We start from the raw sequence: 71,773 nt of genomic DNA on the forward strand, positions 1-71,773 counted from the left end.
TCATCATGAATAAGATTCAACTCGCCCAACTTTCCACCTTACTACTGTATACTTCTTCTACAACGGGCTCTGTTGCGTGTTTTAACTCCCACTTTTCTAGTCCGGCCTCGTTGGCCACACTAATAGCTGTCTGTGTAAGCGCTCGTGTTGTGTCTTCACTCCTACTTTGTCCTCGTTTTTGGCGCTAAACTTCATCATGAATAAGATTCAACTCGCCCAACTTTCCACCTTACAGCCATTAGTACACCAACTCCTCCCTTCACGGCATAAGGTGTCTATAGTCCATACCATTGTCTGCACCACTTGTGCGCTCTCCATCTCTCATCATCCCACACTGTGTGGAATGCCCGACCAACACCGCCGCTGCACCGGTGTTGCAACATTGTCTAGGAGGTACTGGCAGGGCACACGTGCGTGGTGATGTGCAACAACAGGGATATCGGATGGTGGCTACGTCATATACGACGTTGTACAAGCTGATAATGGCACAGCATTTGGTCAGTTCCCTAGCGTTCTCTATGGATAGACCGTCAGTCCTATCGGTGAATACGGTGCGCTCGGGATCGAGAGCTCAAGCGGCATGCTCAAGAAGACCCGGAAAGTCCTGCTGCTAAGTTAGCGAGATGGGAGAGTGAAACGAGCGGAGACCAACGACGATGCATGAAGTGGCGAAATACCTTCGTCAACAAAATCCTGCCGTCCGTGCCGCCGAAACTGAAGCTACGCGTCCTAGTCATCGATAAGACCCTGCACAGTACTTCCCACCAGAGTCAGTGAAGAGGTTACTGGAAGTGTTTTCCCACAATAGCCTACAAACATCACTTCCCCTCTTACTGGCACCATTTCTCATCAACCTCCTCTGCAGCCCAGCTATCAATTTACCACTGGGGTAAAAGTCAGAGTTCTTTTTTCTTAATAGAAGACAATGTGACCTACACATACTCTTGAAAATAGACCCAAGTTCGCGCACCTCACCAATGGCAGGCGCAAAATATAGGAAGCGGTACTACACAGTGGTCAAGCTAGCAGAATTGCTGATGGTGCTTAACGTGCGTGACAGCAGCCACATGGAAAAACGCACTCATGACACATATTCAATTTTACACGTTTTACTGCTCTTGCATGTTCACCAGGTAACCCTGCACAAAGTATGTGTGCAGGAACAGAAAATGACCTCAGTACCAGAACCCAGTGCTCATTTTGAAACACACTATCTCCCATGTGCGTCAAACACCACTCTCATCACAGCCCAGGGCTTCAAGCATAGAGCCGTGTTGATAATGCCCTCAAAGCACCGCTCACATGTGTACATTCCATCGCACAGGAGCCCAACATGCAGACGTACCGACTGCACAGGGGCGGGTTCATCAAAAACAAAATCTAACGAAAGTTTACGGCGCCTAAAAGCCAAATGCATTTCTCAATCACAAAAGAATATCAAGAAGCACGGAAAATAACCTATACACACGTGTGAAACAAATATTAACAAACATCCTCTACGTTTAAGGTCATAAGCATAAGGTATGGTGAGACAAAAAGCAGCTTCAGAAAGATGCACAGAAGACTTGGTATATGGCACAAAATTGTCCAGAGACTTCCACAACAGCAAGTGATACTAAACAGCAGAGACCTGAGGTCAAGCAAAGTGTGTTCCAAAATTGTACAGTATAGAGGAAAAGTAAATCAAGCAGAGCAAAGCATCAAATCGATCAGGGTCAGGTTTAACTAACTGTACCACTCACAAATTTTGTTCCAGTTATGCACAGCACAACTAAAACAAACAACAGATGAAACAAGGCAGCCTACATATGGCTTTCCCGCAATGCGTAATGATATTAATGATGAGATTCTCGAGAAACGGCTATATTTTCCCACGAAACTTGTCTCACAAACCGTAAAAGTAAATATCTTCTTGGCGACACCACAGTAACGTAAATTTTTGGCTAAATTACCTCATAATTAGACCAGACAATGCAACTGCGGAGTTCACAGAAAAAGTAGTTCCACACATATTTTCAAGCTACTCCGGACAGAAATAGATTTTCAACAAACTTGCACAAAACTGTCTTCTAAACTCCATTTAATATCACGGAGAGGTGCAGTGCAAAGGAAACAGGACGACAGAGATGTGTCTTTGTGTCCCTTGTCGTAACTGCTTCCTCTGCACTGCTCCTCTCCACTCCTCTCCATGATGCCTCACCGACTGGCCAACACAAAGGTACTAATCCATTCACTACACTGTACTGCCTTCATCAGTAAGCACTGAGAGTGCATTCCTGTAATGGACCGTTATAAGGTTACCACATTATAAATATGGCTGGCTCATAAAGAAAAAAACACGACCAGAAGTCGTACACGACAATCAGACGCAGTTTACAAAAGTGGAAACATTCGAATCGCGCTTCAAGGCACAAGCAGGAGTACAGTACGCGCACTGCGGCAGTAAGTGGCATGATGGAGCAACACTGATCTGCAACGATCACATTACCAATGCTTGCTTAGCGAAAGCTGGCACACAATGGCCTTTGAAACTTTTTCGAACGAGCCTCACTTCAGCATTTTACAAAGAGGCAAACGGGTAACCAGTCTAAAAGTACCTGTGCATACAAATGGCTCACCCCATTCCACAAAAGGCTTTTCACAAAATAAATGCAGAGAAATTCGCCACAACCCGAGTCCAGTCATGGTGTGCTTGATCACAAACGAAAGATAACAGTATGCTGCAAAATGAGAAGAAAGAACAATGAGGTGGAGTTATCGTTGCTGAGTTAAAGGCTACATTTAAAAAAACTGCCTTACACATTCAGAAGGTATGATGGGCATTCCAGACCCTATCTGGTAATATGACTCAATAATGCACGACTTGTTGTGTATGAGGACTTCAATGAAACGAACAGTGCTCCTGAAAAAATTTCCCTGTGGCCCGCTTGCACAAATCAAAATAAGACAGTCTAGTTGCCAGTCTACCCTTATTGACGGTCCAAACCCTCTCTTGCTTTTGAGGAAAAGGAAGGTGCATCAATGTCTCCTTTGTAGGTAGACACCATCACCATCTCTAAGCACCACTGGGGTGTCCACTGGCAAGTTTTGTGCCTTTTCCTCACAACCAAGAGAGGGTTTAGACTGCAAATAAGACTGAGAACTAGAATGTCTTCTGCTTCGTACACTCGGGCTCTGTTCTTCGCTTCACATGAAAAAACAACTAATCCCATCAGCCTTCATTTTGAAAGTTCGAGCTTGCATGTGCAGAGTGTAGTGCCAAGATTAACCAGACATTTGGGACATTTAATTTTACCTGCACTTCTTCCTTTGACTCTCACTACGGACAAAATAAAATATCTGCTGGCGTGTGTTAAGCCGCGTAACACTATTAGCGAAGCAGAGGTGAACTTCCTGAACATGCTGGCAATTAGAACGTGCAAGGGGATTAGGCAAAATAATGGTATGACACGAGCGCTTTCATGAACACTTACCATAATGCACTCTTTTGTACAATAAAGTTCCACGTATCTTTGTACCCATTGTCAGAATATTAAAAAGGGTTACCTCAATGCATTTACTGCAGGGGCTCTAGGGATAACTGCCAAAACGAAAACAAGGATCAAAAACGCACCGAAACACAAAGTAAAAGAAGGAAGGCCAAACAAAATGCCGTTTTTCTTCCCTCACTAGACTGGCACTTCCCTTAATTGCTTTTATAATTCACCGCAGCAATTACCACAAATGACAAGTCATGCTGTCTCGCAAGAACCAGCTATTCAGCACAGTGGAAGCTTCAACTGGCATCAGCTAATAGTGACTAAATTGATAAAGCCTTTCATGTGCACAGCACTGCGCACTTGGCTAAGACACAATGGCTACCATAGTCGACCAGCGCATGGGTGCCAGCCAATCACAAGCAGTTCTTAAGACTATACAGCTCTGCGATTCCACAATTGGTCAGTGCCTTTGGGCTACTGAATTGACAAGGCAAAGAAACCAGCCAATCGGAGACCTGTTGATTGTGCCAGCCAATCACAAGCAGTTCTTAAGACTACACAGCTCTGCGATTCCACAATTGGTCAGTGCCTTTGGGCTACTGAATTGACAAGGCAAAGAAACCAGCCAATCAGAGACCTGTTGATTGAAAAACAGCTCTGCAAGCTCATTACCCCAAGTCGTTGTCATTACCCCAAGTCGTTGACGTCACATTAACCTTCTGCAAGACTACGAAGTGTGGCACAGAAAAGACTGAGGTGAACATGAAACAGCCCCAAGGCGAAACAATGGTACAGTTTTACATGTAACCTGACTACAAACTAAAGCCCTCAAAATGAAGTTGTGGAAAAGGGAGCATCGCCAATAAAGTGGCCACACCTTCCTTCTTGTGGCATCCCTCCTCCCCACCTGCTCACCATCAAGGGGGAGAAAGCAGTCCCGGACTAGGTAGGGACTGTTTAAATACAGGTGTTATTTCTCCATCATTACGAATAAAACTGCGTAATGCCTCAAGCAAAAGAAAAATTCGCAGTGGAAAAGGCAATGGTAAGGGTGGCACTGATGGCCAGCAGCAGCAGCAATGTCCTCTCTCTTGAGAAACTCAGTCACCTGAGAGCTACAGCCAGCACATGAAAAGCGGAACACAGCTTCGCCACTGAAGGCCATGCTGCCAGGCAGGCAGCTTCCAGATTCCAAACTGCTCCACTTAGCATTTTCTCCGTCTGGCGCTTATTGGATGCTCTAACTTAAACCAGTTTCCTAGATGAAACACATTTTCAATGGCTTACTGCTCTTGCAGTAAGCCATTCTGAAGGGCCACGACAGGTTCAGTTCGTATATCACCCTGAGTACTACTCCTGGCAACAAATATTTTTGGCTGGTATTGCCTGTTCAAAGTCTGTGAAGGTTTTCTATATATATTTTTTTTAAGCAGGAGAGGTAGATCCTCAGAATCAGTGGTTGCGGTGTACATACACTGTTGAAAACATGCCAGCTGCTTTGGTGAAGACAAATTGTCACCGTAGTGCACCCAAGGCCGTAAACAATGGTCACTCTCCCCAACTCAGTTTCCATCATTTACGCACCAGGAGCCCAACTTAGTCTACATTACTTGCACGGCAGGAGCAATAAAACACTCCCCAGGCAGACCTGGGCACTTTGTCAAAGGACCAGCACATTTTGGAAAGTAACTGTAAGTGCACTGCAATGCTGCTAAGACATTTTGGTCATGACTACAGCTGGTGGTTCCTGGCAGAAATACGAGTATAGTTGCGTTCCCAGCTTACTTCCACTGATGTCTCTGCTCCCTGCTCTCTTTCAGTACTCGGAGCACACCTGCGTGCCGTCATAATGCACGCAACTCCAACAACGCTGCTGATCACCTTACATACTCTTGCCAAGCAGGTACACTTGGCAGTCCTTGCAGCCAGTATTTCATTTGGCCGAATGCAATTTACAGCTCCCTCACATAAGTTCATCCTCTGCTTCTGCTGATCCTTACCCAGCATGCTCTTAACCTGAGCAGGTTATGTCATATGAATGCCATCAACAGTTGAAAACGCTTCCGAGGAACCAAGGATTGCTTTTAGCCACAAACAGCCACTGACAACACCTTTTCTGGTTGAAACACAAGCAGCATTGCCAAGCATCGCAGCAGAGTTTCACCGGCACACTACCAGCACCACTTTGGATTCCACGCCAAAACCGGCCAGGCACGTACACCTGTGACTGAGCGAGCATCGCTGCCTTTTATCACAGTGGCAATGCGCACTCGCCTCCTGGCACCACTGTTGTAGCAGCACCGGCGGTCCACGTAAGTACGGCCATTACTGGTACGCCAACCCTATGCACTGGTTCCATGAATTGCCCGCACTAGCCTCATGCAACTTACTGGTAAAGCGCTTCACATTCCGCCACTCAAGCAATGCTCACCACGGAGGGCAACGATGACAGGACGAAAGTGTTCAATGCATGTTGATAGGCCAACTCTGCAGTGGGACCCGCAGGCCTGACAAATCCACAATCGACACAGCCCCTGGCACTGATGCCAGCAGTCACCGGCTTGCTTCAGTGTCTCATTCCACGACTACGGCAGCAAGTTATAAGCTTGTGACAGGAAATGGCTTTCCCAGCCTGGCCACCTCATCGTTGGACATTGCATCGTACGGTCCCGGCTTTCGAATCTGCCGTCTGTAGCAGCGTGGCGGGGGCGTGCACCGCCGCCTTCGGCGCATAAAGTAGAAAAACCCGAGGCAACAGATGACAAGGGAGGCGAGCACAGCGAGACAGACACTGCGGATGATGACCCAAGGTGGAGGCGCAGTGCCTGAAAGGAGAAGGCAGAGGTCAACCCAGGGGGACAGTGTGACATAGTAAAGCTGGCTTTACAAGAGCCGTGTGCCCTCTTAAAGCCTTTTGGGAAACAGCAGCATTCACGTACACATTTTTAAATTGTAAACTGCGGGGTTTAAATGTCCCGAAGCAACATAATGGCCATGAGGGACGTGAAATGGAGGGCTCTGAATTAATTTAGACCACCTGGGGATCGTTAGCATGCAGTGACACCGCACACAGCACAGGAGCGCCTTTTACATTTTGCCTCAGTCAAAAAACACAGCCATCGTCGTTTCAACTGAGGTGGAATGCAAAAGGTGCCCATTTGCTGCGCGAAGTCAGCGCAAGTCAAGAGATTCCCACGTGGTCTAAATTTGTGTTCAGAAATTTCATGAATGAATTTTGGGAATTCTCCTGTCAAATTGCCAGGTCGCTCTCGCTCCGAAGCTTTATATGCGGAAATTCAAAGCCCGCTTTTCTGTAAACAGGCTCCACAAGGTAAGCTAGAACGCAATCGCAGCCAGGACTGCAACGTTCCTGAGCGCTTTACCATGCTCACACATTACGTGATGCTTGGTATGCCTGAGCCATCCTTACAACACACAGCAGAAGAGGAGCTTGTATTTACTTTGCAAATGCTTGAACAGGAGTAGCTCCACATCATTCACCTTTTGCCATCAAGAAAGCTTCACTACCACCCTCCATCCATTGACAACAGGTAACGAAAATTGGTAGGCTCACAAGAAAGACTACTCACAAGTCGGCATTGTTGGAGGATCCCAGGCACCCGTGGGCTTGCACACGCGAGTCGCAGGCCCATGCAGAGTGTAACCTTCGTTGCAGCTGAAGATGACCGATGCATTAATTCCGAACCCTTCGACGCTGAACAGCTTGCCATTGGTCGGGCTTGAAAGAGGGCTACACTCTGGTGCGCAGAATGTTGAAACGTTGAAGATGCAGAGATGGGAGGCAGAGAGGAAGAAGCATGCAGAATTTAACGAGGAGGGGGGGGGGCAGAGCCAAACCAGCCAAGCAAATAAGCAAAAGACAAAGAAAGAATAACAGTAGCGTGAAAGGAAAATGAACACCAAGACGGCAACAGCAGGTTAGCAGCGTTGAGCGAAGAGTGTCAGGTGCCAAATAAAGAGATTCGTGGTTAGAGCGCCAAGCAAAGAATGCCGAGCGTCGAAGAACAGCACGGAGGAGATGAGAAAAATCAGATCGGTCGAGAAGCGAGGTGCCCATTTTGAGTCACCCAAAAGCAAGTAAGCAGCAGCAGAAGTAAATCCACTTGCGGAAAAAGCAAAAGAAGGCGAGAAATATACAGTGATCGAGGAGGGGACAAAAAAAAACAAAAAACAGGTTAGCAGCAAAACAGTAGAAAGTGGTGAGGCATGGCCAGACAGGACAACCGAATCAAAGGCAATCAGCAAAAGGTCCCAGAGAGCAGAAAGGATGATGGAAAGCAGAAAGCACAGCCAACAGCAAGAGGCACGAGGGAAGCAAGAACAAAACAGAATGCCAGGTGACAGTCACGTGAACAGTGGGAGAACAAAGCAAACAGAACAGACAGAGAAAGGCGAGGAGGTAAAAAAAAAGGAGAAAACAACAAAAGTATGCATTAGGTTTGTGACAAGTGCTGCAAGTGTCCAGCACAAAGCAAAAAGTATTGTCCACGCACTTAATCCTTGCAACGCTCCCTAAGCAGCGCAATCACATTTTTCACAGCCACCCTTTTTCTTTTTCCTCCGGAGAAAGAAATAACCACCGGACAGACGGAGCTTTACAGGGGTTGCTACGAACCAGATGCTAAGACATCCTGCGAGTAAGACATTCAAGACCTCAAGACCTCCTATCAATGCAAACACCGGCTTTTAAAACTACAGCTGTCTTAAAGCGATACCATTAAAAGCCATGATATTAGAGAACTGAATGAAACAGGCTACCGTGCCGATTCTGCAAAAGGGCTGCTATACATTGGTCCATGCTAGCTCTTCTGATTGGCTGGAGTCAAATGTCTAGTCCTCTTAACCTGTTACCATCTGGAAGCTAGCTGCCCCATTTGTTGATGTCAAGTGGCTAGCTGTACTGACTGGCCGGCATCAAGGGCAGCTTCCACAAGGATATGCTTGTTTGATAAAATGAGTACAGCTCCACAAGTAGTCCGCTATCAAAAAAAAAAAAAATTGCCAACGGTTACGTTACTTCCTAATGCAAAATTTGAGCGCAGTCCAGCTTTTCGATAGATTGAGGCAAATAATTCGAGCAAGACATGTATGTACAATTGCAGACAACTCGTTATTTTTAACACATATTCCTTCTTCAAGAAACACTCCACTAACAGTTCTTGATTGTCATGAAGGAAGCTGTGTGGACGGAGAAATTGATGGATATATGCTCGATTTGCTGCACCAATGCCTGGTTCTGAAAGACTAGGTCTATGAAAGTATTTCGCGAGGTTGTCACAGCTGTGGGAGGCATTACGAGCGAGAGGAACGGGATGTTCTCCCGCATAAGTGGCAATTCCTGTCTGTCTCTATATCTACATTAAAGTCCCCACCCACCCTGGCCCCCTTGCAGGTGGCAGTTAATGGTTGATCTCGAGAGTTCGCTCACCATTGTCAGCGCTGACACATGCATCCCACATCTCTCTCTCATCACCCCACGTACCTATAAGCACGATTTTAGGCATCCACTGATCCAGGGAGCCATTTAGTAGAGCAGAATGTTGGGCCAGTTGGTGTAGTGACATATTCAAGAAAACTGTGCGCAGAATAACACAAGACGGAAGGGAAAAACACGTACACACACACGAGCGCAACGTACACACACTCAGGGAGCCAGTTATGCGCACCTTCTTTCCTTAAAATGATCGGAGTGTAAAACGTTGTCAATGCCAACGCCGACGGCCTATGGCTTCAGCACAGCTTTTCTGGCACAACATCGACAACGCATGCAGCACTCATCTCATTACCACCACGTAGCTTAAAGCACGATTGAGGTGTCTGCTGGTCCTTAAGGGTAACGGAGTGGATACCAAGAGAAGGCAAGCATAGCAGGGGGCGGCAGAAAGTTAGGTGGGTGGATGAGATTAAGAAATGATGATGATTATGATGATGATGATGAGGAGGACGAGGTGTCCACTGTTCCAAGAAGGCAGTTATGTGCCTTCCCTCTGGTTCAGGTGTCCACCGAGATGTGTGAGACATACTGCACCATTTCCTTCCCTCAGAAACCAATTTAACAATTTTATCCTCTGCTTTCCAAGCTCCCGCTGCACTGGTTTCACAGCTTAAAGCACGAGGTGTCCACTGCTGGTTACGATGGACAACGGCGACGAAACGCAGAAACGGCCGCCAAAGAGCTGCGCTCTAAAAAAAGGGCAGCTGCAGTGTGCAAGGGTGCGCGAACATGCAGGCAAAAGAAAAGATCAAATGTGTTCCTGATTTCGAGGTCTGCATGTTCGTGGAAAGACCAGGGTGTTGCTGACATGACCAATGGCCCTCCTTCCCACCCCAGTTTTCCCAAAGGCAGGATGAAATATGCACAGGTAAGCTTGCATGGCTGCTTCACTGTCCATTTCCATTAGTGCATTCGCTTTCTGTAGATACAATCCCATGTACTGAGTTACATCAACACTTCGCATTGATGCAGAGGCTTGTTCCAAAGTGCACATACTTGAGCATGTTGTGAACATGAGAAGCCTCTTCTCAGTCAGAGACAAAGAAAAAAAAAATCCGTAGATAATACATCTTTAGCCACTTTTGCCTGTAACTTTTCCAAAGTAAGGCCATGTGTCCTTGAGTGTCATTTGCCTAAGCATTAGCTAGACAAACTTGCTGTTCCTTTTATGCGCACCTTTCTTCTTTATAAGCAATTGAAGTATAAAATTCTGCTGGCCCCTTTCCAGTTTTCAACCTACGCATCCAACAAACTTGGGACAAAAAAAAAGTAATCTTCAATACTAACGTGACGGCGGTGGGCGAGTGGTGGTACTGGTGGTTGAAGACGGCTTGGGCTTGGGTGTTGGTGCTGGTGCTATTGTTTATCAAAGCGGAGAGCAAAAAAAGAAAGCTACTTTAGCAGTTGCACAACAACCTCAGCAGTCCAACCTCAGCAAGACCAAACCCGATACAAAGACGACAAGATAGAAGGAAGCCAAAACAGAGAGAAGCAGAAAGCAGAAAAAACTGCCCGGCAACCAGCGGGGCCAGGTCGAAGTGCCAGACACCATGGTCCAGGCAGAGACATGTTTGAAAATTCTTCTCAGTCACACTTGGGCCTAGTTTTAAAAGAAACACAATTTAGGACCACACTTCATCCAAAGAGACAGGCACTTTCGAGCGATTAACACAACACAAGGTGACAATCATCTCAAGACAACTTCGAAATAGAGCTTTAAGCAAGACAAGAGTGGCAACCAGGGGCAGGATTCAGGAATCTCAAGCTCAAAAACTACGCTGAGGTGAACAAAAAATGCAACAAGAAAGCATGCTAGAGCAGGGCCATTGTGACCAATGCCCCCGTTTCAAGCAGAGGATATGAAAGAAAGAAGGAGAAAAAAGACCGTGCAAGAACAGGCAAGTGTCACTTGCCAGTGGTGCAGAGATAACTGAACGCGGAAGATGCCTGACCGTGCATACGCAGACAACAAATCAAGCCACTAAAGGTCAGCCTAGTGCAATAGGTCACCAATCTGGCATAACAGAAAGATACTGACCTTATTACTATCGGGGTGAGCTTGATGAGAGAACAACAAAGCAGGCAAAGCAGAAAGATGTCAAGTCGCAGGCTACAAAATGCTGGAGCAAGCCTGCAACATTACGCTTGGCAAGCAACCTGTGCATCAGAATGAGTCACCATGCGTGAACCGTAAAGGATCATGAGCCACGCTCATTTGCGACCTAGTGTCAAGGGGTTTAGGGAACCAAGAGAAGCATCAACATGTTTACAGGTGAGGCCAAGCCAAGAAGAAGACAGCCAAGCATCCCGGACAAGTATTATCATCACAACCAGCACCAACATGCGAGGAAGGCATGGGGGAAAAAAAAAAGCAATAAAAACCCAACGAATCTCCTGCCACAAGCCGTGCTGGAACTAGCCATTCAGAGACAAGTTGTCGCATCACAAGATGTGGCAACCTCCACAGAACACAGCGGAACATGCAAGAACAAAGGGTGCGAGCCTTAGTGCCCCGAAAGCCCGTGAGTGGAGAAAAATGCAGGCAAAGCGGCGAGAAAATGGACAAACTTGTTTCCGCGGGGCATGTCGGCGGGTCGGGATCCCATCTGCCAGACTCTGTGCACTTGGCCGTTGTTCTTATATCGCCATAGTCACAGTTGTAGGTGATGGTGTGACCAATCTTATGGTGGCCGTCATGACCAATGACCCGGCCATGCAACAATGGACTTGGTGGACTGCAGCCCCCTGAAAGTGTTTCCCCTAAGAGAAACCACAGGTTGTCTTTGGGGGGGGGGGGATGCCGACGAGATCAAGTAAAACGGGGCAAGAGATGTGAAAAGGACACACCGAGGTAATGAACTTCCAATCAGAACTTTGCTCCATACTACAGAGAATACAAGCCTTCACATATGCGAGTGCAGGGGTTCTCAAACTGGGTTCCGCGGGCTGTCTTCTTGTGTTCCGCGAGAACCCTCACCGGCCCTGACCCGGCAGCTGATATGAGACTGGCTCTGAGTGCTACTGAGCCACGCTTTGACTTGCTCTTAAAAGAGAAGCAGTACCACCCATCACATTAGTATTTGTATTAATCTGTGTAATAAACATTTAACTTTTGAAACTCTCTGTTTGCAAAAATGCACTTGACAACATTGCTGGTAAGTGAAAGCGGGGAAGGGGGGGGGGGGGTTCCTTGGAACTTATTGAAGGCTTTTGGGGTTCCTCCAAGCAAAAAAGTTTGAGAACCCCTGTGCTAGTGTATTTATTGTACTGCTCCTAGTTCCTACCTCCCAGACTGTACGCCACAGCAAGCATTACAAAGGGCTCCTCTCGTTTGCTCACAGCCCATGCAAATGCCAAATAATATGCCGTACTGCTACTTTATCAAAACCAGTTTTCCTGGTTCCTGCTGCATCTTCATCACAGGCAGCACCACCAAGGTCAAAGGTTATAGATTATACACGTGCACTTCATGATCAGATGAGGAGTTCCAAGGTGGGGATTAAAAAAAAACAAATTACTGGGAGAGAGAACCTACACATGGGCTACCGGTCACACCTTAGTCGAATGCTTAGGCATAATTTCACTGCCCTTCATCAATGTGCCACTACATTAGGGCTTTCGCCTCTCACCTTCATTCAAGAGTGGCCATGGTGTTCGAGAAGCCACACACTCAAACCTGGCAACAGAATCGAGCTTGAGATTCTCAACTCATATGCAGCTCATATGCAGCACAGCTCGGGGTGCTGATTTCACTTTCGAAAACCCGGCATTTCCCACTGACTCGCACAAAAAGGCCACTGAAAGTCAATCAACTTTCACAAGGAAATGCTTGCAGGCACAACACCTTTCCTACACAGAGGCAGACCGATTAGCTTATTTGTACAGAGGAGACTAGCACAAAGCAAAAAGCAAAAAATTACCTTTTTTTTTTTCAATGGGGAAGAACATTTATGCCACGCTATACACAGACAGCACACAAATTGTACAAAACGCACTACACTGCACCGTTTTATGAGCAACGCAGTGTGTGAATCCAGCCGTAGTGTCTGCACGCAGCAGTGCTACGGTTGCAAGTGCGCAAACTGTGCCTGTTACATGCAAACACAATTTATTAAAACCGACGCCCATCAACATCAAGTACATTAAAAAAGCGCCTCCTTAACGCAAACTCTCCACAGTTCAAATGAATTTTCCATTCAAACAGTTGACTATAATACACTCAGTTTTTTTTTCTTTTTTTTTTCCTGTCATCACCAATGCAGTGAAAATTCCACAGCACAGAGGCAACACAAAGAAAATGTGCTTTGATTGAGCTCCAAAATTTTTTTTTCTTCGGCTTCAGTACTCGGGGAAACATCTGTCCATTCATTACAGTGCACAAGAGATAGTTTCTTTTTCTGACACAGTCTTCACTGCACCCTTGAATGATATCATAACGCATCATGCAAGCCTTCTTACATTTCTACCTACGTATCACCGTTCCTTCTTTCGCATATTATTTTCCTTTTTTTAATTTTTGGGTTGTTTACACTGTTCCGTGCGTTTGGGATACCTAAAATACTCTAGTCTTTTTCCCGCATTCAGTGTTTTGTATGTTAACAGTAATGTGTCTTCTCAGTTTCTACATTGTTCACTTCATTTTGCCACAATACTGTGTCATGCCATGTCTTTGCATGGTTCGACCTCGTTTTTGTGGTAATGCATATGAGTATACTAGTACTTTATAACTGCAACCATCCTTTTTACAATGCCCCAAGCAACACAGGTAATCCACCCACCCAGTATTGGAAATGCACTGGCAAAGGTCAGCCCCACAAAGGACCACTGAGAAACCATAAATAAATAAATAAATGCCATAGGCCCAAGCTGGCAAATGCATCCTGCACTCACTTTCACAAGTTGGCTCGTTATCTGCCCACTTGGCTTCGTTAGTGCAGCGACGCTCGGCGGGGCCAACCAACACAAAACCCGGATTGCAGGTGTACCGCACTGTGGAGTTTTCACGGAGAATTCCATGCGGAACGTCGATGTTGCCATTGGCGATCGGACTAGGATGTGCACACACCACCTCTGAAAAAAAAAAGAAAAATGGCACCATGGCACCCAATGTTGCCATGAATCTTTGCACTGTTTGTCTGTTCATGCTCAAAGCCCCAACACTCTGCTTTATCATTTGCTTGTGATGCAAGATGCGATCAGACTTGTCACAAATGATCCAGGCCTTCTTCCCCGCCCCCCCCCCCCCCCAAGCAGAGTTCAAGCGTGGTTTGTCCTCTTTCTGTCTGCAAAATAGCATTCTCGTGTAGAATAACTTCGCCCCCAACATGAACCTGTACCTCCTTGTTGTTCTGAACAGCTTACAAGAAGCAATTCTGCAGGCTTCGCACGACAGACCAACAGCCGGGCATCTTGGGTTACCCAGCGCTTCCACCAGGTGTCACGTAATGGTGACAGAGTAATGGGAACCATATAATAAAAATACGATTTCTCGTAACGAAGTTTGGCGGATCAAATGTGTCTATGTCATGCACAGAGGTCTGATATGCGAGCAGCTGCAGAACAAGCTTCGTGAACTTCAATTTTCCACTGTACACTTACGATGAAGGACGCAAGGAATAACGGAGACAGGGGATAGACGCTGAAGAATGACAATGATGGTGATGACATATGAAAGACGCATGCTAGTCGAGCACAGCACCAAAATCGCAACTTAAATGATGGAGACATCTCCCTACTGACCCACACACTTAGGCGCCGGACGGCTCCACTTGCCATCAGCTCCACAAGAGACTTCGTAGAAGTCCTCCCAGGGCTGATCGTCGTGGGTCACCAGGTGGTAGCCCGAGAAGCAGGTGAATGTCACCACACGCGGGAAGTTGAATACGAACTCGTTGAGGCGGCCGTGCGCAAAGCTGCCACCGGGAACCGGGTGGCCGCAGTTCACAGCTGCAGGGCACAGACACGAACTTCAGTGAAGGAGCATCAGTTGCACAGTAATACCCCTGTCAAGCGGGCAAGTTAAGTGCACTTACGGAGAGTGTACTTTGCTGTAAGTACACTTTGCCGCATCTAAACGACGCAAGTGGAGTGTCACTCGCGGGAAAGTGCACTCCGCCAGGAGTGCGTTCACGGACCACACTTTGCTGGCCGAGTGCGTAGCCTCGACGCCAGCGGTTCCAATGGTACAAAATTTATAATGCATAAAAAGTACTTACAACTTTATTTTACGTGCTATAACACTGTTTTCAGAAAAAAGTTCGTTGGTTATAGCTACAAGCGAAGCAACAAAACAAGTAAACGTGATCAGATGCAACATCGCTGCCCGCCGCCATCTTGTTTGTTGTCGAAATTCTGGATAGTCTTGGCTGGTCTTGGCATTTCTGCTATTTTCATTTTTTTTTCATCGTTAAAAACTGTTGAGCCTCGCTTTATTTGTACTATCACGTTAAGCAATCAAATATTATTAGTCTTTTTTCTTTTCCATCGGCCTGTTCAGAAATTCCGCTCATTTTCTGTAGCAATTATGTTTTTACTATGAGTGCACTTTGCTTTCCCGTTTAGCACCGCGTAGCCCAAAGTGTCACTCGGGATGCCAAAGCGCACTCCCCGTAAGTGCACTTAACTTGCCCGCTTGACAGGGGTATTAGCCTTCAGATGGAAGATCCAGATGCAAACACAAGCATTCCTACAGAGCACCCCGGGTCTTCAAATTCACAGAGCTGGTGCGAGCTGCCAGCTCGAGTTAGATGGATGGATAGGAGCGCCCTCTTTGAAACGGGGTGGTGGCAATTGCCACCATGCTCAGCTTTTCTTTATTTTTTTTAAACTGTGTTGGCAATTAACATTAAGATTAGCCATCATCTTTATCTGCGGTTTCCTACAATTCTAACCTTATGCCACATCTCTGCTTTTCAGTCACCAATCCTCCAATCGCTTTTTACCAACTTCCACTGGACGTTTATTTGCATGACCATTGTTATCTTTAAACCCTAGGGCCTCAGGAAGAGTGGCTGTGCCTGCATCGACATCCGGATGGATACCATCACATTTGAGTATGAGGCGTTCAATTGTTTCCACTTATCTGCCACACACTGCACATGTGTCCGTCTTCTTCGTTAAATTTCTTTTTGTAGCTGCGCGTTCTAAGACACCCTGATCTACCTTCAAAAAGTAGGGCACTGCCTCTTGAGTTATCATAGAAAAATTCTTTCCTGATCTGCCTTTTCCAGTATCGATATAGTTCTACAATATGTTTCTTTTCCGGCAAAATTTACACGCAAGGTTGTTAGACCGTAGAGGTTCTACAAGTTATCTACGATTCAAAATTTACCAATATTGAATTACTGAGATCCTACTGTTTTGCTTTCTGACCTCTTTTTTTCTTTTTTGGTGTCAAATGCTTCCCATAAAACAAGGAAGGAGGCTTAATTATGTGCCTACTTACAATGCCACCACCAACAGTAAGCTGCATAGTTTAACACAGAAGAAGAAGCAGTAAGAATAAATAAAATGTGAGCGCAGAAAAAAAGAAGAAAAAAAAAAGGAAACCCTCGCACAGCCTGCAAGAAGTTAAAGCAAAAACAGAATCTATGGTTCACCCACATTCTACATAGGAAGGCCAAAAGGGGAACCTTTAAGGCTGTTTCACATGCAAGCAAGTGAGCGAATTTCCAACTTGCTGGAACCTCGTCACTGTGGCCACTCGAGACAGGTTTTTGCGTCGCAGCGGCAGAAATCGCGAGCAGTTTCGCTTGCATGTAAAACAGGCTGGATACCTGCCCCCCTCACTCCTTCACTGTTATGACCATCACTTTGTGATAAGTTTTTCCTGCATCACTCTATAATGCCTAGGGGGAAGCAAAAACATTTACAGGACAATGGCGACAACGCCAACCAATTTTTGTTCCAGGTAAAAATTGAGGGGGCACTTTGTTGACCTAAAGTGCGGTGAGTTGGTTGGTTGGTTTATGGGGTTTAACGTCCCAAAGCGACTAAGGCTATGAAAGACGCCGTAGTGAAGGGCTCCGGAAATTTCGACCACCTGGGGTTCTTTAACGTGCACAGACATCGCACAGTACACGGGCCTCTAGAATTTCTCCTCCAAAGAAATTCCAGCCGCCGCGGCCGGGATCGAACCCGCGTCTTTCGGGCCAGCAGCCGAGCACCATAACCACTCAGCCACCGCGGCGGCCTAAAGTGCGGTGAGGCGAAAGCCTTAAGCGAGGCGTTGCTGCTTGTGTCACTGATGTGTTGTTAAGATGTTAAGCTTCGCCTCTAAGAGTGAAACTCGACAGCGTCTTGCAACGCTGCCAGGGAGTCCATAGAACGCCATCGCCCATTCGGTTCTACGCCTTGCTCATCGGTAAATTGGTTTTTGAGGAAAGCAAATGTATCTGTCCAGCATATCTCGGTGGACACCTGAACCTCGCTGTAACGGGAAGAGAGGAAGATGGGAGTGAACGAAGACTCCATATTCACTAGACGCACCTTTGTTCATTCCAAACCATCGAGCTGGAATGGCGGAGTGGTTAGGATGCTCGTCTCGCACTCCAGAGACCAGGGTTCGATTCCCGAACTCGACAAATTTCCTACCCGGTTTTATTTATTTATCCGGCCTGACTAGAAAGGTTAATTAGGCTAATTGGGTAATTAAGCAATGAACTAAACTCATTCCCACTTACTTGGAGCATCACTATATACGACCCCTTTAATTGGTTGCATGGTTACTAGCCAAAGTACCATTGGCCCCGTTTGAAATTCATGCACTGTGACGTCACGACCGCTTCGACCAATTGAAAAGCGCGACATTTCTGTCAACAACCCCTGCTTACAACGATGAGGCATTAAAGGCTTCCGCCTTAAAAATCTACTGTTCCGTTCTATGGGACGGTCGGCTTTACGAGATGGTCGTGCTCTACTGTGCTGATGTCTGTTCGGCAGCAAGAGATGCACTTATTTCCAAGAAAGCTGGATTTCCAACCGCTTGATTCGAACTCTTTCATGCTGGCACTAGAAAGGATTCCCCGATCGTCATTTCAAAGTGAATGGCAATGCAACCTAACCTCAGTGATCTGTGCTGAAAACTGTGTGAATGGCACCGCAGTTTGCTATAAAAACAGCCCAGCGGTGGCGATACTTTCATTTCATTTCCTGGCCTTCTCTGCTATAAGAGCTCTGTTTTTAGTGAATGCAGCCTCTCTGTCCAGCCAATCCGATAGTCCATCGATACTGGCGAACTTCAATTTGCCCTCAGTGCCCCTTCAATGGCTGCCAACTAAAACTGGCGACACATAAAACTTCCGCTTGCTTCAACACTCACGATTGCAGCGCAGGAGACTGTTCGGTGGCCTCTCCCACTTGTTGTTCCGGCAGGTGGCAATGTCTCTTCGGGGACTGCCACTCGCGGGAAGGTAGCCACCCGTGCACTTGTACGGGGCAGTCTCCCCCTCTTTGAACACAGACTTGCTTTTGTCTGGCAGTGCATGGTAATCGCCCTCCGTGTGTGTAATGTCGTCCTCCAGTTCTCGCCACGTACAGTCGCCCGCTGCAAGAGAGGAGCAACGAACGCTCACCCACAGGCCAGCCACAAAGTAAAGGCATGCAAAGGCCAAAGGCAACAGCCTCGGACAAACTGAGGTCCAGAGGCATCCACGAGTGGAAGAGGGGAGGAGAAAGTTCACGACAGCGCTTTCCAGTTTCAGGGCAGAACACTACAGCATGAACATTTGGCATGAACATTTGGCATGATCATGTCAAGTTGGGAAGCGGAATAGAAACAATAGGAAAGAAAAAAAAAACGCTCGCTGACAGTTACAACGCCTATGTAATGCGACATTCTGCACAGTAGTTTGTGATGACAAAGACATCGTTACTATGTTTTACTTTTTTTTTCATTGTTCTGTTTTCCTTTCTTTTTTTTTGTATAGTCAGTTTTGCAGGGTTCAGCGCCCCAAAGCAAGCCATGGGCTATGAGGGGCACCGTATTGGAGGGCCTCCTGGGGTTCTTTCAATGCGCACTGAGATCACACAGCACACGGGCGACTTTCGTGTTTTGCCTCGATCAAAGTGTTCCAATTGAGATGATCTTGGTGCTGCTTTATGCTATTTCTAGTGCTCTGGGCGGTTCTCTCTCTAGTGTCTTCTAGTGCTCTGGGCGAATAGCCCTGCTTTGTAGCCTGTGTGGTGGCACTTCATGCCCTGGCTTCGGCATCACTATGCACAACCACTCAGACCATGTCATGCACACAGGACACAAGCACTAATTCCCACCACTGCACACAGAGAGCACCACAATTTATCCTTTCCTCCTCTCACTCCTTTATTCCACACTGCCAAAGCGCCACCATGCATCGCAAAACCAGGAAACTTGCCCTAACCTGCTGTCACCGTAAAACTGTAAATAATGGTCTAATATACAGTAACATGATATTACGGGGTCAACTTGTTCCCGTCTTTGAGGACGACCAGATGGGGACAAAGGAGGTGCCTTTCAACCTCTCTACTGCCAACGTTCCAGGAAAGGGGGCACAGCCATGCAGGCCACCTGAGTGGGAGCGGAGGAGGGGGAGAAGTAACATGCGCACAATGTGCATTCATGGGGTGGTAGACGGAGTAGGGGAGAACATGAGTTAAAATTTGTGCCCCCGCACCCCTAAAGCCTATTAATGGAGGGAATGTACTGCCCCCCCCCCTTTAATCCATGCTGTGAGCTGCTGAATTACTCTGCCCCTGTCACATTACTCCTTTTCTCAGCATGTTCTCGGTGTGTGCTGCATGTTCCCAGTGTGCGTTGCATGTTTCCAGTGTGCGTTGCATGTTTCCAGTGTGCGTTGCATGTTTCCAGTGTGCGTTGCATGTTCCCAGTGTGCGCTGCATGTTCCCAGTGTGCGCTGCATGTTCCCAGTGTGCGCTGCATGTTCCCAATGTGCGTTGCATGTTCCCAGTGTGCGTTGCATGTTCCCAGTGTGCGCTGCATGTTCCCAGTGTGCGCTGCAGGTTCCCAGTGTGCGCTGCAGGTTCCCAGTGTGCGCTGCATGTTCCCAGTGTGCGTTGCATGTTCCCAGTGTGCGTTGCATGTTCCCAGTGAGCGCTGCATGTTCCCAGTGAGCGCTGCATGTTCCCAGTGTGCGTTGCATGTTCCCAGTGTGCGCTGCATGTTCCCAGTGTGCGCTGCATGTTCCCAGTATGCGTTGCATGTTCCCAGTGTGCGTTGCATGTTCCCAGTGTGCGCTGCATGTTCCCAGTGTGCGCTGCATGTTCCCAGTGTGCGCTGCATGTTCCCAGTGTGTGTAGCATGTTCCCAGTCTATGCTGCATATGTGCATCATACTCTAATTCCCTAATCATACATGGTTGGCTGCATCTTTTGCATTTTTGATAGGGGCTTTGAAAGCAGTTCTGCTGTCAGCTTGTATACCTCAAACAGTGGCATGTAACATCTACTGTCATTCTCTTTCTTTTTCCTTGCCCTTCCTTTCACCACAAATTTATTAGATCTTATTTGGCCAGGCTGACCTCTAAGAATTTCCTCAGTCAACTCCCCTTCACTTAGGCCCTTTTTGAAGATGCCCTCTTCTGCACCCACTCAAAGTTGGACAACGCTAGTGCCTTCTTTTCGGTAGTTCAAAATGGCCTCTTTGAAAGAAGGCAGTAGGTTTAATGGAAACATGGGAAATCAAGTGTTCTGAATATCACTTGGTTTCTCTCTGGATGCCTGCAGGAAATCCAAAGGCAAATGCTTAAAATGTCTGACAGGCACCCAGGGAAGGCAGATATTTGGCTCCAGCATCAAAAATGAAGCCAATAGATGACTGCCTATTCCACTGTGGTTCAGGACTAACATTGCACACCTAACATATCTGCATGGCCAGGATCTCATGACAGAATCTACGCACACTCAGCCAAATGATAGTTCCAACTAGTAGGCATTGCTCTAGTCTCAACTTTATTGCAACAATATTTTGACTCCCAAGTTAGTGATAGTTGCTCAAAAACAACAAACAATCTTCCGAACCAAAATGCCATCAAAGATAACAAAAAAGCAGGCATCATTAAACATATTAAAGACTAATAACCTTCAATTTGAAAACAGCTTTTTTCTTTTGCTTTTGTTCCTCTATGTTATGTTCTTGCAAACAGTTCCGCTAATTTATAAACTCCCATCAGACATCCACTGGTCATCCAGTTTTCAGTTAATGTTAGGGCTCATGGCATTAGTTTTGTCACGTGGCATCCATCTTTTTCAACGAATCTCCTTGTCACAAGGCATCCATACATCTTCAACCAAAGCTCGCTCCCAAGTCCATAAATAAAAAATATATGCACCAGTGGACATTATAGCATGTAAAGCTGTGCTACTCGGGGGTGGTAAAGCCAGGACAAAAAATGAAGGTTCACAAAAATATGTAAGCAATACCACAACAGCTTAACAAAAAAAAAGAAATAATTCAACCTGCTTCATGCACTGAAGGGTAGCAAGAGGTAGGGCTAATAGGAAGCAGGGACACATGTTGGTTGCAGCATCGTCGGCACCACCACCCACCACAGAAGGAAGATGCTGAAGCAGCGCTTCAGCCCAGCTTGAAGCTCATGCCTGAAGCCCAAGAATTATGCGAGTTTAACAAGCTTAAGCGCACGTATGTTCCACTCACCTTAATTGCCAACAAACACACAGCAGTTTGCAAGTAAGAGAGCTCTAGCACAGAGCATAGAAACACCTTGGCAAAGAGCTGTAGATCTGCTGGCATCATTTGTGTAAGCTCCCACTCACAAGCTCAAGAATGAAAAGCATAAAACCCTCAACAGGTCCTCCAACAAGTGACTCAGCAACAAAAAAAAAACTTTTTTCTGGCTAGTAGCCTCGGCAGCAAAGGCACAATCGCAGACAACACTCGGATGCCGAGAACCACCACCTTCGAGGAAATTCCCAGGGCAGAAGAAAAATTCTGCTCCTTACTAGAGAAAACTGTCTTCAAAATGCACGAGTATGGCTGCAAATCGGGTAGAAAGCCAACGACAGTCAGCTCATTCATCAAGCTTCAGATCCCAGTGAGGCATAAATGGAGGAAAGAACAGAGGAAAATAAGCTACAGCACAGTCTGTAAAGTGGCAGTGGCTTATTAACAAAAAAAAAAAAATCTGAGCCAAATAAAATGAAAGGAGACGATGGCGCCGGCCTAATTTCAAGTTCTGAAGCCGCAGAAGCAGAAAAGGAAGAATGAAAAAGAAGATCGCGGAAGCTCAGACAGATATGCTGCTCAGACGAAAGAAATAGGAACAAAAATGAAAGATTGTGTATATTGATAAGCCTTGAAGAATAGGTCGAAGGTCAGGCCTCATGCTCAAGCCAGACTTTTCGGCATTTGACTCAGCCGAGAATCCCAGATGCGGAAGGAAGTAGAGGCGGAAGTAGAGGCCCATACTTATCCGCAACAGCTTCCACACAACAATCACCCATGACACCTCTCTTAAACTATGAATAAGACTGGATAGCCCTCCATTTCACTGGACAGGCAAGCAGTTCAAAGAAGAAATAGCAGTGCTGTTCGCAACGCTCCCAGGTCAAGCCAGGCCAAGAGAAGCCAGAAAGTGCCGTCCCCAGCTGCACTCAATTAGCTATGGATGCAGCAAAGAGGACACCAATCCTGATGAAAGCCACACCAGAACAGGCAAGCTGCACGCAAGCTCGAAAGCCATATGACAAGAGCTGTACGGCCAACAGAAGGATGTCAGAAGCTTTGCCCACTGGCCGTCCAGAGAGCCTCTATGACGGTAACTCTCTGCCGCAGAAAAGAGAGCATCTGCTCCGGTTCTTGCCACCTGCGAAAATGGCAGTTCATCGTGCCTACCACCCAGCCTTTCTTTTCGGCACTCTCTCAGTGTTGCCGAAAAAGTGAAACTGAAAGGGAAAAAACAACCAACTTTTCCCAGCAGGGCATTGTGGTGGAGCCGGATGCCAGGTGCCCGACTCAGTGCACTTGGCAGACGACCTTTCGCCGCTGTCGCAGACATAGATGACGAGGGCGCCGGTCCCCTCACCGCCAGCGCTTAGAACGCGGCCGTGTGGCAGGGGGGGTGGTGGGGGGCAGCCCTCTCCGCTCTCTGAAAGTTTTTCCACCAAAGCCGTGAACCGTACGAATGAGGTCTCAACTTGAGCACCCTGAGCACTTTATTTCTTTAGTACGGTCTAATATTCAGGTCCATTACAGTTATCCCCTTTTGTCAGGAACAACTGTTGTTTCTTTTTTGCCTATGGACTTTTACCTGAAGGAAGGAAATATATCCCAAGCCACAGGCATCAAACTTGCAAGCTGCGACTCACCTAGCTGCAGAGTGGCTAAAACTACACCACTGAGGCTATGTTTGTATGTATTTCTGGCGTATTGCGGTTTTCTTCTCTGCACTCATTTGTTTACATGTAACTCTGAAAAATAACTGCTCAAAACCAGATGGCACGTGATTGTTAATATGTTCTAAAGGTTGTTACTTTCTGCGATAATCAAGGCGAATGCCTGCTTGTTTCGAAATCGTGGTTACTCGTGATACAAAACGAAGCTCTGTTTTCAGCAAAACCTTCACATTTGATTTCCCTCAGAGGTGACTTCAGTCTGGACTCTTCATACTGGAGTTTTACCGCTGTTTTAACACATGGCACAGAAACCAAAAAAGGTCTGTTGAGAGACTGACATCTCGTAAAAAATCCCGTTCCTTATGGTGGATAACCAAGCATGTCTAATGAGAGACCGGTACCCTCTTCAGGTTTTGGGCCCCAAGAAGACCAGTGCAAACTCAACTAATACTAATGCAGCTAATACTTTGCTTTCGGCACACTGGAAAACACTTTAACTAGAGATCACGTCTGAACTATACTTCATTTTATGTTTCCTACAGCAACATCATCGCAAGCGGCATTACCAAACATGACTATCAAAGTAGAAGAGTAATATTTAAAGGAACACTGACGAAAATTCCATCCAATTACCATTCTCGATATAAGTTGATTATTCAGCTCCTTCCAGGCTGCGTTCATGTCTTTTGGACAGCACAAGACATATTTATCCCCAAAAAATTGAATTTCAAAATGTTGCCGTCAGTATTCAAACTCCTGACTTTAAAAAGCACAGGTAGGCGCTGTGAATGGCAGTGCAGCACAGCCTCTGGGATCAGCCTAAAAATCGGTGTTAATGCGCGCATTTAACTTACGAAACCGGCCACTGGTGGCAGCACTTTTCTACCTTATGAAAGCTCTGCTTTTGTTTAGAGTGGTTTGTTCATGATTACAACATGGTACCATGTTGATACATGCCAATTTCTACTTGTCCTTAGTGTCCCTTTGATTCAAACGACTTTGGGGTTTTGAAGGTGGGAATGCATGACATCGACATCAATATTTCTAGAAGGAAAGAAAGAATGCAAACTGCAGAAACCTTCCGGGGAACTGCGAAAACTGAAAAACCTAAAACTAATTTGCACTTAAACAAAACGCTTCACTGGCTATGCAACTTGGCACAAGGGATCAGAAGACTCCAGAGAGTCTACTGTGAAAGTTCCTGTAAAATTCATGGAGGACAAAAAAAAACGGCAGTTTTAAAACACTGAAAAGATGAAATGATAAATTTATGAATAATTAATTAGTTTTTGAATGCCAAAGCTGCACTACTGGCAATGAGGTGTCCCCAAGGTTTTCTCCAGAATTTTTTTAGAGGCGGAAATTTGTATACCATAGCAATTGCCTCCTATTCTTAAGCTAGATCCAGAAATCTAGGCACCTTACCAATGCGAAAATTATGCAGGAGAAATTCCACCATTCATAATTAAAATAAAAAACAGTAGAGTAGGACCCCGCTGTTACACTCTTCAAGGGATCCTAAGGAAAAGATTTCCTCTTTCCCGCATCCCAGGGCTTATTGTTTACGAGAACAAAAAAATTCGCTGTGGCTTAGCTTGGTTAAGCCCGGTAATTGCGAAAGCGATATCCGTACCTACGCCATGGTACCGGTGGTAGTGTAGCTGGTGGTGGTGCTTGTGGTTAGACTTGTGGTGATACATCGGTTATACAATACAATCCAATCCATTCCGATCCAATCCAATTCAATCCGATCCAATCCACTGCAATCCAATCCAATCTAATCTAATGTAATCTAAACTAATCTAGTCCAATCCAGTCCAGTGCAATCCAGTCCAATCCAATCTAATCCAATCTAATGCAATCAAGGTCAAATGAAGGTCAATGGTGGTCACGGCCGCGGCACGATGGTGGTCACGGCCGCAGCCGCGGCACGGCAAAGGCGTGAAAGTGCAAGTAGTATTGCTTTCGCAATAAAAAAGCACAGTTTTCTGACGCTGGCGGCAGGGATCCCCCGCGGAGGTGTTTCCTTGGCACGATCGGCTTGCGGTCGGCGCGGCGATGTATTCAGCTGTGGAGGCAGTACTGCCACCAGACAGCACTGTCGGACGGTGATTCTCGACACTTGCTGACAGATGGTATGTGCAGATGACTGTCATGCTCTGCCATTTTTGTTTTGATGTCTTGCACTGTTAGTGGCAGCATCCACTTGCTGACAGATGGCACGTGCAGATGACTGTCTTGCTCTGCCATTTTTGTTTTGATGTCTTGCACTGTTAGTGGCAGCATCTGTCAGCAAGTGCTGACAGATGACAAGTGCTGACAGATGGCAAGTGTGATCATCGCTGGCTAAACTTGGCACACGACAAATTGCAGCGGAGTTTTTCCACTTCGTAAAACATTCATACTGCGACACCGAAGTGCCAACTGTTCCTTGTTTTCTTTTTGTATGTTTATTTCTTGCTTTTAGTTTGTATATTATTGTACTCTTTTTGTACCCCGTGTATTTTTCCCCCTTTTTTTTGTGTGTGTTCTCTGCCACTACCCCCCAACCTGTATGTACGCCCCCCCTTATGTAATGCCTTCGGGCCTTTAAGGGACAAATAAATGAAATGAAATTAAAGTTCAGTGTGCGATCATTACACGGGGAATAAAAAAAGAATTGAATTTTGACAACAAAATTCAGGGGTGCGATCATTACGCGAATGCGATCATTATGCGAGTAAATAGAGTACTTCTACCCTTCCATGTGATTAAAGAAAAAATTGTCTTCTTTCTTCTACACGGTGCAAGGGATGACATGGTACCAAGCGACGGTGACAGCAAAGTGCATGCAGTTTCTATATCCCTTCCTACATATTAGCACACGTCAGTCAGATGAAAGGCCGCTAACATACGTTGATGAACTGCTAAATGTCGGAACTGTTGCAAATCAGCAGGACTTTCTCATTAAATTCAAGACCGTTGCCCTCTAAATTTGGCGATTCCAATTGGAATCACTGAGCCTGAAAGGATTAAGGGGTGCTGAATGATCAAGGGATCCTAATAGTTTATTTCAAAGATGAAGAAGATGCATTCTGCTACTGGTGACAAAACCTGCACACATAAAAATGATGAAGGACGTGCTACAGGCTCGCCGTCATTGATTTTGTTTCTAGTCAACATAAAAATAAGCCTATTTGGATATAAAGGAGACTAAATTCGTATGAAACAAAGAAATCGTAACTATACATTGCATACTCAGCTCCAAATTCGCATTGTACACAATTGAATATGTCGGGTTAAATACTTCCCGATTACTCCACAGCCAGCGTGGTGGCGATGATGCTGCAGCGATTCTTATCAGCAGTGGACAAGTCTGCCAAAAATGGAAAATTGTGCGCATCACGCATTGTCAAGTTAGGCGCCTTCTGTTCCAGCCAATAGTAAACTGATCGGCAGGCAGCCAGACCGATGGGCGGCAAAACCAAGATCCCTGGGTGTCGCATTCTGGCCTGCCCCGGATTACTCCTGACAACCTGTGCTTTTTTTTAATGATGGTTTGTGGTTTTTGGGGGCTTAACGTCCCAAAGCGACTCAGGCTATGAGGGATGCTGTAGTGAATGAGTATTTAAATCTCTGCTCATGTGCATTTAGGTCCTTCACCTCAACGAAAATGTAGCCACCAAAGTCAGAACCAAAACTGTGAGCTTGTGCTCAACAGCAGAGTGTCATAGCCAGTAAGTCTACATGGCATGTATACTAGGGTATAACTTAGAAAAAAAACATGAGATGGCAACAATGGGTCACGGTCTGTGGCGTCCTGTATTAGCTGACCAAACACAAAAATAAAATCAACAGCTTTTTAATGTTAGACTAAATCAAACAAGCCAGAGGCATCAAAATTCTTGAGCTCATAATTTCATATGATGGTGAAATTTTTGTTCAGGTAACAAGAACTTTTAACAACAGACTACTTTTTCTCAAGGAGAAATTCTGAGTGGTGATCGCTGCAGACCCAAGTTGTATCTGACTACAACAAAAAAAAATCCACTCAGCAGAAAAGAGGTCATAATGTGCTTGCCGGGAGATGTGATATTTGATTGTTTTGTGTGCTGAAGCCCACTAATACCATTCACGACTACACCCCTGAAGAAAAACTAGAGTGGGAGACCATGCGGTGACGACCCACGCGGTGACGACCATGCGGTGACATCAGACCATATGGGGACAACCATAAGGGGACAACCATACGGGGACAACCATAAGGGAACAACCATATGGGAACAACCATATGGGGACACCATATGGGGACAACAAATGGGGACACCATATGGGGACAACAAATGGGGACAACAAGTGGGGATAACCATATAGGGACAACCATAAGGGGACACCCACATGGTGATATGGGGACAAATGGCAGACGTATGGTGACAACCATAGAAGAGGGTAATGTGCACAAACCTGAGGGTAGCGCCAGTAGGATGAGGAGAAGGATGATGCGCAGGAGCGCGCCATACCACCCGTAGGACTGCATGTTGCCTCTGCAGCGTCAACCTGCACTGGGGAAGAGAGCAGTATTCATAATCAAATCCCAGTGATGCTACTGGTAAAATGCGATTTGGAGCAATTTTTGGAGCAGCAAAATTTCTAATTCGGAGCACTTTGGAACACAGAAATGCCGATTTAAGAGCAGTCCAGATCACTAAAATTTTAGACCTGGAGCACTTTGGAGCACAAAACATAGGTTTAGAAGCACTCTGGAGCCTGTAGCTTTGTTTTCAAATCTCTTGGGTTGGCAAACAACACCAGAAAAAGAGTGAGAGCAATGTAAAGGTGGATTTAATTACTGACACATAGGCGCACCTGAGAGGTCTTCAATTATAAGTTTTACACTGCATAACTGAAGAGGAGACACCTTTGCAAAATATACCTTTGAGCACAGTAGCTCAAATGTGCTGAAGTGTAGCTTTTCACTTTTATTTACAAAGCTTCAAAAGCTTTATTAGATACCCTCCATACCAACATCCCTCAGTTTCTCATTTATGTCAGCCAGTGCAATCACATTTTCTTGCCCACTTGTGACTGCCTCACTCAAAAGCAATTAATCAGACCCTGTCACCTCCTTATGCTTGTGAGCCAGGCCAGATTTGACCAGCCCAGGCCAGATTTGATCAGCCCCTGCACTGGCTAAGTATTGCCGACATTTCTGCCTGCTGTGCACACAAAGCCTGCACTAACCGTGCACGATGTATAGAGCTCCATTTTTTAAACAAATGGCAGAGCTACAGGGTCACCATGCTACACAACTGAAATGAATGGCAAAGTGTAAAAATGCAGCAACACCAAGCAGCTGTGCGTTTATAATGAGCACAGCCCTAGCTCGAATGAGATATCCACGGCAGTTACAATGTGCATTGTGGCTATGGCACTGAGTCAGATAGGTTCCTGGACGTAGTGCTAGGTTGTAGCGAAGACACAGGCGCCAGAAGCCCGCATGTGGGAATGTGCTGCGCAGCCACGATCTCCATCGTGAACATGAGTATCAAAAATATTTAGCACACAACATGAGAACGATGGGCATAACACATATGCGACAGAAAGCAGGAAAAAATTTTGCTTACGAGCCCAGCATTGCCTCGTCTCGCAGGAACTTCGAGCTCACTGCGAGGCTACCCGAGTTCCACATCAGCCTCGCAGGACAGATGCAGAGTGCATCAACACTACAGCAAAAGCTCGTTAGCTCGAATATCAAGGAGCCAGGAAAATGTTCCAATTACCCGGAGTTCGAATTATCGAATGTCCTTGACAAAACTGACAAGAATCGCTTTCATCTTTGTAAAGTTTTTTTTGATTAAAGACTGCCCAATGGTTGTCTGCTATTGAGACAGGCTTGACATCGACTATTTTTCACATTTCTATCAATGCTTTATTGCGAGCCCACTGCCAGGAGCATCAAAGCAGAACAGCTTAAAAATGATAAAAACCCCACTGCACTTTTCCCGGTCTGACGTGGTAGTGATGGAGCCTTCTCGCAAGCGGGCGCGTCAAGAAAAGGCGCGCAGTTTCGGCTCCCTCACTATGGTAAGATACAGAACGAAGCGACAGACGCCCCTCAAAGGAGGCTCTCCAGCCAACGTCGTAGACTGATTTTCATGAATGGTTATTCCCCCCTATTCCCCCCATTCATCTGCCACCCCTGCAATTTCACTCTAATAGGTCTAAAGGGATTGGTCAAGGCTGGAGGGGCTCCTTTGAGGGACCACAGCCACTCCGCTCTTGAGTTGTAACAGACTATAGAATGGAAGAATAATATGGATGCAAGCGAGGGGAATGCGCAGTGGTGTCAATCAAGGTCCGAAACGGCATGCAGCTGTGCTCTGTTTGCTAACTGATTCGCAACAGATAGCCGTCACAGCGGGCTGGCGCTAAGCTAAGAAAAGTGAAACTGAAACTATGGTACCATATTGAAATCAAATGGGCAGGCCGTGTTAGATTATCTTCATCAACTTGATGGAGTGCAGGCATGCTTGACACGAAGATTGTTGTGGAACACTTATGGCTTGGCAGGAGTGGTTGGGTAACCATGGGCTGTCGAGGAGGGCTGTATTCGAGCGTTCTCGCTAGTGCGTGCTGGCCACACTTCGTCATCTTTGCATTCTCGCCGGTGCTGGCCGTGCGAGTCACTACAGGGGCAGTTCGTGTTTCATCATGCCTACCGGCGCGCATACACAAGGTGCACGGAATGCCACAGCATGCAATTTAGGTTTCAGTAGGGCTATTTTGATGATTGCTTGCTGTGCTGGTCATACCTGGACGCAGCCTCCTTTCAAATTAACCGGTGCGAGACTCGTAGCGTCCAAATGAGCGAGCGCCTGACGCCATAGACTTGCATAGGCACAGGCCAAGACCTCACAAACAGTTAGAAATACGATTTCATAATTAACAGAGGTCACATTAACGAGATTTCACTGCAATGCAACGCTTCTAGCCCTTCCCATCCCTCCTTCTCTATCGGTTGACTCGCGCTAGGCCTAATTGGCCACCCAATCTGAACTCTTAAGACGCGCAAGCCTGTGGGCATCGATCAGTCTCCGCCTCGACGCATGTGCTGCTCCTGTTTTGTAAGCAAGATATAAACGCGCAGCGGCTCGAAAACATGTGCCAAAACTTCGGCGGCACGAAGACTGCTCGCGCATACATATATGGCATAGAAAGTTCACCACAGAAGTCTGTGTTGGGACGGTGGCTTTTGTCCATTTGATGCAAACTTCGGGACGTAGGAAAGAATGCCGCGTGACTGTCATGTTCGTCATAAGTGGACTTTAACGAACTTTAAACCTTTTGAAATGGCGGCGACATCTACAGTTCTGTCTGCCTGGATAGTCGGCACACAGTGCCGTCCAATTCGAAAGCAGTGAGTTTGGGTCAGTTTAGCACAGTTTTCGTGATTTTTAACGTGAGAGCATTACTTGGCTCATTGCACGAAAACTCCGTCTTCATAGAAACCCGTCGCCGAAACGCGGCACGCAAATTATGTCATCCCCCCTCCTGGAGCAATAGGCCGCTGGCGTCCCCACCGTCACGTACCTCAAAGCGCAATTGGGGTGTCCAGTGACCCAGGGAGGCAGTTACGCTTGCTGTCGCATTTGCACATCATAAAAACTGCTTGGATGCCCCATAATTTTTTATCAGGATGGAGCAGGTTATCGGTTTGGCACATTTGGCCCAACAGTGGGGTCACTGAAATCCACTTCAATGAGACAAAACACAAGGTTAAAAATGGCAAGTTTTTGCTCTGCCCAAACCTCTGGTGGTTAGCAATGTTGCAACTAGCATAGGGCTGCTATCATTCACCAACATTAGCCCCTGGAAACAAAAGTAGCTACACTCAGAGTGCAGGGCTTGTAATGTATCGGCATGAAAATTTTCTCATAGCTGCACTTGGCTGTGCCATCTTTGTTGTGCAGTCATGGAGACCAAACAAAATTCCAAGCTGATGGTTTTCAGACTGGCCACGCTGCACATAGATAAAGGTCTTTTTTTTTAACAGTACATACACTGACTAAACCTAAAGCTAATTTACAAATAAACTATGCTCGAAATGTGGGTCATGCTCTGCATTTTCCATGTCTTGCTCTGCAGCATATTTGATGCCAATCCATCTCTTCGATATCGTTTGATGGTATTTACATAAGAAAAAGCATCCGAGGTCAAAGAGCACCAGAAACTGACACGGGATAATCTCAGGAGTTGAGTATTCTGGATATGCACATAACTATGCTATAGCACAGGTGTTTTGGTAGAGACCTTATTTTCAGCATATGAGCACACGTAGGCATTGTTCTCCTGTCTGCAAGAGGTGGTTCATTTGTTTCTGTGTACAGACTATTTACGGAGAATGTTCTCTATGCACCAGTTGAAAGACTCGGAACTAGGTTTTGTATTGGGTGTAGTCTTTTTAAGTATGACGGTCTTGCTGACCCATACTAGGCATCTACAATCTAACGAGAAGCGTATAATGAAGCGATCGATGTGTACAAGGCAGATCCTACTGGACCTCCAGTATTTCTGTGACAGGACTTTGAGTATGTTCAGGGATCGGGAAGCTCTCATTTTGGCAGAAATGTCAGTTCTTTTTTGTCAAAAGCCCAGAAATTTTCACTCATTTTTTACACGTAATATGGTTTCATTTCAGTGTAGCATGGAGCTGGTCTGTAATCCTCGTTTCAGCAAGAATAGAACAGCCACTGTTTTCTGTCGGGAAAACTGAAACCCATTTCTGCCTCCCTTATCAGCGAAAAGGCAGTGAGCAGTGTCAAGAAAGAGAACAACGAAGGACACACCAGATGACCTTGTAGCCTGTTCACTCCTCTGTGGTCCCATCGCTTAGTGCTTTTCACCCCCTTTCACCTTAGTAACCTTCTTCGAGCTTCTACAGGCAGCACTCTTGTGTAACCCAGAGAAGTGATGGCACAGTGCCTAAGGAACCCCGGCTGTGTTGCAAGCACAGAACTGATTGTGAAACATTCCTGGAGCACAAAACTGATTGTGAAACACTCCCAGCTACATCCATGAAGTCACTTGCTTCAGTAGCCATAGGGCAGAGCATTTTCTACCAACCATGTGCCTACCATTTGAATTAACACAAGCTGAGCAAAATCCAGCATGAAAATAGGCACAGAATGAACTCTCTCCACTATGCATTTAATACCGAATACTATAAACAAATATCGCGAACTAGTTAGAATTGAGCACGCAAAAAATTTGTCATGCTATAGTTTAGCTTCTCAAGCTGTTCACAGTACAGAACAAAACTCTGTTCTCTAAAGGGGCACATGAAAGTTATAAAGGCTGAAAAAGCATGTACACGTACACTGAACGTGCCCTAGTCTTTTCAGTCTGCCCTTTTGGATTGTACTCAAGCATCAACCTCTTTAATACAGATAACAGAAAAATAGAAGGAAACTAGACCGTGCAGCGACACCTCTGGCGTCAGGAGACCGTGATATGATAGCACAGACAAAGCTTACAATAGATAGATGAATGGATGGACGTTAAGCCTGTTTCACATGAAAGCAGAAATGCTAGCGAATTCTGTCGCCACGGCGGAAAAACCTGTTTTGAGTCATCGCTGCGACGAGCGGCGAGGTTTCAACACGTTAGAAATTTTCACTGCGACGCGCCGCTCAATCGCTCAGTCGCTTGCATGTGAACCGGCCTTTATGAGGGTCCCCTTTGAAACAGGTGCCACCATACTTAGTAGTTATTTTTCTTCACAATTTTATAAACCTTATAAACCAATTTGTCAAGCTTAATGGCATTATCTGTAAATCTGCAATTTTTCTTTAAATACAAAGTCTACTGACTTTTACATCTAACGAAATTTTAGTCCTGAACTCGTTACCTCAAGTCACCATCCTGCTTTTGACCTAACAATCTTCCAATTGCTTTTTGCTAACGTCTATATGGCACATTTATTCACATTACCTTTGTCATCTCTAAATCCTAGGGCCTCAGGAAGTGTGACTGTGCCAGTATTGACATCTGCATGGGTACTGCCACATTACAGTAAAATATGTTTTAATTGTTTCTATGGGTTCACCACACACTGCACATCTTGGTTAAAGTTTCTTTTGTAGCTTTGTGTTATAAACACCCCGATTTCGCTTCAGAGTAGGGCACTGCCACTTGAATTATCACAGAATGGTTCCTTGCTGATTTGTCTTTTTCATTTTCTGTGCAGGTGCAGTCCGCTTTTTTTTAATCCAGTTCTCAGCGTCATAGTTTTTTACCTATCATTTCAAACTCTCTATTTCTGCATCCTGTTTCCTTGCACACTTACAGGTTAGCTTTGTAGTCCTTTTCAGATACTGTGAGTCAACACTCTTTCTGTACAGGCATTTAAATACCTTAGCCGCACACCTGTAACCTCCAAATTTCGTCTGGCATTATTCTACAAAATTATTCTGTGAGCTTTAAGTGCTTATAACGGTTCCCAGCCCATCTCCCCCTGTACAGCCTCAGATGAGGTTTTGCCGTGGGCACCTAGTGCCAGAAGAGTTGGGGGCTCTCCTTTCTCACGTAAACTGTTATTTCGCCAAAAGATCAAGTACCAACCATCCCCACTTATCACCTTGCTAAAGTACCCAGTGCTAATATGCCGACAGCTCACCGACTTATTTCTAGCCACGACTGAACTTCAGCTGCCCTCGGATAGCGCCAATTTTGCCGGCTCGGCTTGCAACGAGTGACGAAACCATGTTGTTTATGCGTTACACTCCACCACTGGGGTCAGTGTAACGGAAATGTCATAACAACACCATCAGGCGAAACTGAACGAATATCAAAGAAAGGTGCTTTTCAAAAACTGTCTCACCTAACGGGGCCTCGGGATCGAGGGGAGGTGCTCGGACATAAACGCGCAGCCCAGCTTAGTGTCGGTACGTTTTCTTTTCCAGCTGCAAACACAACGTCTTCGCGAACCCGCCGCTAGAGCCGGAGAGTGACCAATAGGATTGTTGGTGGTGCCGCCTCAGTTTCCGTTAGACCCGCAGCACTCAGAGCGAACGCCCACACAAACTGGATCAAGCAGCAGAAGCCCGTGATCGACTGGCTGCGTTTTGCTGCCTCTTCACAAGCGCTGCTGAAAGCGCAGGGCGTGGCAACGCCCGTGCTAACTGCAGAGCCGCGGTCGACGAGCGATAAAAAGTATGAAAGAGCAAGGCAAGAAGCACAGCTATCGCCCCCAGCGTAGGATGCGTCACAACCGGAGATTTCAAGCTCCACCGGAACTTTTTCCGCACTCGAGTCTCAAGGGGCTGTTCGAGCGGGCGTTTCTAAAAAGGAGACTGCCAGCTTCGATCGAGGCGAAGGTAACACTTACGGGTGTCACGCTACCGGGAGTCTGCCGTCGCTATGCAAAGGCGTCTTCGCATCATCGCCTCTGCAACGGCACGACTGCGAGTCCAGAGTGGCGTCGGGCGTCGTCGCGAAGTGGGGACCTCCTTCCAGCTCAGGCTCGCTCACTTGAAGCTCGAATACGCCGACTAATTTTTAAGGAGCTCCTCGCGACCTTTCTACGATGTTGTTAAAATTCACGTCTCAAAGCGGTTACACTTCGAAGGACGAACATCGGTAACGATGACCGCTACCCCCACCTCATCACCGCTGAACAGTTGGAGGGCTGTTCACTATCGCAGCGCGCAGTTCTTCCGTTTGAGACCAGATGGCGCCACAAGTGCGCTCGGAACACGGCGCCATTACCAGTCATTACTTGCCTCGTAAAGGCCGGTTCACATGCAAGCGACTGAGCGATTGAGCGGCGCGTCGCAGCGAAAATTTCCAACTTGTTGAAACCTCGCCGCTCGTCGCAGCGACGACTCAAAACAGGTTTTTCCGCCGCGGCGACAGGATTCGCTAGCATTTTCGCTGGCATGTGAAACAGGCTTAAGTCGCCGGCTTGTATGCCTCGACGCAGCAGTGGAAATGTGGAAAGAGAAAATACATGCTCTGTTGTGGATTGCACGAATTGCGACAAACAGTTAAAGGTGTGGGATGCGATCGTTTGCGAGCTTCACGGAACCGAACTGCACAAGGATGTACTGCCCCTGTTCGTGCCGGTTGGACATCCACCCTTTCCGAACAGGGCGAACGCAACACACGTGTTCGCCAGCGCTAGACAGCGAATATAGAAGGAAAGGTCTCGAGCTTGGAAAATCTGCGAGGGTAAGTGCGCAACATAGCTGCATGAACAAGCTGTGAGCGGACAACGCTTACCGTCAGTTCGTGTGTTGAACTTCGCTCCAAGTAGCGCGGTTTTCGTGGACCACAATCGGAATAAAGCATTTGTGTTACGGCTGCTGTGCTCTGCGGTTGTCACTTCCTCGCGATCCATGCGAGACACTCACTAGAAGTAACTCCGGCTGATTAATTACAACCAACGGGACCTCGAGCATTTTCATGTCCGCATATTGAGCATGGAGCGTACCACCATTTTATACTATGTGAGGCTGACATAACTGTGAACTTCTTGTAGTGGACGCTCTCCATGCGCGCGTTATAACAATTATATCGCGGAATCCTTGTAAACGATTGCATGCAAGCTTGTGAAGGCTGCTTGATGCATGGTACTGTTTACATGATTGGGTAACATTTGTTTCTTTATTTATTTTTGTCGCCTTCCTTTGTTTAGCAAACCAAGAGAAAATATTTTAGGCTTCCTAAGCACCTTTAACAGGTTGTAAACAAATGAGTACGATGTGCATGTGAGCGTTTTAGAGCAGCCTCCGCATGCATGTACACAATAGGACAACGACCTGCGCAACCGCATGGTCATTAAACCTTGTTTTAGATAATAACAATAAAAAATAACAAGCAAAGCCTTCAGCGGCATTCAGGCGGCCCGTTGCCTCGAGCAGGCGCCCGCCTAAAGTGACCAAATTAGAGTTTTCACATGTCCTTCGAAGCTTCGGATCAACCACAGTGTCGTCTTCCCGCTCCTTTACAACCGCATCAGCCGCCTGTCGGAACCCAAACATAAGACGCAGCAGCCGTCGCGACGAGGCGCGCGCCGAGCGGTCAAGAGGCGAGTGATGGCGGCGTGATCACGTGATCAAAGATGGCAGCCCCCATGATACGCCGCTGCTTGGAGGAAAGCGTGTTTCTTTACCTAGAGGGAAAGCTGGCAGCACGTCTATGGGAGTTTGCATGGCGACCCCTCGAGACCACTTCAGCCTAGTAACGTTGACTTCAGCCACCATGGGCGCTCAAAGCATCATGGGGCGGTGAGCTACTTGTTGCGAAACTGCAACTTTTGGCCAAAAAAATAATAGAAAAATAAAGCTGTTTGATAACTACAAACGTCCTAACATTCAATATCTGGTCTAATGATTGCAAAAAACGAGCAGAAAAGCATTTAAGTGCAAAGTTTGCCGAAAATAAGAGACACTGATTCAGAATAGTCGGAAACACTGATCTCCACTAGGTGGCTGGATGCCGCATTCCCGCTTTCCGAGACGAGTGCGAGTGAAGCCACTGGAAGTTGGACCGCTTGTCCCGGAAGTCGAGTGTCTGCTGTGTATTTCAATGCAAAAAGTCGTGTCTTTCGCCCTTTCGTTCTCAGTTTTTTGCGTTGTTTTCGTGTGATGTCTGCTGTTATATGAAAGGAACAAGCAAGCTGAACGCGAGAAATGTGAGCATTGTGTGCAGAACCCTGTAATTTCTGCGAAAGTGAAGAAAACAGGCATGCAGGTTTCACCCTGCCTCGGCAAAGGGGTACGTGCATTAAACACTATGTTCTTGCCTGGTTCTTGTATTCCGAGCGTAAAGGAGAAGTAGTGGAATGACGATGAGGCTAGGTCACCTTAAAACCGAATTTTCGTGCAGCAAAGAAAAGGCACAGCGCGAGAGGAACGACTGACAAGAAAGCGAATGGTGCAGTGCGCGTGAGAAGCGCTGTTAGAAGTCAACTGCACCAAGCACCACGAATTAAAGACCATTCAGGCTTAACTTGCTACAACACGAAGCAGTACATGACACGCTCCGTCGAAAAAGCAGTACCATACCTTTTGGAGGCGCTAATGTGAACCAACCGAACACCGTCGACACCTCACAAGATAGTAGCCTAGCCCTCGCTCCGGTTCGGTCTAATTCGGTAAAATGGTCGCTGCAAAGTAAGCTGCCTGGTGAATGTTTCAACCTATTCTTTCTTATATTTATCCCCCATTGATAGCATAACTTGGGCTTGAGCGTGGGAACAAGCATCGCAGTAAAGAGCACAGTTGGCGAAGCTAGGCAAACGAGACGACACCGAGCCGAGTAGACGAGGCTCCATACTTGCTGTGCGTAGCGGCGTCCTGTCGTCTGCTAGTGTCGCCCCATTGAAATGCAATGGGCCCTTATTTTTGAAACGTCCTTCCCGAAGACTTCACTGGTCTCCTCGCTCAGTTGGCGGCGCAAAAGGTAGGCATTGTCATGGAAAAAGACGAGAACGGCGAAAAGACGAAATGCTAAGTGGGAAAACAAAACTGGAACTGAAAAACCGTGCTGAGCTCCGATTTCATGCACTGCCAAAGGCTGACTTCGGGGACAAGGCCGCTTACTTCCGGTGGCTTCACTTTCGGGCGCCCGATGCGGCATCCAGCTCCCCTAGTGGAGATCAGTGGTCGGAAACGCCACAGTTGGGGGTGAGTGACGGCGCTGCGATCGCGTAGCTCCATCCATCCATCCATCTATGAAGCTGACCGAACAGTTGGTATATTAGCTCTATGGACCGAACTACGACCGAGCTACAGTTCGCTGTAACGGATCTAAAAACGTTGGCTGTAACCGCAGTAACCGCACGAGCAAGAGCGGCTGCAAAAGAGGAGGCTATGATCCAACGTCAACCACCACTTGCCTATACTTGACCGAAAGGTTACTTGGTGTGCGCACGTATGCCTACATTCAAGCATTCCTCACTGACCGCACAGCTGAGATACACTTCGGCCCTTTGTCTTCCCCTCCTACACATTTCAGAGTATCGGCACCCCTCAAGGGTCCGTCCTTTCCCCCGTTCTCTTTAACATTACCCTCATCCCCCTCGCCCGAAAATTCGCAACTATTCCCCACCTGCCTTTATGCCGACGATATCACCCTGTGGACCACCCACGGCAGTGACGGCGGCATAGAGAACACCTTACAGGAAGCAGCCACACTCACCCAAAATTATGCACGGACCATCGGACTGTCTTGCTCCCCAGAGAAGTCCGAACTGCTCCTCATCCGTCCTAAGAACCACCGCTGTCCCCGCTCCCCCATTGTCATTGAACTGAATGGTGACCCGGTACGAGGTTGGCACCCTCCGTGTATTGGGCCTGCACATCCAGAACTATGGCAAAAACACCACCACCCTCAAGAAACTCAAGCAGGTTGTAGGCGCGATATCGCACCTCATCCGAAGGGTTTCGGGACATCACAGAGGCATGAAGGAGCGCGACCTATGTCGCCTCATTCACGCCTTTGTCCTCAGCCGTGTGCTGTACACTACCCCATACTTACAACTATCCAAACATGACATAAATGCTTTGGATGCTTTGATTCGCAAGGCATTCAAGGTAGCACTTCATCTTCCCCTCAACACACCCACAGACAGATTACTAGGCCTGGGCCTCCACAACACGATCGGGGAACTGGTGGAGGCCCACCGACAGGCCCAATACATCAGGCTCACACAAACCTCCACAGGTCGGTATATCCTGGACTCCCTCGGAATCAGAATACCGGCCAACGACCCAACCCTCCTCGCCATCCCACGACACCTTCACCAGGAGCTCCTCATCAGGCCGCTATCGAGGAATATGCACCTGTCCCACCATGAGCAGCGCCGCAGAGCCCGTGCGAAGGCACTCCATCGAGCGTACGGCCCCGAGCCGGACGCCGTATGAGTGGACGCTGCCTGCACGGGTGATGAAGCGACAGCAGCTGTGGTGGACTTCTCTTTATCCGCCCCTCACACTACCTCTCCCTCCAGACACCTCCCCAGAAGCTGCAGAGGAAGCCACCGTTGCACTTGCTATCACCAGCACGGAAGCCCGGTACATTTTAAGTGATTCTAAAACTGCGATTCTAAATTTTGCTCGAGGCCGAGTCCATGTCCCTGCTTTTGGCATACTCGACTCGCCCGATGCACCCCCGCCCCGCCAAGTGGAGCTGATATGGGTGCCCGCGCACTCCGTGAATCCCGGAAACGAGGCCGCCAACCTTTTAGCCCGAGGTTCTTTAAACCGGGCTCAGGTGCCCTCGGATCGGGGATTCACGAAGGAGCGCATGCACTCATTCAGCGAGCTGACGCAGGCCTACAGAGCCTCGCGCCAGCTCTAACCCCCGCCCCACCCCTCCCTAGATAACAAACAAGCAACGCTCTGGCGCAGACTACAGACACACTCTTCCCTCACCACTTACGCTAGCCCACTATCATCCCTCCTTCCCCAATCCGGCATGCGCCCTATGCCCAGAACCGTTCGCCTCTTCCCTCCACATCCTTTCCCTCTGCCCGGCGGACCCTCCCCCGCGGGACCTAGAGAGCCTCAAGACCTGGGAGGACTGGTAGACCCTGCTGCGCTCGGAGGACCCGGCCATGCAGACCATCGCCACCGGCCGGGCTGCCAGTGTTATAGACCTTAGGAACATAAACACTTGAGTGAAGTGGGGTCGTGCGGGGACCCTGGGAATTCCTTGTACAATAAAGTTTGTTCTCTCTCTCTCTTACTTCGGCTAATTTTGCGCTCAATATAGTGTGTATGTTATGAACAATATTTATGTTTAATATTATGGCTGTGAAACATCTAGTATTTTAGTTAGAAGCGTTCGAAAACCTCGGTAGCAGACGATGCAGTCCCCTAGCGGTGGTCGAAATCATAAGGAGCCCATCACTACGGAGTCCCTATAACCTCGACGCAGTCCCAGCGGTGGTGGAAATCATCCGGAGCCCTTCACCCATAGCCTAGCTGGGTAGCCTTGGGTCGTTATAAACCCCCATAGACCAAATCAAATTATACTGCAGACAGCCGGTGATCAACCAATGGCAGCAACATGAGAAGTTCGAACACCTTCCACGAAGTGTATCAGCCGCTCCACCCAGTCACGTGGCGACCGTTGCCTACCCAATAAGAACATCCCAAGCAGCATTATCTACAGCAAGGAGTTTAGTCAATGGTTTAGTGTACATGCCAGTTTGCCGCGCTGATCTGCGCATGCGCGCGCGCAGCGATGATAGATATCATCGCACTCCATCACGTGGTGTAATCTTGGGGGAGGGGGGGGGGAGGCGATTGCTTCCGTTTTACTTTACCTGGACCTATGAGGGACGCCGTAGTGAAGGGCTCCGGAAATTGCGACCACCCATGGGGTTCTTCAACGTGCATTGACATCGTGCAGTACACGGGCCTCTAGAATTTCGCCTCCATCGAAATTCGATCGCCGCGGCCGGGATCGAACCCGCGTGTTTCGCGTCTAGCTGCCGTGCGCTATAACCACTGAGCCACCGCGACGGCCTGGGCCTATATACAGCTCAGCGCTAAGCGAGGAACAAAGGAATATCGTGTTGGTTCACTTGCCTGACCCGCTGGTGGCTTCCTGATGACCAGTCGAAGCTTGTCTCTGCTTCAGAGCTGCGTCGCATTTGATCTCAAGGCGATGGTTCGCGGCTCTCCTGGGCGTACCCGTTCGCCTCCCGGCCGTGTATTCACTACGGCGTCGTGCTCCCTGCGTGATTTTGGGACCCTGTGTTTTCAATCGTTTGCCCTCGAAATTAACCCTGACGGAAAACATTCGGCGGCCTCGAGCACTGCGGCCCGGCCGCCCGGCGCGTGAGAGCTGCGCCCTGTCTTCTTCTTCTTCTTCTTCACCATATAAAAATGGCACATACCCACGCGGGGGGATTGGCCAAGGTACGGTGGTGAATGCTGTCGCCTCGAGGAGCATGCGTGGGAGATTTGTTCTTGCTGGGATTCAGCCACGCCACGTTAGCGTAGGGCAACCGCTCAGTCAGCCGGAATAACTTTTAGTGCGGGTGCACTTCTAGGCTACCTCTAGCGATTTTGACGATGTCTCGAGCTAAGAAAACGAATCCTCAGCCATACTCGAGGAATGGGTGTACATGCAACGGACCAATTGGCACAGCTCAATTATCGGGACAAGGGATGGCAGCACATGGTAGTGCACATGAGGCATGTACCAGATATGACTTGTACACCCGATATTTGCCCTTAGAATGACCTTGACCGAATTTGACTGCCGGTGAATCTGGATGTGCTCGGATGGATGACAGGCTTGACCTAGTCTCGAAATGGAAATGCTAGAGGCCCGTGCACTGTGCGATGCCAGTGCACGTAAAAGAACCTCAGGTGGTCGAATCGGCCCTCCACTAAGGCGTCCCTCAAAACGAATCCTCAGCCAGACTCAGTAAAGGAATGGGTGTACATGCAACGGACTAATTGGCACAGCTCAGTTATGGGGACGGCCCTGCAGGGCGTGCACGGTAAGGATGGCAGCACATGGTAGTGCACATGAGGCGCATGTCCCAGATATGACTTGGACACCCGATATTTGTCCTTAGAATGACCTTGAATTGACTGCCAGTGAATCTGGGTGTCTAGGATGGATGACAGGCTTGACCTAGTCTCAAAATGGAAATGGTAGAGGACCGTGTGCTGTCGATGCCAGTATATGTAAAAGAACCGCAGGTGGTAGAACTGGAGCCCTCCACTACGGCGTCCCTCATAGTCTGTGTCGCTTTGGGACGTTAAACCCCACGAACCAAACCGAATCGGCCTACCTCCAAATATGGTGTTGGCCAACACCCGAAATTTTGAAAACTGTGTTGACCCACGTCCCCCTCCCCCAGATTGCCCACCCCAAAAATTTGGGTGGCCCACCGTACTTCCGCGCAATGCATGTATTTCAAACCACCAGCCATTTTTTTTTCATACTGACGCAGGTCATTATCGGGAAACAAACGCGCTGATGCAGCTGTGATCGAGCTATATCAAATGCTCACAGCTTTCAGTAGAGTTCAAGAGAACTGACATACAGCTGGAAGCAATATGAAAGGGAACACGGGAGCGCGCTCCCCGCGCTTCGCAAGGCGCTGCCACGGACAGACGGCAAAAATCTGTGCTAAAGGCGTATGCAAAAAGGGTCCCTGAAAAGAGGATTATAGAGTGGCTATAATATGCATGTATTATGTAGGCTATAGGCCACCGAGCGTTCGTGCCGTGTACAAGACCTCAAAAGCGAGCCGATCATTTACGATATATAGATGTTGCGAAAGCATGGAGTACTTGACTGCTTACAAGAGTATATAGCGAAGTAATCTAGCTACTCGACGCGTTTCGATCGGAAGACCGATCTTCCTCAGGAGTGATTTTACATTGTTAATGCATCCCCTTTTATAGGGGTGGGTACAGAACAGGTAAGTGGGAAACACAAAGCACATAGCAGAAAAATACACATAAAAAATTATTAGAGGCAGCGCGACCCACACCAAAAAAAAAAGAAAAAAAAACGACGGGGGGGGGGGGGGGGGGGCGAGTGTGAGGAACAGGCAGAAAATACAACGTCCAGATGCGGCCTCTGCTTTGTTAAGCAAAACAGGCTTGCTTGTTGACAGGCGTGTCCCACTCGGAGATGCTCGACAGGTGCGTGGCCGTGCAGCAACTCGAGGGCAGGAAAAAAATAAAAATCTGACCCTTAAAGGGGTGGAGACACCAAATTTGTGGTTCGCGCGTTCTTAGTTTCAAACGTTTCTTATGGCTCCAGGAAGCATTATACACACTCAAAGATTCATATATTCACAGTGAATAATTTATTATAGCATTTTTAGGTGAACGATTTTCGGTTTCGGTTTCGGAACGCCGAGTTGTACAGTGACGTCACAGAAGGGGAAGATCAACTGCTTCGCTTGGTCACGTGGGCCCACAAAAGTTGTGACGCACCTACTGCTGCATCGTCTGCTTTCCCACACACGTGCTGACCAGCGCATGGAAACAAACAACTGCACGTCTAGTCCCAGCAGCTCGGATACTGACAGATCTGATTCCAATAAGTGAGGACATCGACTTTCTTTTTTGTTCGCACGCTAATATCGCCTTCGCGGGTTCGCGTGAGGATGCGAAACACTTTGCAAAATGCCAGTAAGCATCGCTGCGCCGCTCTACCCAAGCTGCGCCCACAACCGGTGTCACACTTCGCTGCCGTGCGCTGCCGTGCAGCAGTACCTGAGCGCTGCTTGGGATGGTGTACAAATATCACAAGAAAAGACAAGATCGCCTTGTTATCAGAACTGGCAGCTATACTCGAACAGCGACAAAGCATGTCTGCTTATGTTGGGAGCTTTCGGCAACGGCACCACTCGCGGGCGCTCCGGTCGACGAGCTCTGCTGCTGCCTGGCTGCCGTGGTCGTCGCTTGGCCTATAGCCTGTTTAGCAAGCGGCTGGCGCTTCGGAAGTCGCCTGCGCTATAATAAAAGGCGTACTTTTCACAAATAGCTGTAGTGTTAACAGAATCATCTCACAATAAAATAATAGTATGGTCAATCTCCTCGACGCCTTCGGCAGCAGAGCTAGCGGGCGCCAGGCGAGCCGGACCCCAACGTCGCGGCAGCTGCTAGGCGCGGTTGTGAGAAATTTGCTCATATCACAGTTGTTACCTCTACTACCAGCTCAGTATTGGTCAGCGATCCTCAAAAATGACACTTTTTTCACATTTCTTGTCCCATGGTTTATTATTTACGTCAAGAACACTCTTTAACTCGCTTTTATGACGTCGGCAGACGGTATCCAGGCTGACCTACCGGCCGGCAGACTCGGCGTACTTCACGTCCGCACAAGAAAATACAAAACAGCCATGCTACCAGAAAGGATGCTTTCTAGATTCGAGATACGACAGCACGACTGTGCTAAAAGTGGATCTTTCGGCAGCGACACTGCCTGCGGCAACGCCGGCCGACGACCTGCGCGCTGGTCCCAGACTGCCCTAGTCGTCGCTAGGCCTAGCTGCTTTCGCATATCGACTCCGCAGCTGAGGGAGCTGAAGGACTGGCCAGCGCTCAGAAACGTGCTCCGCTCGGCACCCCTTTACTGTGAACTCTTCCCATAATAAAAGATATGTTCGATTTCCACGACGTCTTCAGCAACAGAGCTAGCAGACGGCAGGCGAACCGCACCACCCAAGCAACCACAGATATCCGTCGGACGTACGAGCTAGATCCGAACGTCCTTTGCCGAGATCGGACGTCCATCGGACGTACGAACACAGTCCGATTTCGGATATCCGTATTCGTACATCCGCCGGACGTACGGACAGTGTCCACTTTTGTATATCCGCATGAGAGACGAGGTGTACGTCCAAAGGATGTAAGGCCGAGTATTTTCCCAGGCCATGAGAATGGACGTTTTTTATTTCACAGAACATTCGCGTCTTTCGTGTATGTATACTGTTTTATTTGCATCAGTTGGAGAGTTTGACGCGAAGATGTTTGTAAATTGGTGCGATTCCACTCCTACCTGCAGTGCAAGAGCCGCCAACGGGCTAAATTTATTTAAGAGGAGAAGGAGGTGTTGCAGAATTTTGCAAGAACGCAATGACTAGTTTTATATTTGTAAAACTTCTCTAAATTAGTGCAGTTGTGAGACAGCTAAACTTGCCATTGAAACCATTCGTAAGAATCAAAATCCCGTGCATTCTGCTATCACCATATCATCATAGATGTCAGTTCGCGGTCAGTCCAATCCAATCCATCAGTACGGCTCCGTAGCGCTGTTGTTGATTTGTCGCGTAGTGTTGTCGCGCAGAGCTTTATAGCTCTTTTATTATAATGTGTGGCTTTGTTCGGTCTGTGGACGAAAGTAGTATGTAACTTAAGCAATTCGAAAGATACGAGGAGCGCCTGAAGGTCTTCTGGAACACCGGAATCCCGTACTGCGTCGACCTTGGTTTAAAGAAGGCTTAGTGCACATGTGATTGCCTACGAAGGTATGTATCCAGTACATTTCTTGGAACTTGCTTCTAGGACAATGCAGCATGCTCATATAACATTCGTTCACAGGACAGTGGGAGCAGTAAGCGCGAGGAGATGGCTTCCATAAGTGTGTACTGTTCTCACACTTTCGGGAGCCTACATCACACAGCTGCGGGAGCCTTCAACTCGCGCGAGTATTTTCGCATCTTGGTAATTTTTAAGGCATTGCTAGTTTCACTGTGCCTGTATAAAGAGTGACAACGCGCGAAAGGCAGACCATGGGAAGCACGTGTAGTTCGCAGTGGTTCGCAACGGAAGCTTTGCGGCTTTCTGTGCACAGTCGCGTACAGTGCTGCGCAGGTTAGTGCCCTAAGGCCCATGAGAATACATAAAGAACAGATACATTGTCAAATGTGGTGTGGAAAAGTGAGCTGTTATTGCCTTATACTTATTGAGGTGTTTGTTAAAGTGCATTGTCTGTTATACTTGCAGCACTTCTATTAAATTGGTCCCAGTGTTCTTAACTTGGGCTGCTGCATTGTGCCATTTGTTTCACATGACTGATGTTTGCCGCGTTCTTTTTTATTTCAGAAATCCTGTGGGTGGGAAGATTACGGATGTGTGTCCCAAGCTTGTCACATTTAAGAAATTTTTCCGAATATAACCCATTGCTCTGCTGATGTATCATCAACCACAATAAAATATGCGTGCTATGCATCAAATTGTTTTTGGTTTTATTGCATTGCGCGGAGTGAATAAAGCACGCATGCACCATATATGCGAATATTCGAGAAAGATCCGCCAGTGGACGTACTCAACTTGACGTCCGTCGTCGGGCGAACCGTATACCTTTGGCCACCTTTCGGACGGCCGACGGACGTCTACCGGCTGTTTGCGGATGTTCAGCGGACGTACAGAACATCCGAAACAGACCTCTGTCGGCCGTCCGAAGGATATCGGTGGTTGCTTGGGCAGGTAGCAGCAGCATCAAACCGGCTGATGAAATTTGCTTGCAACGCAGTCATCACTTCTACCAGGAACTCGGTATTTGCCAACGATCGTCAGAAACGATGCATTTTTGATATTCATATATCCCAGGGTTTGCTATGAACGTGAACAAACAATACTATCGTGTTCTTCAGATGCCGGCGTTCGGCACGAAGACTGGTGCAGACCGCCCGGCTCCAAGGAGTGCGCCCTATGTCATCATGACGCTGCCGCTCTCCGCGCTCGCATTGGCTGCCGCTTCCCGTCGTTGTTGCCGCGAGCGGCCCGCTGTTGACATCTAGCAGGCCGGACGCAGGCGCGCCGCAAACCGAGCGAGTGGCGGTTAGCAGCAAACGCGGCTCGCTGGTGCGTCGACTGCTCTCACGCGGCTGTGCCCCGCTCATCGTACGTCACTGTATTTTGGTATGACGTCACTAAAACTTTATTTTTTTACACCCCTTGTGACGTCATGGTTGATGGCGCTAGCGATGGGTCTAGATCGTGAGAGTGAGCATTTAGGTAATCTTTGGAACCGAATTAAAATAGTTTTTAAACGTTTGTTGCGTCCAACACCTGGCTGTGAGCGCCCTTGCATACATAGGAATCCCATAGCAGGCTTTTTAAAGCTTCAAAATTTGGTGTCTCCACCCCTTTAAGAGAAACTTCGGAAAAAAAAAAGAGGGAAAAGAAAACCTTTGAAGCAGTGCTTTTTCTTCCCACCCAGGAATAATGCACCCATGCCCGGAAGTATCCGAAGGAATGTGAAAAATGTAAGCTTACATTGTGAAAGAAAAAAAATTAATATAATGTGGCGTTCGCGGGACCACAAAGTGAGCAGACCATATATATATATATATATATATATATATATATATATATATATATATATAGCCTTTTTAGCACCGCGTATCAAAAGCTCCACTTTCTCCTCCGTCATGCCAGGATCGACACGTCGAAAAAGGCGCATCATGTCTTCTACGTACGCGATCACTGCAGTCTCATTCGGGTGTTGGATGCATGATTGTAGAAGCAGCTGAGCTCTTTCTTTACATACGACGCTAGTAAACGTACCCAGTAGCTGCTTCTTGAAGGTCGCCCAGGTCGTTAGGGAAGATACGTGGTTTTCAAACCACATTCTGGCAGGACCGTCCAATGCAAAATAAACGTTTCGGAGCTTAGAGCTGCCGTCCCAGGCGTTCAGCGCTGCCACACGGTCGTACACGTCCAGCCAGTCTTCTACATCTTCGTGTGGTTCTCCACGAAAAGTCGGTGGCTCACGGGGCTGGCGAAGCACGACAGGCGTTGGCTATGCACCAGGTCCCATCGTGAGTGGCATAGCTGGATAGCAGGTCAGCACCTCCACCAGATATGTCACGTAGTGGTGACTGCAGTCCGGTGAACAGGAAAACAGCGAAAATCGCTTCTAAACAAAAGTCTTTATTTGGGCTGACTTGCGTCCGCAGAGAACTCGGCGGCGTGCTCGGCGGTCGTCGAACAGAATGCCCGCCTCTCTCGGCCATGCTCTTTTATGCGTAGCATATTGCAATCACTCAGTTCAGCCCTTGGGCGCGGCCGGGCAGCCACCAAACCACGTGACGTGACGTCACCAAACCACGTAAAAAACAAGAAAAAAAGGGGAAAAAAAAGACGGCTGAGCATGGTGGCGGTTGCCACCGCCCCGTTTCAAAGGGGCCGCTCCTATCCATCCATCCATCTATCCATCCATCTATACGTCACGGAGGAAAAGCTGCTGAGAAAATGGAGTGCCGCCAAGCAATACCTCGCGCAAAAAGACCGCGCAATATGCAACGCATTCTTGGCTTAACCAAGCTAAGCCTGGGCATCTTTTTTAAAGATGATAGCGGACTTTCGAGGTAAAGCTTGGAAAGTTACTAGAACACTCTGGAACAACGTAGAGTCGGCTCCGCTTGGATGCGATTAATCGAGATAAATCTAGGCGCGTCTTGCATCACAAACAAAGCGATAAAGCGGCGTGCCGGCAGCTTTGAAGAATGAACAAACACTACAAACATTCGCGGCAATATTTTTAAATTCGCGCTTCTGTGCCTCGGGGCGACCAGTATGAAAGAAACATTTCGTTGACTTTCTTGCTTTTGGCTAAATGTGGGAAGGCCCATACGACGAAATTCGGATACAACGAACACAATCCGTGCAACCATGCAATCCAGGTTAGTCTAGCAAGAGTGTTTGCGCCGACATCAGGGACAAGTCAAGAGTAAAGCACTAGCTCGGCATCTACACGTACACCTGCTCTTACGCACGTACAGTTTCCCGCTTGAGGGGGTGTGTGCGTAGTGTAGTGTTAATGATGCAGTGGTCGCTACCGAGGGTCTCCTCGTTGTTGAGCCAGTCTGCGTGTCGTATGTTGCGAGTGAAGGTTAAGTCCGGACACGTATCCCGTGTCACGGAATTTCCTAGCCGGGTTGGGTGGACAGGGTCCGTGTGGAGGGTGAGGCCCAACGTGGACGCAAGCTCCGCCAGCTTACGCCCGCGTGACTCCTCCTTGCGATACCCCCACTGCTGACTGGGAGCGTTAAAGTCGCCCACAATCAGCAGGGGATCGCGGCCCGCTACTCTTAGCGCGCGGCTAAAGAGGTCCGCAAAAGTCACTCGCTTTAGTTTGGGAGAGCAGTACACGTTGAGTATATGCAACGGTGGGTCCCTGCGGCGGACTGGTAGGAGGGTCACCATTACATAAGAGTACTCTAGTTGGAGGTCGAGATCCACTAGGTTGGCTGTGTAGTCTTTGTGAACGAGAAGACAAGACGCGGGATCCTGTTGGAACGTCGTGTAATTTGAAATTGTGGCGCCCAGGCCTGGCTCTTGGAGAACACAAGCCCATATCCCAGATTGGACGAAATTCAGGCAAAATTTTAACTCACTTGATAATACACCCATTTCCGCGCAAGGCTACACAGCATGGTCCCAACAGCTGCTGGCACACTTTTCCTCGCATGAAACACACATCCAGCTCTCAGAGGCGGTCACGGACGTGGATAACCACCTTCTACACCTCTGGGAAGCCCGTCGCAGCCTCGTCCGCCGTTGGCGAAGCCAGAAACACAATAGAAAGCTTAAACCTCGAATTGCCGAGCTTACCCAGAAAGCGGCAGAGTACGCGGCCCAACTCGCCGACTCCAACTGGGTAGATAGATGCAACACGGCCGCGCGACAAATGTCCAGCCGAAACACGTGGCGTCTCTTTCGAGCCCTAATAGACCCAACCCAAACACGAACCGAAACACAAAAACATTTGCAGCGAGCCCTGCACGCTTTTTCTGGCAACACGACTCAACTGGCACAGCAACTTCGGGACCAGTATCTGTGTACAGCCCAAGACCCCCGTGGATCTGCCTACTCTTATGCAGGCAGAGGGAACACGGAGCTGGATCAACCTTTCCAGCTCCATGATCTGCGGGCGGCTCTCGCCAAAATGAAACGGGCACTGCGCCAGGACGGGATAAGGTCCGTCAAGCTTTTGACGAACCTGCCCGACTTGGCATACCAGTCCCTCCTAGAATACGTCAATGCGATTTGGCGCGGGGACACCTCCCTGCCAATCGAATGGAAAACGGCTTTGGTCACGTTTATTCCTAAAGCTGGCAAACGAATTGACACAGATAACCTCCGCCCCATCTCTCTCACCTCATGTGTGGGCAAACTAATGGAGACGATGGTGCGGGATCGGTTATCTACATCAAGTCTTCGCGAGCACCATGTTCGGATTCCGCCCACACAGATCCGCACAGGATGTCCTCCTGCAACTCAATCGGGAAGTCCTGGACCCCCTCGAATGCCCCCATAATGACCGGGTAGTACTCGATCGCCTTGGATCTTAAAGGGGCATTTGACAATGTAACACATGAGATCATACTCACTAACCTAAGTCACACCGACTGTGGCCTCAACACATTCCAATACATAAGCCAATTTTTAATGGATCGTCAATCCTAGATTCGAATTCAAGATAGAGACCATGGTCCTTACCTACTCGGCACGCGGGGAACCCCTCAAGGCGCGGTACTTTCCCCGCTGCTCTTCAATCTGGCCATGATGCACCTGCCGGCCCAGCTGAGTGGTGTCGCCGGCGTGCAGCACGCCCTGCACGCCGATGACATCACTCTGTGGGCCGCGCAGGGCAGCACAGGAGACATTGAAACCAGCCTGCGAACAGCGGCGACGATAGTAGACCGCTACGCCCGCCGCTGCGGTCTTCAATGTTCCCCTCAAAAATCCCATCACTACTTCAAACAGCCGGCTTATGGCTCTTGGGGTGGTGAATACTTTCCGGGAGCTCCGGGAGGAGCACCTTACAAACCAGTACACGCGCTTGTCGCTAACGGAGTCGGGTCGCGGCCTTCTTGCTCAACTCCATATCCAACACACCCCTCCAATGGAAGACAGGTTTCGCATCCCGGAACTGTGGAGACGTGCCCTCCACGTGCGGCCTCTTCCAGCAAACATGTCACATGAAGACCATAATGGTCGGCGCCTGGCACGAGCGGAAGCGCTAGCCCGATATTATGGCAACAAAACAGGTGTATACTACGTGGACGCCTCCGGCCATCACCACGGGGGATGGTACACGGCCGCGGTAGTTCACAACAGCAACACAGTTAACGGCCTAACTTTCAGAGCCCGCAGTGCAACACAAGCAGAAGAGGTCGCGATTGCTCTCGCGGCCTCACATTCCAATTCAAAATACATAATCACCGACTCGCGAGGGGCCTGTCGGAACGTCGAACAAGGCTGCACTCCCTTCCTAGCACTTACCCTAGCCCATGTAAAGGCCTGAAGAAGGCGGATGAGTGGCTCCTTTTCCGCCTTCTCACCAATACATTGCTGTGCCCGGCAGCGCTAAAACATTTTGACCCCTCCTTTAGCGGCAGCTGCCCACACTGTAGTGCAGTGTCTTCTGACACCTATCACATGGTGTGGGCCTGCCCCTCCAACCCCGCTATTCCCCCCATCCCCAACCCAACCCGGGAGGACTGGGAGGCGACCCTGCTCGGCTGCCACGACTTATAGGCCCAACAAGCCTTAGTCGGGCGCGCCCGGGCGGCGGCAACCGCCACTGGGGTCCCATACTAGGGACCTCCACCTAGTGTTTGTAAGGATCGGTCCCTTATGGGCTGATCCAAACATACCTCCTGTTCATTCGTAATAAATGTTTTCACCACCACCCACAGTTTCCCGGAGAATTACCCGTCGCAGTGGCTCAGCGGTTACGGCTTTCGGCTAGCCTAAAGATGAGGGATAGAATCCCGACCATGGCAGCTGGGTTTCGATGGAGGCGAACTGGACGCTGCATGGTTGCAGTGCACTTGAACACTACGACACCTCCATCTCCTGTCTCACCCCTCCTTTACGGTGCAGTTCGGTATCCATTGAGGATAAGGCAGTTGCTGCACCTTTCCTTTCCTCATAACCAGTTTATTCCGAGATGAATCAATTTTCTTCAGGTGAGCACTGGTTTACTTTGTAAACCCCCCTCCCTGTTCTACGCTATTACCGCACGACGACGACGTGTGCTCGCACCTCGGATCTGCTCCTGCTTTTTTCACAGCTGCAACCACGAATTTCGAGCTGATATCATTGCAAGGAATATGCCATTCGATCAGCTCACCACCCGATTAAGTGGACATCAATTTCAGAACGGAAAGTGAAAATTTGGCAGCTTTACGGCCTTCAGTAGCGTGGCTTTTTGGGCTTGTTGGTACATACTTCAAAGACACTGTAGCGCAGCAAAAGACGAGGACACAAGAAACGAGAGACGAACACCACGAGCGCTATAGCGCTCGTGGTGTTCGTCTCTCGTTTCTTGTGTCCTCGTCTTTTGCTGCGCTACAGTGTCTTTGATTTACGGCCTTCTTAAATTTCCCGATTACCTCGTGGCGCCGCCGAGCTAGCCCTAACGGCCGCCGCATGAGTACGGGAGGAGCCGTGCTCTACTAAGCCTGACAGGGCACGCTGCGGCCGGAACACGGATTCAGCAAGAATGCAGTCGGCCGCGTGCCGGATCAATCAGTACCAAAATGGAAGCGTCACCGGAGGCTGCCAATTTACACCAGACGGAAGGAGAGGGCTGGGTGCATCTCGCGCAGACTCGTCAGTACTTTTCATCCCACATCCTCAGCAGAACGTCCAGAAAACTTCCAGTGACGTGTGGGGATGCACTCCCCCCCCCCCCCCTTTCCCGCAATGCACCTCAACTGTGGTTAGCTCCCCCGCAACCGGGGAGGGCGCTCGCGTCGCAGCGCCACGGATGGCGTTTTGCTGCGCGCGCGCGGGGAGCGACGGGGTCTCTTCTCCTTGGGATCGGGAAAGCATGTGGACGTTCACGCGCAAGGGTCCGCTCTTCGCCGGCGGGCGACCTCGTGTGGAAACATGTTCCCCTCAGCTCGTCCCGTCCGGTCTTGGAGCTTCGTGGGCGAACGTTCGCTCGTAGCCGTGCTGGTGAGTCGGACATCCTCGATTCCTCAGTGTATTTTGTTGCTAGCTGGCGTTATTGTTGTTATAGCAATAAATGCCTTGTGTGAGCCGCTGTGTCGTTCCTTTGTTCCCGCAGAGCAAGGCCCGCCGTGGTGGCCGTGCGCTCGGGACCACGGGGTGAGGTCCGCGCGGCTGGTCAGCCGCGGTTAATCGGGGGAGAACGTGTTTATCTCCTCATTTTAAACCCCATATCTGGCAGCCCAACGTGGGGCCTGCTCTTGGAACATTGGACGACTGTCTGTTCGGTTCGAGGAACGCTCTTTGTCTGGACTTGACAAGTGCTAGGCCTAGTGTTAATTTTGATCGCTAGGACCTGCGCTCTCTTGAGTGCGAGGTGTATTGCGCTGCAGCATGTTTGAACTTTTCAACATGCTCAGCATGTTTTTTCGTCAAGTTTTTCTTTTCTGGAGTATCATCAGCACGAGAACCACTTGATCCGCATCGAGGGAGCGCGAGGCCTAGCCTCCGCGGAGTTGCCGAGCCCGAAGCGAGTGAGTACGGAAGCCGCGTGGGTGGTCCGAGTTTTCTGTATATATTTTCTCACTGTCTCTTTTTCGACTCTGGGAGTCGCGGCTCGGGGAGTCGGGTGGCCTGAGGCCACGGGTGCCACTACGAGCTCGCTGGTATTGCAGCTCGGCACCGGGCGCTCTGACACCGTCCGATACGGTGGGCGCCGACCGCTCAGAAGCTGCTTCGTGCAGTGAGCGGGGTAGGACCATCCCACAAAGCTGATGTCTCCTCGCGGCTGCGCGCACGAAACCTGTTTCGGCAATGGCAGTGAGGCCTAAGGCTTTTCAGAGCTGCCTGCAGCATGTCAAAAGTTACACGACCACCGGACCGTGGTGTTGAGAGGGGGCGCACTTTGGTGCCCCACCCGTTTTTTTAACCTCGCATGAACTGAGCAGCCTCGTTCAACTCAAGAAAGGGCTTTGTTCACTCGAACTTTGCGTTGCACAGCCACCCGGCCCTTGCGGACGCCGTTTCCCCTCCCGTGACCCCCCCCCCCCCGTGGTTCGCTTTCCCGCAATGCACCTCAACTGTGGTTAGCTCCCCCGCAACCGGGAAGGCCGCTCGCGTCGCAGCGCCACGGATGCATGCACGGATGGTGTTCTGCTGCGCGCGCGCGGGGAGCGACGGGGTCTCTTCTCCTTGGGATCGGGAAAGCGTGTGGACGTTCACGCGCAAGGGTCCGCTCTTCGCCGGCGGGCGACCTCGTGTGGAAACATGTTCCCCTCAGCTCATCCCGTCCGGCCTCGGAGCTTCCCTATTGCCCTAGCGTGGGCGAACGTTCGCTCGTAGCCGTGCTGGGGAGTCGGACATCCTCGATTCCTCAGTGTATTTTGTTGCTAGCTGGCGTTATTGTTGTTATAGCAATAAATGCCTTGTGTCAGTCACTGTGTCGTTCCTTTGTTCCCGCAGAGCAAGGCCCGCCGTGCGCTCGGGACCACGGGGTGGGGTCCGCGCGGCTTTTAACTGGGTCAGCCGCGGTTAATGGGGGGAGAACGTGTTTATCTCCCCATTTTAAACCCCATATACGTCATCAGCAAATAAAAAAAAATTTCCTCCAAAGGTGCGGGGAATTGAACCAAGGACCTTAACGCCGCGTACACCAGCCCATCTTTCTAAATTTGAGCCGCTACCCCCAACATACATCTTGTGTTCCCACCCCAAGGCCCCCTTCCACATTCTCGTATCCTGCCCGGTGTCCCCTCCGCCGGCTGGGCACTCAGTGCCTCCGAACCTGGGAGACCTCACTGTGGTCTGCATACCCGGCCAGGTGGACGACCACCATTAGCCGGGCCACATACATCATGGACCAGCACCATTTGGACTGTGAGTGGGGTCGTGCGGAGACCTCGAATTCTTTGCGAAGCAAGCACACAGGCCATAGGCCACAAAACCGCATTGCTTGTTAGCGAATAAAGGTGAACCTGGTGCATGCGTTGCCTTAAGACTCTATGCTAATGAGTAGGTGTGTTATTGGAAGTAAAAAATATAAATTAAGGAAGCAATGCTTTAGCCTTCAAAGCATGTAGTAGCCTTGAGTGCCTTCCGTGAATTTTTCTTTTGTGAGCTGCAGAGCGAAGTTCCTATGCATAACAGGGGGAGAGGTTGCCTATTGCGGTTGTCATTGGTTTTGGTTGTAGATGTCTAGCAATGCACTAAACCCAATTTCGGAAGCGAATCTGTACTTATGGGCAGTGGTGGGTAGTGGTGCAGTATGTTGTAACTGGAATGCCGATGTGGTGTATTATGTTGTAACCGGAAACGACGAGGCTTAGGATGTCGTAACCGTAAATGATGAACTGGTGTAGTATGTCATAACTGGAAATGATCGAAAGACCACACTTTACGTTATGAGTCGGGAAAGAATCAAGATCAAACAAATGCTTTTGTATTCCTCCACGTAAGCAGACTTAAATGCCCGGAAAATTTCTTGTGACATGACGTTCTAATACAATTGCATTAAAAATGCTTCTTGGGTTTCTCATCTGCTGTCCCTCCACAAGAGCAAGAAGTATCCGTTGATATTTCACTGATCTACATTAAATACCGAACAGCAACAAAACAAACCAGGCTGTGGGGGCAATAAAAATATAGGTTGTGAAGCCTTGAGAGGCATCTTTATTGATGGTGAACGCCAAACGCTACTATACAAGACTCGGCAAGACAACTGCAGAGCAGGGCACCTAGAACCGGATACGGTACATGTTGCTCCTGAGCTGGTTGTAGTCAGTCAGGGCCTCAACGGGACCTGCAGGTGAGAACACAATTCGAGCGTTAATACAGGCACTGACAGCGATGCAATGGACCTGTTAACTGCTCAATGTCCTGCTGCGTTTCAGTGCTTAACCTGTTCCTTTTGTGCTCACAGTGAGTGAAGTTTCTGGATGTTTAAATGGGTGGGTGCAGAAGGCAAGAGATTTCAGACCATGAAAGGATACGATTTAATCTGCAGTGTATGTGAATGCCACTCAGTGAGCTATGATCACGTCACAGGTATAGAGAAGACCAACATTTGATACTGGCCAGCAAGAAGCTTTAGCATGCTTAGCCACATGAAAACTGACATTTATGTTGTGCTACTTGTGCAAAACGAGAATTCTGACCTCTCTGTCTGCCTGGAAGCAATTATGTGCAACCCAACAGAATGCTGCTTGCCGGTGCATTGCGGAGGTGCGAACAGATGAACATCTCATCACATCAGAGATTTTTTTTATTTTTATGGGGTTTTAACTTCCTGAAGCGACTCAGGCTGTGAGAGACGCCGTAGTGAAGGGCTCCGGAAATTTCGACCACCTGGGATGCTTTAACGTGCACTGACATCGCACAGTACACGGGCCACTAGAATTTCGCCTCCAAAGAAATTCTAGCCGCCGCAGCCGGGATCGAACCCGCGTCTTTTGGGTCAGCAGCCGAGCACCATAACCACTGAGCCACCACGGCGGCCTCATCAGAGATTTATGAAGCAGTTGTATGTGTCATCACATAGGAGCCTCATGTTGGGACTGACTGAAACTGCAGCTCATCGTAGACAATGGCTTTCTATTGCTTAGTTTTTCTGCACTCTGGCTTTCAGACTGCAGGGATCTGACAAGGCAAACACACAACACCTTCGTGTCTATACACCTACGCAATAAACCAAAGGGCCAGACGTCGTATTCTGTTGTTACAACAGTGCGCATGCTCTGGTCACTCACCAACACCAGCAACAGCTGGGCAGCGGTCGTAGAGGTATTTGCTGCAGACATCACGCACAGTCTTTGCCGACACCGCCTGCAGCACATGAAAACAAAAACATCCGCCTATGTACACAGAGGATGATGCGGCCACACACTTAGTCAAACACACACAAGTTGCCAAATGAAATTGTCGACAGGTGATGACGAGGTGTGAAACCAATGAGGTAAGGGTAGACAAGATGTGCGCTGTGGCACTCAGAAGGGTATAGTCTATGAGGATTCGCGATGTCTGCATGGCAGCCCGTCTATACTTCCTTTGACTCCCGTGAAAGCCTGCCCACCAAGCGAGGTGCAGGATAGCTCTGGATGCTTTTCACGAAGGCTGATGTTGAAACTGATTTCTCACCAGGAGCGATGGCAAAAGAGACCACCCTACTGCATCACCACTGCACAATGCTTGCTCAGCCAGTTACTAACATCACATGTAGTAGCAAAAAGGTCTAGGAGTCGACAGCAATCAGTCAACTGCCCTCTCATTACACGCGCAGCCTCCGGCATCCTTCCCCGACACAGTGGTGACAAAGAAACGCCAGCAACAGGTAATATCGAGCACTTACATCAATCCTTGCCTCGAGTTCGGGAAGAGGAATGCGGCGTCCGTAGCAGAGCATTTGCCTGCAACAAACAGAGTTTGTAAAAACTGACCCTTCTTCTGAAAAGCAAAGCAAATGGGCAAAATGAGAGATTAAAAAAAAGTTCAAGGCTGGTAAACAATGTCCCAAAGTAAACACAGAGCAATGGTATTCACAAAGAAACAAACTCTGCTCCCTGGCATGCCACAAGTGGCTCACAGGCACTAGTGCTGGAACCATACGGTGCCCAGAAAGGCTACTATCCCTGAGCACTTTTAGTCACACCTCTGGTGACACAAACTATCACAAGAAGCTTAACTCGCACCTTTTCTGTGAGCCTGGAAACCTTAGGTGCACCCTGGGGCTTGCTCGGCGATTACACGGCAAAAACGGACACTGCTTGTATTCCGACTATCAAATGTTGTATGCAAAGAAAAATTGAAAGAAATATTCATTCCAAGTGTAACCAAAGGGGTGGGAAGAGTTGGAAGGCTTCGCACGACAGTTACAGTGCCTTCCATCTACTCACAACCTCCTGAGAATGCTAAGTGTGAGCTAGCCTATGCGCCCAAGTGCTTGACACACCCTCTTTTTGTTATCTAAAAGCTACAAGCTTTTAGATAACACTGGAAACACTGGAACACAAACACTGGAAAGGGTGCGTACCGGCCAATGTCTTCGCAGATGGGCGTCGTCCCGTCCAGCTGCAGCAGCATGTTGGTCTTGAGCAGGTTCTTCGCCCGCGTGACCTCACCCTCCGTGGCACTCAGGCAAATTCGCATCCTGGAGACAGAACGCATTGCACATAGTTAACCCTCACCCACACACAGACCATAAGAGCATTGGACAATGACCTCTAGCGTCAAGCTAGTACGTGCAAATAAAAATGGCCACGTCATCAAGGATTTGATCTGTTAGGAAATGAACAAAGAGCAATTTAAGCTGGTTTTTAAAATTTCTCAGAACAATACAACTGTACACGCACGTCCCAGTGCATTTATAAAAGCGACAGTAAATACCAGAATCACTCAATTTCCTGCTCATTTAGCAAAGCAAGCACTCAGACATTTTTAGCTCTTCCTCACAATGCATGCCTTTCTGCGCGACGCTACCTTGTGTTACCACCCGCAATTTGAGAGATATACGAGAAAGTTTGCATGACTTTCCCACAGCAGCACTACGATCTGGTACTAAGAACAGCAAGAAAGGTTGCCCTGATGCAGGCCTTTAGTAAATAAAGCAGCCTTGATGACTTCATGCTGGCTACAATGAAGCTCAAACTACACGGTCAAGACACGAAAACTGACCAAAACTGGGTCTATTCCAAGAGCTTACAAACACCTCAGCACACACACACAATGGCCTTGCTCCTTTCATTCCAAACAAGGTGCCACAGCCCAGGCCAGTCAATGATGTGTCTTCCGGGCGGTTGCGAAACTCCTTAGCTATTGCAGTACCCCAACACTGCAGTGTTGGGGTACTGCAATTACTGTTGGGGTACTACTCACCGAAGATGGAAGTTGGCGAAGAGTGATGTGAATGCACAGCGCGAGTGAGTGTTGCAGTTTAACACCAAGCGCGATCATCGGCGGGTATAGCACAGTGCTCTCGTGCAGTTGCTGGCGAAGCTGTTCAGTTCGCGCCTCCGCGGGTTCGAAACCCGGTCACGCCGTAAATTTTTTGTTATTTCTGCATCGGCTGTTCTTACGCTAGGTTTGGCCAAGGTCGCCTTCAGGGTCAAGGTTAACACAAAGTCGGTGTTCACTTTTATTTCGCCAGAGAAGCTCGAAACTGTCCTTGACTTCTGGTAGGCGCGCTGGTTGAAGGAACATGGCGAAGCAACACTAAAATGTTGCAGAAACCACTACGCCGGTTTTCTATGAAGCGTGAGAGCTTTCTTAATGACCTCATGACACAGCTCACTGTGAATACGGTATAATTCGTGTGTCTATTGGCGCCGTTCGTGAACACACGTGAGGGCCGACATAAACAACAGTATTCCGCACGCGCTGCATTTAACCGCGGACTCGTTTTGCATAAAGTGCCGCACAAAAGCAAGCGTCTACCACGCAGTAGTGATTGTTCTGGCACACGCCGGCGCCTAGCCTCATGCCTCTTTTCGAGCCCTTCCCCGTGTTATCGCTGGTTTCGCTGGCGAGCCATTATTGCGGGTCTTCCCGCTTCTGCTCTAAGCGCCCTACTTACTCAGCCTTCGCTGCGCATGAGTGCTGGCAACTCTATGAACCTGCTGGGGCCGCTGTTATTCGCATCGACCTGCTTCGCTAAGTTTCGGCGGCACTTGGCGCCTGTGCGTCGATTTTTAAGGCGAAAGACTTTAATAGCTCAGTCTCCCGTCCGTTCGGCGTTACATCCTGCGCCTGGGGTGACTCAGCGACGAGCACGGCTGCCAAAAGGTGACGTCATCAAACGGTGCGAGAGAGTTACTGCGTAATTTCCTTTCCTCAAATACAATTTTCCTTTCTTTGTTACAGCCCCTCTTTCTCTTTCTCCTTTCACTGGTACTCCCTCCCTCACTCTACGGTGTGGTTTAGGTGTCCACTGAGACGACAGGGAATTACTCTTACTTTCCTCAAAACCGTTGCATTCAAACGGCAAGTCATCGTGCCGAACGAGTGTTGGTGTTCTGTGGAATCTCTGGCAGCGCTGCAGCACGCTGTCTCCGTTCCACTCCTAAATGCGAAGCTTAAGCGTCATTAATTAGCACTTAATTCATAAGCGTCATTAATTAACACTTAATTAGTATTTTGTTATTATTCCGTAATTTGTCATTAGTTAGTAATTAGTCATTAAATATGTGTGATGTCATCCAGTGGTGACGTCATCAGTGCCACAGAGACACTAAAAGTGATGCTGAAAACAAACGCTTTCGCCTCTACACACTGTATACTGTCAACGAGCTCCCTGAATTTTGTTGCGAAAGCAACACTCCGATAGCGAAAGCGAGACGCCAGGTGGTGGTGGTGGTGGAAAACATTTATTTATAGATAAACTTCGGGAGGTGAGGTATGAGCTGACCCAGAGGGGGCCAGCCCTCACAAGTACTAGGTGGAGGTCCCTAGTTCGGGACCCCAGTGGCGTCGGCCACTGCCCGGGCTCGCGCGACCAGGGCCCGTTGGGCGTGCAGTTCAGAGCAGCCGAGCAGGGTCGCCTCCCAGTCCTTCCGGGTTGAGTTGGGGTGAGGGGGGATAGCAGGGTTGGAGGGGGCAGGCCCACACCATGTGGTAGATGTCCGAAGACTTCTCCGCACAGTGCGGACAGCTGCCAGAGAAAGAAGGGTCGAAGTGTTTGAGAGCTGCCCGGCACAGCAAAGTATTTGTATATAGGCGAAGGAGAAGCCGCTCCTCCGCCTTTGAGAGACCTTTACACGGGCGGGGATAAATACCATGGCCAGATTGATAAAGCAAAGAAATGTCTTTAAACGAGGAAGCTGGAGCGAATTCGAGCTCCTGATCGTCGGGGTCGGAGGGGAATGCCCGGTGAAAGTGCGCGCGGGCGGCGGCGTCAGCTGCCTCATTTCCCTCAACGCCCATGTGAGCAGGAGCCCAAACGATACGCCGGTGAGCGGGGTCCCCGGTATAGACGCTGTTTTGGAGAATGCGGTAGGCTAGATACGGTACCCAGCCCTGCTCGACGTTCCGACATGCCCCTCGCGAGTCGGAAATAATTGTTCTTGAATTGGAATGAGATGCAGCCAACGCAATGGCGACCTCCTCCGCGTGTGTTATGTCACGGGCTCGGAAAGTAAGGCCGTTCACTGTTTTGGATTCGTGGACGACTGCAGCCGTGAACCATCCCCCATGGTAGGGGCGGGAGGCATCCACGTAGCATACGCCGGGTTTCGATCCATAGTGGCGGGCCAGGGCTTCCGCCCGCGCCAGGCGCCGGCCATTATGGTCCTCAGGGTTCATGTTCGCGGGAAGAGGGCGCACGTGGAGGGCGCATCTCCCCTGGGATGGAATACGTACGCGCTTTTCCATGAGAGTGGTGTGTTGGATGTGTAGTCGGGTAAGGAGGCGGCGACCCGACGATGTCTTCGAGAGACGTGTGTATTGGTTGGTCAAGTGGGCTTCCCGGAGCTCCCAAAATGTGTTCACCATGCCCAGCCCCAGGAGGCGCTTGTTGGAGGCGTTCACGGGGAGGTCCAGAGCCCGCTTAATAATTATGTGGAGGATGACTTCTAGTGAATCCTCGTCTTCCTTGCGCAGGTGGAATTATGGAGTCGAATATAGAATTTGACTGGTTACAAATGCATGCGCCAGCCGCAAGGCGTCCTTACATCGTAACCGCCCGCGCTTGTTAGAAACCCGGCGGACCAAGCGGCCCACCTGGTCCCCCACCTGACGGAGTTTGGCCAATGTTGTTTCTGACCGTCTGTTTTGATGTATGAAGAGCCCCAGTACCCGGACTTCGATATTTTCAGGAATTGGACCTGTCTCAAGATGCAATCAAATTTTGGCTGGGCACTTTGGTGAGGGGCGTATGTGCACAAATTCAGACTTTTGGGTGGAGTATTGGAGGCCGCAGCGGCGAGCATAACGGTCCACTATGGTCGCCGCCTCCTACAGGTTGGCCTCAATGTCTCCAAGGCAACCCCGTGTGGCCCACAGAGTGATGTGATCGGCGTACAGCGCATGCTGTACACCGGCGACAGCGCCCAGCTGGGCCGGTGGGCGCATCATAGCCAGATTGAATAAAAGGGGAGAGAGCACCGCGCCCTGTGGTGTACCCCTGGTTCCTAAATGAAAAGGGCCATGTTCCTTATCCTGGATTCGAATGTAAGATTGTCTGTTTCTCAAAAATTGTCGAATATATTGAAAGGCGTTTCTGCCGCAGTTAGGTTGATAGAGGTGGGTGAGAATGATCTCGTGGGTAACGTTGTCGAATGCTCCCTTCAAATCCAAGGCGAATACGACCTTGTCATTGTGAGGGCATTCTACGGGGTCGAGGACAGCCCGATTGAGTTGTAGCAAGACTTCCTGTGCAGATCCGTGTGGGCGAAACCCGAAAATGGTGTCTGCGAAAAGATGTTTGGATTCCATGAACTCGGACAACCTGTCCGACATAAACGCGCACGGACATAAACGCGCAAGTCCGACAGGCTCTTTCTCACATACAGCGAGGCACGGCACCGGGGGCCGATCGGATTACTCTGAAGATGCTTTCAAACCTGGATGATATGTCCCTCGAAGAACAGAGGGGCCTTTTCAGTGAACACTGAGGGGCAGTTACGCGCACATCAATTTAATCAGAAAGCCGGACAAGGCACTGTGCTGTGGAGCTCATAGGCACTTAATCCACTGAATAGGTGCAGTATTCTTGGATAGAAAACTGGGCAACTTGGCATAGAATCATGGCACAGTGTCATCGAAGGCATGACAGCAGATCAGGGAGGGAGGGGAGCATTTTAAAGATTTTTCTCGATTGTTCTGACACTGTTCGCCCTATGTTGCCGTATACATTCATGAACACCCCACAAAAATCGCGTTTGTTCTCACACGTACTCCATGGTCTGGAAGTTTGATATCCACCGCAAAGCACATTCTTTAAATACCATTGTAACCTTTCAGATAAATAAAACGCTCCAGTTTAATTCACTGAGGCGGAAATATACACCGCCTTGTGCGCAGTATTTATGTCCGCAATATCCACTGTACTATTATCCTATAGTGCTGTGGAGAAGTTAAGGAACATTTTGAAAAAGCTATTAGAATGAGCGGTTGTATTTCGGGCTCGTCAAGTAAGCGTCTCATATCCCCGTACTCACTTTAAATCGGATATTACAGTGAATAGAAATAGTTCGTGCATGAGGACAAGGTCACATTATGTTAGCTAGTAGGCACACCAAAGTTGCGCAATGTCTGCAGTGACGGGATACCAGAACTGGCTTGTGATGTACTTGCGCCTTGTGTTTTCGGCAGTATAACGAAGGTACCAACTGGCCTTGACAGCTGCACAGTATTACTGTAGGTGTTTATTAATGCAAAATAATTTCTAGGCTATGTTCGCGGGGTCGTCTCACTAAACCGTGTCATCGAAACGTGCCGGTAGTATTAGCGCGGAACTCTGAAGAGATAAAGTCAAACGAGTGGTTGTAACCTAAATAGGATGATATGAGGATGCTGCGCAAAAAAAAAATATTTTTTCGAAATCGGATGAGTAATTATTTGGAGCCAAAAAAACCCAAAGAGTGCGCAGAGCTTGAGCAGAGTGTGGCACCAATTTTGAAAACACCAGAAGTGTGGGAAGAGGTGAGCTACCTGTGGGCGGATCCAACGCCTAGCGCCAAAAGGTAGGAAAATCGCGGTCTTAATGAGTTAATTTCTGAATTAAGGACCGAAATGAAACAAGTAACACTGAGGGGAATTAATGCGAATTAAGAATGAATTAGTGTGAGTTCAGGGGTATTAGGGGTGAAAAAGTTATGAATTCATTACCGTCTTGCAATTATGGCAATTAATGTGTGGTGGTGGTGAATTATCGCTGTGGTTACTATGGCAACCCATGGTGTCCCGTCATGTCGTCATAGTAAGGTTCGCTGCGACGCCACTGGGGCTGCCGAGGAGAGCGCCCGCCGTAGCTTCTCCTTGTCACTGTGACGTCAGAGGCGTAGAGCGATGGCGGAACAAAAAATCAACTTGAAATGAATTTAGCGCCCCTGAGAATTCGGCAGGGCGCTCCTACGCCAGTCGTTCTCTCGCCGTTGGCTCGCGTGTCGTGTTTGTGTGCGGCGTGACGCGATGATGAATTGCGCGTGGAGTGCCGAGCAGACGCCAGTGCTTTTGCATTACTCCAACGGGAGTTACCGCAGCGATCTCGAACGTTTTATTATTTGTACTTAATTTCGCCGACCGTTTTTGTACGCTGCCTATCTTCCGTAAAAAGGACAATGCATATAGAGGGATAACGGAAAGGTGCCAGGGAATTTTAATTTTTATTGTATATACATGTTGCAAAGTCAGTAAATTGAATTAGAAGGAACCTTTAGACTATGAGAGAAATGGTGTTGGAAACAGCTAGCACAGCGGAGAGAATTATAAGACAGTGGAATTGAGGATCATTTCGTGCGTCTGAGATGGAGTTGTTTCAACATGCGACAGTTCTATGCGTGACTTGTCCACTTGACAAAGCTGACGAGGCTAAACTTTCGATATTCGGCACGTTATCAAGCGCAGTAGTTCATCTACATAAGTATGTAATGGACATTAGGCTAACTATTTGGGAAAAGTTAGTTCACATTTTAACCCGTCACGACTAATTGATGTCAGAGGGCAGCCAGACGCTCGTGGCATCCTGACGAAGAATGAGTCCTTTTAAAGTTACGTCGTGAAATATACACAGCCAGAACGGTCACATAACATCTGTGAAAACATGGCGAGGGAAACGAAAGCAAAGCGCTTATTTCAGTCTGTGGCACATATTATGATGACGTCACACTGAATATTGTCCTGCTTCGCCTTCAACGACATTACTTTTTCGCAGCTTCCACCGTGGATATTCGAGTCGGAAAACTATACGATGACCTAAAATATGACTTCGAAAACCAGGCCGAGATCACGGAAGCCGACGTCGTGGAAGGCAACCTGGATGCGCTGCCGTCTGGTGACCGGCATTTCGTCACTTTGTCACTTCCCAGCACCTTCTCCTCGCCTGGGCAAGATGGCGCCTGGACATGGGAGGGTCACCTGGCAGCCCGAGTGGTTAACAGTGATGGGCTGAAGTCCGAAATTTCGAAAGCTGTTTTGGTGACTTACTACCCTCGGGCTGCTAACCCAACAGTGGCTACCACCGCGAAAGCCCCAGCGACAGAGGCCACGACGACGCAAAGCACGACGACAAGGGCCCCGGACAAAAAGGTCACGACAACACAAGCTATGGATTCACCAAAAGAATCCAGTGAGGAGTCGCCTTTCATTGCGTCGCCCTTATTCTGGGTTCCACTTTCCTGCATCGCAGCGCTGATCGTGATTGTCATCGTGGTCGTGGTATCGATTATGCTGAACCGCAAGGAGGACGAGGAGACAAACCGCATGGAAGGACAGGGGACGAGCTCTACTTCACAAAACTAAAGAAAAATAAAAAACACGATTCTTCCACCGTGGGAGGACTCCTAAATGTCCAGGAGCCCTCTGGCCTCCACCTCACGCGTCGCCTTATTGAGTAGTCTGCGCTTGTTCATCACCTCTGGAGCAAGCAGAGCTACTACCAGGAAGAGCGAGATGGGTTCACGACGCGCCCCACGGCCGCCGGTTTCGGGCACGCCCACGGAATGTTAGAGATCGGCCGCTGGGGCCTGAAAGGTGGAAGAGTTATTCACTTGTATCAAACCCTGCATAGCCGCTTTCACCCCTCTGCGAAAGGGCTAACAAAAAGTGAGAAGCGTTGGCTCCGTCGCGTGTATACCAACACGGTACGGTGTCCGGCGGTGCTGCAAATATTTTAATCCGGCTTTTAATGGGGAGTGCCCGCCTTGTGGATGCGCGTGCTCGGACGTGCATCACTTGGTGTGGACGTGCCACTTTAACTCTGCTTACCCGCCTTACCCGTCACCTGCCTGAAAGAGCTGGTAGGCTTCCCTGCTCGGGTGCTCTACATTAGAGAGCCAAAGAGTCCTCCTTGCTAGGGCCCCAGCTGCCGCGGAAGCCTTAGGGGTCCCTGACTAAGGACTAGAGATAAATGTTATCCATCACCACCAGCACTGAGGTGGGTATCAGGCTGGGTGCATGCGGCTCACTGTTACCGTCGAAACATGGGAGTTGGCCCGGCGCTGCCTCTAGACTGCGCTCTCACGTGTGCAGAGGGAGTGGTGTGGCTGTCAATTGGGGCGCCTACTCTCGCGCTAGCAGGTAGATTTAGAAAGGTGGCTCGAAGCTGTGGGGTTTGGTTTCGTTTTTCGAGGAAAGGAAATGACGCAGTAACTGAATCACTTATATCTGTGTACACCCGAGCTGCACCGTAACGGAACGGATAAGGGAGGCAATGAATGAAGTCAGGAAGAAAGGGGCGCCGTAGTTGAGGTTGCCGGAATAATTTCGGCCACGTGTGGATCTTTAATGTGGACTGGCATCACACAGCGCATAGGCGCTTTTTGCATTTCGTCTTCATCGAAACGCTGCCGCGTGGTCGGGTTCGAACCCGGGTAATCAGACCCCTTAGACGAGCGCACTATCCACTGGTTCACCGCGGCATGTTAACTAGTTTCCTGCAGAAAGGTGTCACAGAAAATGAGCATTCGGTTAACGCGCTGTTTGCTAATTTTTTGCGGAGTAATTCTATAGCGCAGCTCCTTGGCGCCCGTTCCTGCGTTTCGCGGCGTCGCCGTAGTCCCGCGTTACCAGCCCCGTAACCGAGGCCGCGCACTGCGTTAGTTGCGCGCGCTCCTGACGCTATCCCCGCAGGCCTAAAGAAACGCATACTAGGCGCCGTTTGCCACTGCGTGTAACCCCCCCCCCCCCCCCTTTTTGCCTTCCTCCTCCGTGGCGGCGACCGCGTGATAGCGCGCGGTGTTCTCCGCTTGGCGAAGCGGTGCGTGCATCCCAAGCCGAAAAGCACAGCCATATTCGCTTCACTCGCAAGCATCGTCAGCGGCATCAGTCAGTCGCTGCTCTCTCTTCACCGCGCAACGTTCCTATGCGCCAACGCGCTGCTTCCCGCGACCTCCCCATACCTTAATCGCTCTTGATTTGAAGAAAATAGCGCCAGAGCATGCAACCCACGAAAAGACAAGGACGAGACACAAAGCGTAGCGCTTTGTGTCTCGTCCTTGTCTTTTCGTGGGTTGCATGCTCTGGCGCTATTTTCTTCAAATCAAGTATGCACCAACTCGCCCAAGAAGAAGTGTTAATGCTTAATCGCTCTCCTCGCTCCTCCTCCAATTCCACCTCTGTGTGGCGGCAATCGGAGCGCCGGATCTCGATATCTGCCCCGCCCGAGCCGGAAAGCAGAGCCGCAACCATTCGCCACAGTGAACCGCCTGCCTATGTAAATAGTTTATTCTCTGTAAGTTTTTCCTCGACCAATGAGACCAATGACCGAGGAAACCGGTGGAAGGCCTTCGTGGCAACCTCGCAAAACACTTGCATAGTCCTCGTCTTTCAGAACCAGGAATTGGTGCAGCAAGTCGAGCATATATCCACCTCTTTCTCCGACCAGAAGGCCTCCTTCACGACAATCAAGAACTGTTAGTGAAGTATTTCTTGAAGAAGAAATATGCGTAAATATTAACAAGTTGTCTGTAATTGTACATACATGTCTTGCTTTGCCTCAATCTATCGAAAAGCTGGAACAGCTGATGAACAGCATTTCCGCGGTTGTCAAAAAAACTGAACAAAATTACATTGGTGATCTTTACCGTTGCGTGTTACGCCCGTGATGGCGCTACACGTGGCATAGAGTAAAAAAAATGTCTAAAGAGGCCGCTGTTTTCACTGTTTGTTTCGGTTATTTTGTGAGAATTTTGTACAGCGGAGAAGTAACCGTATCTATGGAAGAAAAACACATTAATTTCTTTATATTTATTTGTGATTATTGCAATTCTTGGTCGCAATGATGCAGCAGTCAACGAAGCGATGCCTAGCACAACTGCGCAGAGAAAATCCCTATTTTAAAAGTCCTTGACGCACGCATGTCCGTATTGTTGGAGCCTGTAATTCCTATGAGGACCGCAAGCCTTAGGGACCCTGTTCTAAAGCTCTCTAGTAAGTAAGTAAGTAAAGCTCTCTAGTAAGTCGCCTCTGCCACGGGATTCGGGAAAGGGCTCCATCGGCGCCCGGAATGAGATTTCTCGTGCGTACCCGTGAAAGCGGACATTACCAAACGTACCCTTGTGGCGAGTTCCAGACGTGTCAGTCATGGAGTGTTGCGGAGCGATTGAGTATTCTAGCACCCGTGCGGGCTTCCATCGGAGTTTGCCACGGAAAGAGCGTCTGCATGCGCTTTGTGAATCGGTGATAGGGGTGTAGGGCTGCATGGTCGACTTGTAAGGCTATAGGACGACGCATTCTATTTACCCTGGGTCCCGAGTGCACTGGAACGAAACGGTAGCCTGTGCCGTCAGTATGAAGAGGCCGAACCAACGGCGGCAATCCTACTATCGATAGAGAGAGGAAAAAAATATTAATTTATTTGACCCGTATGTCCAGATCCGTGATCTTGTGGGAGCTGGAGTTAAGGTTCCTCCCCTAAGACGGTGAGCAGGTGCTGCAGGAGGTTGCGCCAAATAAGAGGCTGTTTTGCCGAGGTGGGCAGCACAGGCCTCCCACGTGGGTATGTAACCAGGCTGTGCGCCACGTTTTGGCTCCTTGGCAGTTCCAGTACGTGTGGACAAGTTTGGTTATGGAGCCACACACTTGATGGTCGGGTGTATTGGGGTCCCGTTGCATTTTGTGTAATGTGAAGTCACTGGTTAGCGAGTGCTTTTGGGCTGGTCCCGGTAGAACGCCGCAGTCCGTGCACACAACATCCTGCTGATTCCCATATGGCGAGTGAGGTGTTTAGCGGGGCTCGTCTACTGCTCGGGTGCAGATCCGGATTCATGTTGCGCGGAAAGGGCAGGAGTCGCAGTTGTCCAATTGTAAGAGTGGGACTGGGTCTCGTTGCAACGTCCCGAGTCTCCACGGGATGTGGTATTCCAGCTGTCATAGGAGTCTGGGGCGGTTGGGTGGGGCCCGCAGACGCTTGTGATGCTTCGACCGATGGGCCTCTAAAAGTTCTTGTGGACTGTGAGTTGGATGATATTTCCAGTGGAGGCGAACCAGGGAATGCGCAAAGCGGGCCTCACTGGCCTCCTTAGGATCATGTTGGCCTCTTCTGACTACATTAGTGGCAGGTTGCGGTAGGGAAGGAGGTATGCGAGGCGGCCGACAACAAATGGGTCCACCATGAGCAGCGTGTCCCGCTCCCCAAGACGGCAATTGCGATTTGCCACACGCTGATGAGGTTGGCTGTTTATGACATTTGCTTTTCCAGGAGGTGTTAGATACATATGGCGCCCGCGGTTGCTGAGAACTGTAATCCGAGCGCGCGGAGGAGCTGTACCGGAGGAACGGGTTAAAAGGTGACCGCGACTTCTATACGGGGACGATGTGGTTCTGAGCGGATCACAAAATTTGTGAGGTGACCAGGCCATGCCCATCTGCCCTGCGATTTGAAAGGTGTCCTGTGCCGCGCCGATGGACCCTCTTGTGATCCACAGGGTGATGTCGTCCACGTAGAGTTCCTGATGCAGGTCTGGAATCACGGCTAGCATCCGTGCGAGTTGCACCATGGCAACATTAAAAAGCGAAGCAGAAATTACAGCTCCCTATGGAGTGCCTTGGTTTGGTAGGTAAAACGTTGGGCTCGACACCGCTGCGACGCTAAATTGTGCCGTGTGGTGTGTACTAAAAGTAATCATGTATTTGTAGATTAGCGTGCCATATCTGGTGGCGGCCACTCTGCGGAGGATATGCTCGTGCCAGGCGTTGTCGAAGGCCTTGTGCACATTTATTGCCAATGTGTCTCGGGTGTTGCCCATGAATTCGTGCGTTTGGCGAACAGTTTCCTTGAACTGCAGCAGATGTCCTGCTCGAAAGGTTCGGCCAAAGCCATATTGGGTCGGGGAAAAGAACCCCGCAGATTTGATGTGCGTTTGCAGGCTGTGGAGCAAAACGTTTTCAAGGAATTTACCCACGCAGCTCCTATTCGAGGTGGGCGTGAGGTTAATGAGTTTTGGTGCTTGGCCCATCTTTGGGATTAAGTCGATTTGCGCGTGTTTCCAAGCAGCGGGAAGCGTAACTGCCCCCCAGTCTTCATTGAAAAGGACTGTCAGCTCAGCGAGCGTTATATCATCCAGGTTTGAAAGCATATAAACCAGGCTGGAAAGCATCTCCAAACCAATCTGTTCGGCCCCCGGCGCCGTGTCTCCCCGTAGGTGAGAAAGGGCCTGTCGAAATAGCACGAGCGTTATGTCCGCGTCTTCCGCGTTTGAAGCCCGGGGCCTCGGGCACGGTTTGCTAGGATCTAGAACAACGGGAGCTGGTACATATCGCTATTTAAGGTTGTATGAGATTTTTGTACCCACAAGCGTCCGGATGTGAATAAGAGGACGTGTGTTTCCTTGTAAGTGCGTATTACGGGCGGCGGGGTCCAGCAGGGTCCTGAGATGGTTCCAAATGCGCTTGGTCCCGAACGTTCTGCGCAAACAGTTCCACATGCTTGACGTGTTGGAGTTGGTCAACTGCGCAGCTTAGTCAGTCGCTCTTAGACACTGCAGAGATGAGTAGGTGAAGTTTACGCCTCAAACCCTGGCGTTTCCAGCGCCGTGTCACGGCACGCCTCACTTCCCACATTTGGAAAAGGTGCCGATCAACCAGCAGCGCATACGAGGTGTTTTGCACGTGTGTCTTCGTCTCGTGTACCTCCTTACGGAGGTGTTCCTTTCTTGTATATGACTGCTACTCTAGCAACCTGCATTTTCGAAGGGAAAGTGGCGGCTTGCACACTTATATGCTCTAAATGTTGGCATTGATGTAGCTGACGTGCTTAACTGGACGTATCTATATAATATCGGCATCCCACGAAGTACTGTTCTTCAGGTTTCTAAACGTCCACAAAATTTCATGCCTGAAGACTGGTTATAGGAGGAAGGAGGAAGGGCATCTATCGATTTCTGGGTGAGACGAATCGCCTGAGTAATTTGATGAGTAGGTATAAGCTCTTTAAATTCTTTTGCCAAAGTATTTCCAGAATATTCTATGCCACTGTTAGGTATCTCGCTGGGGCTTCTAACCGGCGAGACGCCAGAGTTGAGTGAACGAAGCACACGCCAGAGTTTATAAGGGCGATTCGATGAAGTTTTAAAGTAAGCTTCATAATATCTCTCCTTCGCTTCTCGCATGTCGGTATCAGTTTATTCCTATAACCCTTGGAGCTCTGAAAAGCGAGAACATCTCTGGTGCAAATAAATAGCTTATCTAATTTGAGCTTTTCTTTCAAACGGAAGTAAAATTCAAGCGATATCTACGGCTTCCTTTTGGTGTCTTATACCCTCTTTACTTTGGAGCAAAACGCATGTTATATATATGAATGAACTTGCTAGGAAATAACTCATAAGCGCTCTCCACACATCTTTCTCTACACATTTCTGACCAGTCAACATCTATAGAACATTTGAAAGAAATCTTTCTAAAAAACCTTTTGTTACATATTAGAATATAACATACTCACGAAGGTGACGCTCTGGAACATCCTGCTTGACAAATGAACACCAATATGATCACTGATGTCGCAGCAGGCAACTCCTGACTGAATGAGTGCAGGGTCAATGTAAGTTAAGAAGAGATTAGTGCAGTTTTGAGGGGCAGTGGTTACATGCGTTGCATTGGAAATCATATTTGTAACACAAAGAGATCACAGTACAAAATAAAAACTGCACTGCTTATCCTTGCACATATCTATATTCAACTCGCCACCAGCGATTACATCATTGCAAAACTTTAAAAAATTACATTGCTTCAAAACATGAGCTGACATTACCAGACGGTGGCCTGTAAACAAAAGACATTAAAGCGTTTCCTGATGTAACTTGATGAAGTTCAACCCTATCCAGCATATAACACAATTCTGTGAAAATTTCGCACGA

The 71,773-nt window shown here is 48.8% G+C and overlaps 2 protein-coding genes across 2 annotated transcripts; both read right to left on the reverse strand.

The window, feature by feature from the left end:
• Nucleotides 1-5,582: 5,582 nt before the first annotated feature.
• LOC149335532 (P-selectin-like) lies at nucleotides 5,583-35,018 on the reverse strand. Its single transcript, XM_089552167.1, has 10 exons — nucleotides 34,706-35,018; nucleotides 27,784-27,881; nucleotides 22,914-23,093; nucleotides 18,314-18,538; nucleotides 14,734-14,940; nucleotides 13,885-14,064; nucleotides 11,563-11,739; nucleotides 10,282-10,350; nucleotides 7,070-7,237; nucleotides 5,583-6,304 (listed from the first exon to the last, which is right to left on the reverse strand). The coding sequence occupies exons 2-10, from the start codon at nucleotides 27,854-27,856 to the stop codon at nucleotides 6,078-6,080; spliced, it is 1,506 nt and encodes a 501-aa protein (XP_089408293.1). The 5' UTR covers nucleotides 27,857-27,881; nucleotides 34,706-35,018; the 3' UTR covers nucleotides 5,583-6,077.
• A 20,398-nt stretch (nucleotides 35,019-55,416) lies between these two features.
• LOC149335533 (mitochondrial-processing peptidase subunit beta-like) lies at nucleotides 55,417-57,959 on the reverse strand. The gene is made up of 4 exons (XM_089553823.1): nucleotides 57,802-57,959; nucleotides 57,121-57,178; nucleotides 56,522-56,597; nucleotides 55,417-55,575 (listed from the first exon to the last, which is right to left on the reverse strand). The coding sequence occupies exons 1-4, from the start codon at nucleotides 57,933-57,935 to the stop codon at nucleotides 55,511-55,513; spliced, it is 333 nt and encodes a 110-aa protein (XP_089409949.1). The 5' UTR covers nucleotides 57,936-57,959; the 3' UTR covers nucleotides 55,417-55,510.
• Between the last annotated feature and the right edge of the window lie 13,814 nt (nucleotides 57,960-71,773).

The sequence above is a fragment of the Amblyomma mixtum genome, chromosome 7 (genome assembly GCF_055824585.1).
Source record: "Amblyomma mixtum isolate Tamu chromosome 7, ASM5582458v1, whole genome shotgun sequence".
Lineage (NCBI taxonomy): Eukaryota > Metazoa > Arthropoda > Arachnida > Ixodida > Ixodidae > Amblyomma > Amblyomma mixtum.

Bases quoted from the DNA above. Each gene is read 5' to 3' on its own strand.
- LOC149335533 (XM_089553823.1), bottom strand. From the start codon at position 57,935: ATGCGTTCTGTCTCCAGGATGCGAATTTGCCTGAGTGCCACGGAGGGT. The intron at 56,598-57,120 runs GTAAGTGCTCGA...CATGTGCTGCAG, and splicing joins AACTCGAGGCAAGGATTGAT to GCGGTGTCGGCAAAGACTGT. The intron at 55,576-56,521 runs GTGAGTGACCAG...TCTCACCTGCAG, and splicing joins CCCAGCTGTTGCTGGTGTTG to GTCCCGTTGAGGCCCTGACT.
- LOC149335532 (XM_089552167.1), bottom strand. From the start codon at position 27,856: ATGCAGTCCTACGGGTGGTATGGCGCGCTCCTGCGCATCATCCTTCTC. The intron at 18,539-22,913 runs GTTGGTTGTTTT...CCTCTCTTGCAG, and splicing joins ACAATGCCCTGCTGGGAAAA to CGGGCGACTGTACGTGGCGA. The intron at 14,941-18,313 runs GTGAGTGTTGAA...TGTGCCCTGCAG, and splicing joins CAGTCTCCTGCGCTGCAATC to CTGTGAACTGCGGCCACCCG.